We start from the raw sequence: 72,089 nt of genomic DNA on the forward strand, positions 1-72,089 counted from the left end.
GATGGGATCTTTATGGGAAGGGAGAACGGGGGTGCATGGGGGAATAAGTAAGAACAGGGTTTTTAGAAAACTGTGAAATTAAATACCTTTGAATCAAAGAACCATCAAATTGCTTTTATGCCTACATTTACTCAAGTTCTCTAAACCAAAACATTGCAGCCTGTGTATATATATGCATGTATACATATATACATGCATATGTACACATATATACCGTGTGTGTGTGTGTGTGTATATATATATGTGCATGTATACATATATACCATGTCTACACCTATACAGGTGTATACCTACAAAGCACCCCTTGCCCTCATACTCAGCTGTCCTCTGCAACATCCACATGTGCTCAGCATATTGCTTGAATTCACTCAGTCTTATGCCGACAAAGATGGTGCATGGGACAGAACAGACATTGGAATTGAACAAATCTTTCTAATTGTGGCTGTGAGGTAGAAAAGTGCTATCAAATTAAAGGGCTTACCTTCAACTGATTAGATGCATTAGCAAAATGTTTTAAGATCTTGGCTTTGGAAAGTGATTTTTCTGTTTAGTGTTAGGATCTAAGGACAGCCCAAGCATGCTCCTCGGGCTGACACACCTGTTTTGCATCCACTAAAATGGATCCCAGAAATGAGATGTTTTCTAGTGTATTTGTTCTTATAACAGGCCCATGAGGAGGGAGACTCCCTGCTGTGCATTGGCAAAAAGGGACAGTCTTATCCCTTTGTACGTGAGGTAATTTTACCGAGCAATCACTTGAGTACAAGGAGTCACAGGAGTATATCCATGTAAGCTGTAATTTGTACTGTCTTACCTGTGATAGCAAGGGGTTACCAAAGAAGTTTGTGGTGTGGGACAGAAACAAATCCTGATCTTCCAGAGTCTTAAACAGCATCCAGACTGACGAACCACCCTTACTCTGAAAATTAATGAGCTCAAGGGCTAGAATGAAACAGGAAAGTATGTTCAAAGTGAAATAATGTTGACATCTAAAGATATCACATATGTTACTTTTTCCTTGATAGGTCTGACTGTCATAAAGTTGTACTAATATTGCACCTGTGCTAATCTGTCCCTCACTGTTCTTCCACCTCTCTTGTACAATATATCTCTAGACACCTGGAGGATGGTCAGGGTCCCCTGCGGTGTTGATAGCCAAGTGACCTGCCATGCAGCCAGCCCAGGTGTGCTGGCACCGTAGCCTATCATCCACCCCAGCTGGGGTATGGGGTTCTGGTAAGTTCAGTTGTGCCCATGAAGCTATTAGGATACAAGCACCTTCCTTCTCATCCTCAGTGTATCAAAGAAAACAAGACATTTCAAAACTCAGGCACACATGAGCTAATGGTAAATGTAAATCTTTGCTTTTGGTTATAGCCTAACCAATAATTTCAGCTTTTCATTCTCACTTCTTTTTTTTTTTTTTAAGTCTTTTCTGAAAGGACTTAGGAAACAGCCTTTAATTAACCAGTAAATAGAGTCTCTTGCCACTCAGGAGAGATTTAGAAGATCCCTTTAATTACTGGAGCCAGATTTAAGTTTGATTGCAAATACCAGTTTGCTCCCTGTTCAAGTGAAGTGAGGTGTTGGTAAAGTGTTACGAAAAGCTTTCATTTGCATCATCCCTCCACTCCAGCTGAAGCTGCTCTTACATAAAGGCAGGACTCATTTAAATCCACATATCCATGTAGTTCTGTTGTTTGAACTGGAAAGGCAGGTGAAATTGGATTCACATGGCTCATGAAATTTAAAGTGGTCTCATGGCTGATTTCTCCTTGTTATATGATTAATGCCTCGCAGTGTGTCTTTACAGTCCAGCTGTACAAGCCAGAAATTGACCAAGAACCTTCTTACATTAAATGGATGCTCTAGGACAAGGCTTATTAGTAGTTTCAGGAACTTCGTAACTGAAAACATTTTTCTAGGACTACAGATGGTGAACTGCTTGTCTTGTCTCCCAAGTAAGCACTAAAGGCTGTCAATGTATTGCTATTTTCCTCCAATGCTTTGGCGCCACTGCTTAGGTATATAAAATTATGTTAATCCTGCTCCTCTCAGTGCCCCTCCTTTTCAGAACCATCTGGTTTAAATTTTGCTTACCTGCTTAGCGTGAAACAAATCTTCTTTGCCTGACTGCATAAGGAAGTCACAAGTCATTAACAGCTTATGTTGAAGCACCTGGTGGGAATATGCACTCTGCCTGCAATTATATGTTTTCCTAAGGTGGGAAAAAAATGTATTGAATGCTGCAAACTAAGAATGATGATTGAGTCAGAGAGATAGCTGTAGGACTTTGCCCTGTCCCAAAAATCATTTACAGTTGCCTGGAAAAAGTCCAAATTGGTGTAAAATACTTCCATTTAACATCAGATCCCCTCCAGCAGCAACTTCACTGGAGTTGCTTGCTCTCAAAGCCAGAAGCTGTTGTTAGAACAGGTTTTACCAGTTACTGCAATTCAGAGAACAGTTTAAATAGTTATGTACTAGTGTTACTGGATTAATCTGTGTGAAAATACCCCTAGTGCTCCAGTCACCACCACAGTGCGCTAGGATGAACCTTTAGCTCTATTTCAAGTGTTCCTGAGCAGCATTGGTGCCTTGGGTTTGCCCAGCTGCTGCCTCAGTGGCAGTAATGCCCAAGATCCTCAGCTCTGCAAGCCTGGGATGGAGAAAAGCTAAGGAAGCAGGAGGAAACTGTTTAACTGGAACAGCTATGGGAGAACACAATGAAGTCCTGTGGCTCTTTCTTCAGGGGAATTCTCTCTCTCCTGCTCTTTCTGTCTCTGTTGCTTCAGGGTACGTGTGAGCTAGATCAGCTTTTGGATGTCAGTTGAAAACAGATAGTAAATAATGAGCTGTGGAGGAGAAGGCTTTCAGCTCTTAGTAACAGCTAAATTATGGAATGAAAAGAGAGGATCTATGGATATTCTCGGACTGACAGGAAGGTTACAGAGGGGAAAATGGAGGGGAACAACACAAACAGAAAAGATCCAGGCCTGCTGGCTTCACATCATAGCTGGGATTAATGGCTGCAGTATCTCTAGCTATTATTAAATACAACAAAAACAAAATGTAATTTCTTATTCTTGTAATACCGTATGTCAGGATATCCTGCCCTACACAATGAGATCTGCCTGCTGCATGCAGATGTTCCAACATGGACCAAGAGATGTTTCCTACACCCCGAGCAAGATGTCCAGCATGGGGAACAACCAACAACAACAAGTGTTGTCAAATATCAGAGTGTAAGGAAATGATGAAAAGATGAGGTGGAGATATGTTTTGGTGGCTCTGCTGTTATGCTGCTGTGAAAGAGTTACGGGCATCAGGCCAGTGCTATGGATTCTCAAATGCTCATTTCAAGGCCTACTGCCACGTTTTCATTTCTTTTGTTCTCCTTAGCAGGACGTGATGGGCAAGTGCTATTTTCCTTGCTTCTCCAAATTCTGCTCGGAAGTGGCTAGAGTGAAAGCAGGTCAGCGAATATATCAGGATCTGATTTGGCCTGCCAACCACATTTCTGCAGTGGTGTCTGTCACTGATTTTATTTTAGAGATCTCTACAACAGCTCTTGACATTTTAATATGTTATTCCAGGCTTCATATCGTAAATGTTGATGTTGGTTTCAAAGGAATTATGATCAAGTTTTCACTGGAAGAGGAAAAAAAGCTAACAGCTGAAACTGATTTTCTTAGATAAAACAAAGTAGGAAGGTTGGTGGCTTAGGCTCAGGGATCATAGATCTCTGGTTAGAATTGAATGGAGGCTGTTGTTTCTCATATGTGAGCTGAAAACGGATTTCCCAGTAGGTTGGTGCCAATATTACAGAACTGCGTGAGAGTTCTCAAACTTGGTTATGTGTAGAAGACACTGGAGATAACAGCTTACTCTGCACCAGCTGGTCTGCGGTTTCCCATTCTGCCACCTCCTCCATGGTAAGGGTAAGATAGTTAGGAATTATGTGCCCTTTAATGGAAAATGGATGGACTAATTTGCATTTTCCAAGTGATACTGTGGGATGAAAACACACATGAAGGGGAAGTTTCTGTGGGGAAAAAAATTGATGATTGCTAGCTTGCTATTCAACGGTTAGATGTTTTGTGTCCTTCTCCATGGTACCCACAGGAGTATAAAATAGAAAGCAGAAAGTGTTAACAGCTAAGGCAGCTGTGCTGTTGTGTTGCTCTGTCATGTGAAGTGATCCATAGTAGCAGGACCTAAAGCGGTTACTGCTTAAGACATTAGCTGCTCTTGGCTAGAGGGAAGATGAGTTTTGCTTCCAGGGCTATTAGTCCAGTTTACTTTGAGAATATCATAAAAAGAGCAGTCACCATGATGCCTGCTTCTGTTTCATTAGTATATTGGCTGCTAATGATTTTTAAACATAAACTCTATATGAAGAAAAAATCAAAGAATTCCTCAGCTCTAGAACATTTTTTAAAATAGCAACTATTTCCATTCTAAAAATTTGCTTTTGCTCTGCGCTAGCCTAATAGTCATCAGGTTGGTTAGGTAAGCTATTAGTCTTTCATCTATATAATGTACTTTCAGCCTGACGTAAAATTTTAGTTGCTCGGTAGTGTCAGGAGAACCGCACTAAAATAGACATCCACTTCTGATTTAATTTGTCCAAGGTTTTCCTTAGTATGCAAAATATTCAAAGTCCAGCTGAAAGTTGGAGTAACTTCTTCAGGCAGTGGCTTTTGCTCTCCTGTTAGGAAAAGACTATTACAAGGATTATTACCCGAAGGGACAAGGTGCTGATTCTCCTCTCATTTTCACCAGCCTTGATCAGGGCTAATTCTACTGACTTCAAGGATTTAGTTGCTGTGAGGGAAGAATGTGGGTGAAAAGGTGCTCATAAAGCTGCAGCAGCATTTTGATGCCAATTAACACTGCTAAACACTAGCAATCTGCTGTTGCCAGTGAGTGGCTTTCTAGAATTAACGAGAGTACTCTGAGCACAGCAACAATCAAGAGTTCAGTTGCACCAGGGCCAGGCTTTTAAAGGGTTGTTTGATAAAACATCTGCTAGAGTCTTTCCCTGCTCATCCTGTATTGCCTTTTGAAAATCCACTTCGGTTTTGTTCATATGTTTCTCAAGCATTGATCTTATGGTGGAGTTTAACATTTCACTTCCTATCTTACTTCCATCCTGTCAAATAGAGTTTCAAATAACTGGAGCCACTTGTCTTTCATGATCAAAGTGATAGAGAGACTTGTGTTCTCAAGCTTTCTTGGCAACATGTCAAGAACAAACCCTTCTTGTGTGTAGTAGATAATATGATTTGTTGCATAGACTGTATTTTTTTGAAGAAAGAGTAACTGCATAGATTTTAGGAAGGTCCTGAGAGATGTAGTTTAAGGAATACAGGAAAAACTAAAATCAGACACAGAGACTTAGCTTTGCTCCAGGGAAACAACAGAGATTCGTAGACTGTAAGTTCAGATAGGACCTTATGATCTCATCGTTGGACTGGCTGTATAATTTAGGCTGCAGAATGTAATTTAGTATTTCTTGCAGTGAGAATTACTTGTGCCCTTCATGAGCTTGCTTGATTAGTGATAATTGTTTAGTAATTTATTTAAATTCAATGGCAATCAAATAAAATGCAGAGTAAATTTACCAGCTATTTTCCTGATTTCATATGCTGTGGGGTCAATGACCTGCAAACCCCTTTATGATCCCTGTGTTGTGAGAAGAACTCAAGGGCTGAAGTCATGGTGCCCTCTGAGTCTCAAGAAAATCTACAGGTCAATAACCTTTTATTTATGACCTTTTAACTGGCTCTAGTGGGCCATGAAGACCTAAATGCCAGCTCTTTCAGATTCCTGGGAAGCTTCAAGCCTCTTGAATCTAATTCTCTCTGAGAGTTTTGCTCTCATATATTCAGGTCACTGATATTGCAAAAGCAACTCGCAGCCACGTGTGAGGGGGAAGCTTTGGGGTGTCCAGTGTTGTGTAGCTAGCACTACATGATAAATTCAGGGGAGTCATGTAGCTCAGGAATTACACTTCTGCCTGGGAGTAACTTAACTATGTCTCACCTAACCCTGCCTTTCCAGGGAGAAAAGCAGTGATGCAGATTCTTCATGTGCTTTATCTGGATGAGGCAAATCAATCCACCGGTCACAGGGGAGTTTCTCTCCCCCTCTGCTGTGTTCTCCATTATAAACTCCACTACTTGCTTTTTAGCCATCCTATCTTTCCCCTTCTTTCTAAGGACAGCTTGTCTAATTACACTAAAATCAACCAGCTATTCTCCTAACTGTTGTAATAAGTTCCATTCTGGAGGCTTCCAAAAAATGTTATAAATTGCCTAAGGGCCATTTTGAAGACAACTTCAAGACATTTTGACTTTGAGAGATGCAGGGTGAAACTCTAATTGTGTCCAACACCACCAGTGTGCAGGCACTCTAGCGGCGGAGAAGAAGGCAACATGCAGAATAAATTTTATCCTTTTGTGACAAAGGATATCAAGGAACCTTTTTTCCTCCTTTCCTAGTGCCCCCTCCCCCCAAACCAACCAGCCAACCAACCAAACAAAACAAAACAACCAACAACCAACCAAAATCTCTTGAAATCAAATAGGACCTTTTTTAAGGTCTCTTCCACTCCAGCTAGCAAAATGGAAGACAGTAGTTATAGAAAAGGCTGAAAGCAGGAACTGACCTTTATGAGACTTGTTCACTTTTTTTGAACACATTCACAGAAATGCACATACATACACATCTATACTGAATAGGGAAGTACTGTTATACAGGGTCATATCCTTTTATTCCACTTTTTCCTCCACCATCAGTTAAAGCAACCATTATCTCACTGTGGGGTGAGTCTCCCTCCTGTCTCCCAGCTAAGGGAAGATCCCATGGAAATGTCAGCACCCATCTGCACTGATTGCTCCTGGTGACTTCCCAAGCAAAGGAATGTGTGGGAATGTCACACTGGGGCCACCTTGGGGACTTTCCCCAAGACCAATCCTTGCCAGGCACCAGGGCTGTGAGCCTTGTTGGCATTGCAGCTGAAGTCTGCTCTGCAAAGAGCAGAGAGGCTGATGCACTTTGTGCGCTCAGGTGGATCACAGGTACTTACTAAGTGCCTGCAGCAGCGCTGGTGTAGAAGGAACAGCATAGTCCAGAATTATGGCTGTTATTTCAGAGCAGCCCAGCTGCTGGCCTACGCTCCTTCATTGGCTGCTCTGGAAGGCCTCCTCTTTCAATATGAATGTGTGTGAAATACTGTGCTGTCACACTTGGACCCATGAGGGCTTTCCCTAAAATCGAGAAGTTAAATCGCATTTGCATGTTTAAAAGTTGACGTCCCCCTCATTTTTTACTTTAAGTAAGTTGGTACATGAGTTGAGCACAGCTCTGGAAGATCAGAAGAAGTTATTTTTACTGCCTAAGGATGTCTGTCATTGGATGTTTTTCAGACCATGTTAGACAAACATCTGTCAGGAATGGTTTAGGTAGAGCTGAGCTTGCCTTGGGGCAGGGGGTCAGATGAGGTGACCCCTTGCAGTCTTTTCCAGCTCTGTTTTGTACAATCCCCTGCCTCCTTGCTGGAATGCAGTCAGTGTCCAGTTTGTGCAGAACAATGCGTATGTTTGGTGTGGCAGAAGAGCCTGAATTCCCTGAGCATTGGTCAGCCGTACGGCTGCGGGTGCGCCGTGGGACTCGGTGCTCGGTGTTGCCCTGGCAGGCAGTTCGTTCAGTGTGGTTACTGCCTTCAGAGCAGTTATTCCTGACAGCTTGTAAGGAAAAAGGCAGTCACCTTCGCTAGAGCTTTTAGGAGCCTGGAGTCAGAACGAGAATTCCACATGCTGCAAAATTACTTGCTGTGGTTATTTGGGGACTTGCTGGTTGCAAGGTTCAAGGAAGCAAAGTTTCTAGGGTCGCGGTTCTGGGTTCTGGGTCACTGGTGAATGTAGTAAAGTAATTATTTGATCTTTTCAGGTTTGGATATCTGGGTCACTGAAAACCAGTTAGTTTCCAGAGAGTGTTTCAGGGCCATGGGATCCTAAAGCATCTATGGCCCTTTTGTGATGGTCCATTGCACTAAAAGCCTGGAGCAGTCTCAGCTATGACAGCTCAACCCTATCTTTCCTCCCTGTTCTGAACTGGGGACATGCTGGGGCAGGCTGGTATGAGCAGCAGTCTGTCCAGTGCTGTCCCGACTTACGGTTGCAGTTCTTGGGCCAGCTCCAGAACTGGAGGATTGCACTTGCCATCTCTATCCAACCTCTTCTTATAGGTGCACAGAGCACCTATATTTAGTTCCCTTGAGGAAAAATGTATTTTGTTTTAAATTTTGTATCGAGGGTTGGATCTTCTCAGGAACACTCTTGAAACAAGCTGGATCTCCTTCAAGAGGGCCACACAAGTGTCAAAGTAAGATAATCACTAGGTACCATTTGGTTTTGAATTTTAATATGCTGTGATTTTTTTAATGCAGGTAGGTATATCTTGTACTGGCCCAGCCTGCTGGTTATGCAGAGAGAGTTTAAACCAAAGCCTGCTGAGACATATAGCAGTCTTTCCATGGACTTTGGTGGGATGCCAGGAACATTGTTGACTGAGACAAACTGCTGCTACACAGGGAAAAGCCAGGGCTTTAACTTCAAGGGCTTGCACACACAGTCAATAAGACTTTATTTGCATGACAAGCTAAATGGCATCAGCAAAGTATAAGGATAAACTTCTGCCTGTCTCAGAGAAAGTTCTTACTAAGCCTGCATTAGAAAATTTTCCTGTCATGAGAAACATTATTTTAGAGTGCTGATTGTTGAAAAGGAAACTTTCTTGAGAAACATATCAGCTCTGTTGAAGCTATGACTAGGAAAGGCTTCTCACAGAGGACTGGGACTTCAGGATTGGGTGCCAGAGAAGAGGGGGAGGATGAAATGGGGGAGCACACACATCTGACCGTTGGATCCTGTTTTCTGCGAGGTTGGAACTAGAGGCCCATGGAAAGAATTTAAGAATAGAGAATGCATATGGTGATCCTTCTTTGCATGCTCCCCATTGAAAAGTAATAGGAAGAGGAAGAAGCTGAGCACATTCCAGCCAGACAGCAGCCCTGATGACAGTAAGGGCTGTCGCCTGCAGGTCCCAAGTCTGGCCTCAGACCAGGTATAACAAAAGCTGCAGCGTGGGCTTCCCAGTAGGTAAGTGTCACGAATAGTATCAATGGCAGCGTGTAAATGCAGCTCTAGCCTTTCATCAAATATTTGGTGTGATTTAAAAGGAAAACATTTTCCAAAACCATGCAGTTTCCCAGGAAGTAGGATTTGCATGCTATGGCCAGTTCTGGGCTTGTTCCACTACTGCTGTCACATGCTGTCTGCTGGAGTCAGAAATATCTTTCCCATTCTGGTGGCAGGGAGCTTTGTGCAGCCGTACTGTCTCCATCATCTCCCTCTCTCTTTGCTCTTCCCATCAGATCATCAGATAACTTTCTTCCTCATTGCTCTTGGGTGTGGTGGTACTATATCAAAAGAGACTGTTAGTGCCTTTGATACAAAGGCAGTGCAGCAGCATGATCTACCTGGGTAAGAAAATGGTACCTATTAATAACGGGCAGATGTTAAGAGCAACATCTCTCACAGTCTGGGCAGATGAGTTGCATAGCTCTTTGATAAGTGGGAACACACTAGTACTGAGAAATCTGGGTTTCTCTTCTAGGCTTTGAGGTGAGTCCACTTGTGTTGCTACCTACCTCTCGGTGCTGGTGCACCACACCATCTATTTCCCATCTCAGAGTCTGGTCCCCTTCCCAGAGGGTCAGAGAAGACATTTAATTGGCCTGGTGACATATGCTGGGTGTGATGATGAGAAACCGAAGATTTTGGAACAAAGACTTCATGTGACATTATAGCCATATCATTTTACTATGGTGGGCTACTTTTCTGATATCTTTGAGTACATACTTTCCTCATTAATACTTTTGTGCTACATTTATATAACTGAAGGACACAACAAGAAAAAAATTATCCCTTTTCCCATCCTAAAGAGTAATTTTTAATTACACTGAAAAGTGATGTGCTGCTAATCATGCAACAGCATGGATCGATATGTCTTTGATTTCTAGCTAGTTTTAGAGTGACACCGTGAAACACAATATTGATGGGCCTGCAGTTAATGATTTGTAGTCCCCAAATGCAATCTTTTTCTGATATCAAATAATACAATAAAAAAAATTGTAACAGGAAAGGTTACAGTCAAAGGTATCCTTGACATGTTTCTGCACGTTTCTCTTCTTGATAAAGTACTTTTGCTACCCTGGAAACTTCTCCCTCACTCCAGAAGTGTAATATTCAGATTTAACATAAAGTGGCAGGCATAACGTCACGAGGAAAACACAGGCTTATCAATACAAGAAAAGTCATGAGGAATGCATGTTCTTGCGTGAGAGATCTTACGTGTGATATACATGTTTGCACTGCATGGATGACTTGTCAGAGCATTGCAGGCATGGAGAGAGCAGTGAGGGTGTAAAACAGGGTGGAGAGCACTGACGCTTGGGTTTGGTGCTTAGGTGTTTTAACATGACAAGGTTAGGAATTTAACCCCAAATTAAGTCTCATAAATGGTATTTTCTATATTGGATCCAAATGAGGATAGGAATAGAATATGCATGGAAAGGGGTGATGCGGGGTAGGAGAAAAGGAAATTAATTACTGAGGTCTCTGAGCCATGGTTCCTGTCTGCTTTGGTTGCAGTGGCTAAGGAGGTTACTGTCCCTGCCTTTCCAGTCATCCTCTCGCCAAAGGGTACCACACTGCACAGCCCTGCCTACTAATTTAAATTACTATGCACTTGTGTTCAAGTTATTGGGCGATATATGTGATCTTCTGCTTCTTCTGAGGTGATAAAATCTGAGTGAGGGCTTGCTTACAGTGGTTTTAACCTGTATCCACTACTGCCTTTGAAACCATCAGGAAATGGAAGAGCCTAACAACCTCAGACTGTCAAAAAAATTAAAGCTGCCCCTTTTCTAATACAAAAAGAAAAATAGAATTCTATGATTTTGCTCATGCCTTCAAGTAATCAGCATTGACACACTGGGCATCTACATACTTCTGAACTGCCTGTTTTATTCTGCACAGGTAGACTTCAGAAATCCCAACCTAAACCACGTACTCACAGACTCTCCTGCAAGACTCATACCATAGAGTCACCAGAAATTACTTTGAATGACAAACTATTTCTGTTGTTCTTGTGAAAAGCCTGCCCTTTCTTCCAAGTCACCTGATAGAGTTTAATATACCACCCTGAAAATTTATTTTTAGTGATGAAGATTGTACCTTGTCATTATCAGTGGAATGCAGGAAGTGCAATGACTAATCCTTTAGTCAGTCGTTCTTCTACAAATTCTTGAAACCTGTAACAATTCCCCATTATGTCATTCTTACTAAGACAGATGTGGCTTGGGGATAGATAAGCCTTGGGGAAGAAGGTAAAGTTGCAGAACAATCTTAAATGCACAGAGTAACCTATTGACATTGCCTCTTACTCACAGTTTTTCTGATTTATAATAACGGATCTTATGCATTAGATACCATATCCTTAAGACATAAGGAATGGAAGAAATGAAAATGTCGTTTGTTTCATATATTGGTGTTACACACTTTTAAGTGGGTTCTGCTGCTCAGTCAAACAAGTTTTCTTTGACATATTGCTCTGCTACTGTATTTGATTTCAATTTCCCACTGAATAGAGCCAAGTGAAATCTGTTATGCTTTAAGCTGTAACACAACTTTCTCCAACACTGTCCCCATATCAATCATCCCAAGCCTTATTTCATCTAGATGCTTAAAAATGAAATTAATACAGGACCCATATTTCAATCAGCTATGGGCCAAAGCCAGGGCCAGCACCCTTCTGCCCTTCATAAGCACCAAGGAGAAGTGGAGACTAAGAATTAAAACAAGTTCAGCACAGGGACCCAACTTTTTTGTGTATTGCAGAAACACCCTGCCTGCCCCCACTGAGATACCTCGTGAGGCATCTGACTGCATTTACCTCATTGCAGCTGAGATCATCCTACCTTCAAAACAGAAACCTGCTGTCTGGAGGAACTTGTAGGTTGCCAGACCTTTTGTTTGTTCTCTTTGGATTTGTTTGTGCATCATTTTGGAGAAAGTTCAAATAACTTTTTGCTAGCAGAAAGCAGCAGGAAACCATCTCAATTTCAGAGAAGCCAGCGTGCTGACTGCTGAAAAGGCTTGTTGTCTCACGGCTCCAGGGATGCAGAAATGAGTGATCACACAAGGCATAGGTTGTTCTTGGCTGCTGTCTGGCTTTGTTCACACTGGGAATAGGATAGCAGGGAGCTGTGAGGTGAATGCAGTGGAGTTGTCTCTGCAAATTTCCTTAGTGCGCAATGGGAACAAAACCCAAGGAGATGCATAAACCTGTAGTCATCAACTGACACAATGAGAAAGGGTCAATCAAGAGAGCAGAGCTAAAGGGATGGTACTTCCCTAAGCTCAGACAGACTCTAATCACTGCAGATCACCAGAGTAATCCTGGGGAGGAACATGATTGGTCTCTGCTTGTCCTCTGACTTCTAGTGACCAATGGTGTGTCCAGACTGGGCTTTCCTCCCTCTCTGGGGCTATGTAAGAAGTGCTCCAGAAGGCTCTCTTGTTCATATTAGTGGATATATGGCTTACCTGAGAGGTGGAAATATCTCTTACTATGAGAGTACAATTGTAGGAAAGGGCACTAGAGAGAGGATTTTCTCATATGGAGAGTCAATATCATTGCAGTTGGGCTAGTCAGAGTGGAACTGGAAGTTTCATTTAACAGTATTTACTCTTCCAAAATATGGCCAAAAGATAGTTCATAAGCCTACCGGGGGAAATGATTAAACATCTCTTGCTATTTGGTAATAATCATGCTAAAAATCTTCATTTTTCTTGTGGCAGAACACTTTGTTTATGATTTCAAAGTGCCTTGAAACAGCTACGGTAGAACCAAAGAGCTTTGGTGAGATTTTTTAAAGGCAGTTGCTCTCTGTTTTTCCTCACCTTTTACCTATGATGATCTTTGCAATTTTTTTATCTATGGAATATTGTGAAGTTGCCTCTGGCATCTTTTGAAATATTTCCTGCAAGCGGATTATCGGCCTAGCAGTCATTACCTTCAGCCATGTTTCTTTTTCCATAATTTTCCATTAACATATATTTTTATTTTACTGTATCTTGCCTTTTCAGTGTTAGTATAAGAATTGCGTACTTTTGAAAGAACTCCTGGCTACCCTGTATTTAGAGTGAGTTGACAGAAAACTTACGTTCTGTAAATCCTTTGTTCTTTTTCTGGCCCTGTCACTTCATTGTCCGTTGAGTGAGATTATTTCCCTAATAATTTGTTTTATCCACAATTGCTTCCCATGAAACTTTCTTAGAAAAACTTGTTCTGTCTGTATTGTCTCCTACTATGTTTTAACATTTAAATGTGAGTACCTGCCTTTCTTGTATTGATCTAGTAAATTCATTGTGTCTTGAGATACTCTTTTTCTGATTTGTGCAGTTCTGTGTGTAAGCAGGTGGACTCATGCATTAATCCCTAATAATATTGGTTCTACAAAGGGCTAACTGAAAGCCAAAGGTTGGTAACAATTGTGCTCTGGTATTTATATCACTTTGCTATCTCAGGTCCTTCTGATGTCAAAGAAATCTATTGGAATGTCCCCATCGATTCCTGCCACAATAGAGGAGTTTCACTGGGCATTTTTTACATAGTGGAGGGGTTTTTTTGTTTTGTTTGGGTTTTTTTCAATGCAGCATTTTTGTACTTATAACTCATATATTACCTGCCAGTAAATATGATTCAGCAGAGTTATGGGTTATGCAAGTAAAAGAAAGGGAAGTTTACCCCTAATAATGATTTTATTCTGTTTTTCTGATTTACAATTCTTTTACTTTTAACATGTAAGTTTTGTAATGCATGGGTTATGTGAAAGACACTGTTACTTTGAGACTTATTCGGTCTAGAATGCTGTTCTGTTTAATTCTGTATGTCTTTAGCTTGTCTGTCCCATACATTTTGGGTCACGTAACTTTTGGTGAAAACAGAGTCTAAAGAAGAGCAAAATGTTTTCGATGTCTGGGTTTGATCCAGGCTTCATTAGAATCAACAGGAGTTTTGCCACTGATTCCCTGGAATTAACTGAGCTATCTACCTAAGGTGATAATGTAGTTAATCCAAATACAGCTCTTACGCCATTTCTGCCTAAAGAATGAGAAAAAAAAAGTTTTGTTCTCTTCCTATGTTTTTTGCTTTCTCTGGTAATCAGCTCAAGAGATCACTTTACTTATGAAGCAGCACTAATTCATGTGGACTCTGCAGTCCCCACAGTCAGTCCTCTGCTGACCCATGTTCTTAACTTGCATCCTTTGCTCTCCCTGAAAATGTGAAGCTACCTGGAGACAACCAGAGTATCCTGGCCAGGACTAGGAGAATGAATTGATCGTGTCAGAGGCAGCATATTGTATGGTTGCATTTCAGCTGAACAGTTTGTGCCTTTCAATTGCTTTTTCTCTAGCAGTGGACATGACCATTCTATATAGGAGAGGGCTGGGGGGGAAGCTGGGGGAAAAGCACTTATGGGACTTCTGTATTTCTATGCTGTAGCCCCAGGCAGGGACACTGTGCCACCTGAAACCACTGTCAGTATTGCACATGCTCTGCACAGTTGGTTAATGCAAGCACAGTAAATCTGATGTGTTTAGGAGGTAGGATTTCAGAACATGCCCCAATACACTGCATAACAGATCTGCTAGAGGCCCAATGCCTTCTAGATGTGCTACACAGTCTGTGTATACAAACTGCATGTTCAAATGGACTTTCATGTGGGGCTTCTTGACAGTGGCTGAGTAAGACTGGTGGTTCTGGTGGGGCTGAGGAGTATGCAGGGGTTCTGGTCAGAGGCACTGTACCTGGTTTTTAACCTGTTTAAGGTTGCCATTAGCTAAATCTGAATTAATCTGCTGATAGCACCTGAGTGGGTTTTGTGGTGTCGGTGTGATTTCTTTATATAGAACACAGCTGGTGTATCACTGGAGTGTGGCTTTACAGTACAGCCTGAAGGTAGATGCAAAAGCCCTTTGCCTCAAAAAGTCAGTGTTCAAACTACATGCTTAGCAATGGTAGTCTGGAAAAAGCTATATAATCTCCCCTCTTACCAAACATTTCCTAAGAACTGATCTGATCTGAGGCCTCTAGTAGCAGTTAAACTGATTGTTCTGCGATCTCCTACATGTTTGTGTAGCTGTGATGGCTCATGTTATGGATATGGGAGGGGTGATAATCAGCAGGAGGGCAGAAATGAAAAATCTTCCCCATCTGAGGATGTCATTCCATATGTTTTCTTCAACAACAAAGCCAGCTTGAAAAATCTCTCTTCCCCCTCAGCCATTCATTCATTCATTCTTTCCCACCCTCCTCTGCAGCCACCACCCTTTCAGTGGTGCTGATAGAAGTGCTCATGGGACACACTGCAAACCAGGTTGCAGAGAGGAGTGCACGGCACGACTGAAGGCATGCAAGGCTGTGGCATAGCAGAGAAATGGGCAGGTCTTGGGAGGGATGAACAAGAACTCCTAAACCAGCTTTGCCAAGAAGAAAATGTGTTATGAACTACATCCTTCAGCTTTGCTAATATAGCCATTCCTGTCTATATGTGGCTGCATGAGCCATGAAAAAAGTCAGCTTTGTCCAAGAAGTGCCTGGTATACAAGACACATTCTGAATGGACAACAGAAATGAAGCAAGTTGCATATGGACTTGGAGAAGATCGCAAGGCAAAACATGGACTAATTATCTGTTTGCTTGGCATGGCTCGGGCTTGGGATTTATGTCAAAAAAAGGAGTACTCAGGAGAAATCTGTTACTAGAAAGCCATTTCTGGTGTTTTGCTTATACATAAAAGGTCACGGCAGAAAGATTGAAAAGAGTGAGTGAATTGGCATGATTGGAGGGAGACTGGAGAGCTGTTGTGGGCAATCAGGCAGCATTAATTAGTCCAAATGGGACCTGCTGTATGAAAGGTGCTGTATTGAAGACCATCATGATCCTGAAATATTTGCATAGTAAGATGCAAGATCTAGTGCAGATGCGATGTGCTACAGAGAGCCTTGAAGATGAAAAGTTTAAAGAGAACTGTGCACTGATGTCTAGCCCAGTAACATAGTATTTACCCTAATGAATTCACTTTGAATACCTCCTCTTCAGAAAGGTCATATGCAAACCTCTGAGGTGTGAGAGTGCTGTCTCTCAGACTAGCTGTTAGAGGTGTATTGGGCAACAGCCTCTCCAGCTTACTCAGAGTTTGGCAGGTAACTTTTTCTCATGGGTACCTGAGCTATTTTTAATTAATGCAGCTGGCACCTTTAAGGCCAGGTAATGAGTCAGGAATCCTCATCTCAAGCATGTGTATTTGTTCCTTCTTCAAGGCAAGCAAAACCGTCAGGGATCAACAGGGAGGTTTGTGAGCTTCTCTGGAAGTGGTGGGCTTCCATGGCATTGTTCTCAGTACGGATGGTGTAGGAAGGGACACGCCCCCCGCCCCCCCCCCCGTGAGCCCTGAGGGGAAGACTTTTGCAGATAGTGACTATGGAAACCAGTTCTTTAGTGCTTGCCTGTCAATAAAATATTCCATATCCCCTCTGGAATGTGCCTGCAGACGATTCCTGGGGATTTAGAAGTGCTGAAGATGATAACAGGAAATAAAAAAGCCACCTCATTTTGGCAAAGGCAGCATGAGTTCACCTCTGAGGAGATGGGGGGTGGGGGGGGTGCGTGTGGGGTGGGGGTGGGGGGTGCGTGTGGGGTGGGGGTGGGGGGCGTGAGGTGTGTGGGGGTGGTGGTGCGCGCGCGCCCTACTCGCCCTACATGCTTTATGGGAAGTTTTGATTCAAGACTTTTTGACAGCAGTTGGAAAAAGGGCTCACTCCCCATTCTTACTGTACAGTGTTTCTTCCCTCTAAGCAATTTCTTCAAAGAAAGCATAAACTCACAGATTCCCACTTGAGCATACGATGGCAAAGACTCCTTTCCAATTTCAGGCACTTACGTGTTTGTAAACTGAATGTCTGGTAAGACTTTATTGGTTGTTAACTAAGCTATTTTGATGACTGATCCTGAGCAGATCAGGATCTGACTGTGGTGCTGTACAAGAACAGAATGAAAAGGCAGTCCTTGTTCCCAAAAAGCACGTGTGCTCTGGATGTTAGTCAGCCAGCAGAGGCATATAGATCAATAAAGGAGCCCAATGGAGATCTTGTGGAAGAACACTCAGAAGGAAAGACAGGAGAGACATTCTGATCTCCAGGTTGATGTTTTTGTTTGCATCTCGACAAAAAGTCTTCTTCAAAGAGAATGAAGAAGCAGCTCGGTGGCTGCTCACGGGGCATCTTCTAAGAGCAAGGGCACCAGGGGAGAGTGGGGAGGTGGTGGTTGTGAGGCTGCTGCCAGGTTATAAGGATACTATGGGGAGATAACATCATGGGAGAAGGAGCCTGGCTCCCGTTTTGTTCTTCAGGATCAGATGCCACTTTCATGCAAACAGCTGGCAAAACTCCCAGTGAGCTGAATGGGACCTGGCAGGAGCAGCAGTGGCCTGGGGAACAGATGCCAACCTTGAAGCCATTTGTCAGACCTGCCAGGCATCTGGTCGGCAGTGTGTCACAGTGGCTGCCTGCGAGCAGCAGCTGGCATGGTTGGTGCACACCTTGCTCCCATTCCCAAATTCTTGGGTGGTCGGGCCTGTTGCCACACATGTACCAGCTAGTGCCTGGGTGACTCTACACCATCTATGGTGCATACATGCTGCTCCTTGGCAAATGCTGGGGAACTGGTGTTAGGGTTGACGTTGTAAGATGGTGGGGCAGGATCCTGAAGATGCTGTAGGGAGCACAGGAGAGAGAGGGACAGCTGAGGCTGTCATTGTGGGAGGCAGGGGATGTGGGGGGTGGGAACTGAGAGGTTATGGTATGGTCTAGGTAGGGAAGTTGGGGGACCCTGGGGTGCTGCAGTGGGGAAGCAGGTGAGGTGGGTTGGCTGCAGTCTGAGTGTGACCTACATTTGAGATCTGTGGTATCATGTAGGAAAATTCAGTAAACCAAGGATATTGCAACAAAGAGGGAAGGGAGATGGGCAAGATGGGGAAGTGATGATGAAGGATATGAGAACATTGTGGAGTGTAGGAGGTATGGAAGGAAAAGCATGTGCTATCAAAAGGATCACATGTTGGGAAATAAGGCCTTTCATGGCCTACTTCTTGTCTTGAATTGGGGATCCTTCCATACAGACTATATCCAGCCTTGCACTAGGTTCTGCCTCTAGAATAAAGTAGGAATTCTTCCCTTACTTTGAAATTACAGTATTCAGACTAATAGCCACAGCATAGGACACAGGCTTTCAGAGAATGTATAAATTATGCTAGTTAGAACTAATCCAATTATCATTTAATTTTCAAAGATTTGTTTTAATGTACCGTAGCAGTGTAGGCCCCCACTCCCAGCTCCATCCTTTTCATTTGTGCTTTATCAAAAATGCTGAATTTCCATGCTGGCAGCTGGAAGTACCAGCACACTTGAAAGGAGCGAGCCTGTGCTTTGACATTTTCAGTTGCAGATGTAACAGATCTCTGTGTGTATCTCCCTGCAAACATGAACACTAGATGATTATTTTTTAATATTTAGTAATTTTAGTTATGTTAGTATTTTTACGTTTTAAGGAAACATGGCTTGAGAGACAGATTGCTTTTTCAGATGAGGAATGGAACAGTGACTAGAAGAACACAGAGGAATAGTTTCCTGAGATATCTGCCATGCCTGTTATTGTGATGTCTAAGGGACATGTCGTGCAACAACACCACAAGGAATGTGAATGAATTGCTGCCGCATTCGTAACTGGTTATGCTCTTGTGTACTGCTGGCTTTGATCAGGAGTTTTGCTCTGGATTGGCTTAGAATGAGACACCAGTAATCAAAACTAAGGTTACAAAAAATGTTTTTCTACAAAGAGGCATCAGTGTTGGTTAAGACTGAAAGTCCTGCGAAGAAAGGTGAGAATAGGGTGTGATTTAAGTGTGTGTGTGAAGCTGAACAGACCCCACATAAGGATTGTTTTCCCACAACCTTTGTGACTGAACTATTGTTTACTCCCTCTGAGCCTTAGTTTCCTGCCTCAAATTCCTACCTCTGTACATGCCCTGGAAGGATGAACCTGCTGAAGGCTGGGAAATTCCTCACTATGCTACAGGCAGCCATAAAATATATGATTCCATGGGATTATTTTTTATCAATTAGGTAAATCAAGCAAAGAACCTAAGGATGGAACATTGCTACCTGAAGCCCTGTTCTTCAGCAAATAAAACTGCTTGGTCCCAAGCCCCAAACATGACTGAAATTCTCTGCTAACTTGGACTTTGGCAGAGTTACAACAGCAGAAAACTAGTCTCTGTCTCTTCCATTCTACTCCAGGTAACCATGTAATTTTAATCCCCCTCCTTGCATGTTCATGCTGTTATATGAGCTGTGGGCTTCAAGCGCTTACTGTGAAGTGCCCAGGTGAGAAAAAAACGCTATGATTGACTTTTTGCAGACACTTGACTTGCAAGAGGATGTTTGTGTAAGATACAGTAGGGACCTGTTCTCCCGGCTAGGAGTTGTGCTTTGAAATCAAAGGTGTTAAACTTGGCTTGTCATCTGTCATAGCAAGTTTTTTACTCTTTTTAACACCCAGGCTCATTGCTAAACCTACATAATCCTGAAATGTAACTTTTAAGTGTGATTTATGACTATGATTAGCTTTATTGTATCAAGCTGCTGCTGTAAACCCCCTTGTTTTCCTAGGAAGATGAGGCTGTAAATATCCTGGGAACAGGAGAACTGGGATGATATTGCATTGTTTGTTTTAAAAGCTTTTTCATTTCAAAGCCAGTTAGAAGGACTAACACCTAAAAAACCTTCCCTGAAACAAAACCCCCAACAACTGTCACATAACAAAATCCCATGTAATGTTTAGTTATCTAATAGCAGTAGATATAAAAAAAAGAAAATAAATCTGAGCACAAAGCAGCCTGCAGGAGCCAGAAAAAGAAGGCACAGATTCAAGTTTTAACTGTGAGAACAAAAATGTTTTCAGAGTGGCTGTCAGCTTCCCCAGATGTGAAATGCATAGGCACCAAACTGTAACATCACTGGGAAATCAGACAGATCTTCTACCCCTTTCCCTCGCTCGCAGGCAGCATTGTGATGAAATGAGAATACTGCAGCTATTTTGCAAAATAAATTTATCAACGCCTCAGACCGTGGCTTGCAGCTGCCAAAGGTCTGGATTGTATTCAGGACATTATAGGAAGTCATGCAAAACAAACATGAAAAAGAAAACCAAATGTTTTTCCAACATAGACCCTCATACTAGTGTTTTCATTTCAGGGCTGCCATCTTGCTATAAGCCTTGCAACTGAGTGTGTGTGCATGTGTGTAGCAACTCGCTGAAGCCTTTACTGGTACAAAAAGCATCACCAAGTGCTTCTAGTTTGGATATGTAGAGCACTGGGTGAGCAAGCTCCTCGCTTGCAGCTGAGCACGAAAAAGTATTGCCTTTCTCCTGGGCTGGATCCTGTATGTAGGTCACCCTATTTCCATCAGGCTTGCTAGACACCACTTTCTCTCTCATTACCAATATTCTTTCTCTGAATTCCCATGTTTATGAGGCAGTTTGAAGCGGGTCATGATGATATAATTTTGTCTGCTCACCAACAGGCTTAGAGCTATTTCCTGTGCTGGAGAGCACCAGGGAGGCATTGCATTGCATGGACCATCTACAGAGATAATTTGGGGAATACAGAACTATCTTCCTTCTCTAGGGGAGAGAGGGGAAGGGCTGTCCTTTTCTCTCCTGTGCTCCCTACAGCATCTTCCCCTTTGGCTGGGGGAGAAGGACTGTTCCTGGGGAGAAAGCCCTCTCTGCATGGGGCTGAGGGAGGACAGACTCTCTGCAGGGAGGCTGTGCCGGTCTTCAAAAGTGTTCTTTGCAAGGGTGTACCTTGACAGCGATCGTGCTGTGGTAAATCTGCAGCCCCATCCACCGTGAGGAATCCGGAGTTCAGTCAGGGTTCAAGAGCTGTCTTCAGTCATCTGGGGCTCTCCTGGCATTTTTTGCAGGACTTTTGAAGTGTTTGACTCTGAAGTGCTCTAATGACAGGAAGAGGACAACAGGAAAGCTCACCCTGGGAGAGCTGGTCAGTGGGAAGGGCTGGCCTAGCAGAAGTAAACAAAACTGTTTTAATTGCCTGTGAGAATACCAAACGGAAAAGTGGGAGGGAGAGCTGGCAGTTTGCTCATAGAGACTGCTGAAATATCACTACGAAGTTGGAAAACAGAGGTGGGATGTTGGTGTCTTGCACCATTTCCATGTTCATGTTTTGAGTAGTCTTTCATTGAACAGCAGACGACTCTGCACTCCAGGAATATGCAAGCCAAACACCCAAATTACATTTCTGTCTGGTCTTTTTGTCATTGCACTCAGAAACAGCCTGAGGGCCTGATAAAATCTGTTTCAGTGTCATCACTCAAGTACTCAAATATGTGACTTCTTTTTTGACGGATACAGCATACCCGACTGTGACCAGAATTCAGCGGTTATGTTAAAAGGACCCTGTTTGTTTAAGACAAAAAGCAGACAAGCCTGATTTTCCATTGGGTAAGGCCATAGATGTGTTTGCACACAGGTTGCTTAAAGGCACACCATGCTCCGTATAGACAAATAAAATAGCCCCGCCTTGAGGAGTCAGGACTGTAGTTTGGTTTTCTGCTGGGAAGGTGTTTTTTTTTGTCAGGGCTTTGTTATAAAAACAACCCGTTTAATAATAAAAAAGCTCTCGAGAACCCAACGGTGCAGTCCAGGATGATAAGCCATTTTCATTAGTTTGAGCTATTTAAGCTTAAGCATTTTCTTCAGTTTGAATTTCTTGGACAGCTGAGCAGGAGATGGATCCAAAAATGAAACAGAATAATGCTCCTCCCCAGCTCTGTGAAATCTCTGTCAGGGCCAAAGGTTGGAGTGAATGTATTATATGAAGAAACAGCTTTCATCTCGTACAGAGGATCTATTGTGCTTCAGAAAGAGTTTTGGAGACATCTGAATTTTTTACTCCTTGCCCGTGAGCGCACAGCCTCGGCCGGCTCCTTGTCCGTAGTCACGTCGGGTCGGGCCGAAGCGCTCCCCGCGACACGGGTCGATACCCGGTTGTGCCCGAATCCCAAGGTGAGCTGAAAACCGAGAGGCCTGCCCGAATGGTTATCAGAGCTAATGCACTTTTACTGGAATGAGGAGGAAATACAACGGCGGTAAACAAATATAAGAACCTATTGTGACTGCGGCTTAGAATCACCAGGAGACCAATTAACACCTTTTTGTTAGGATTAACCATTGTGATGTTTGCAGCAAGAGCCTTAAATTGGTACTTTCTTGTAGTTCAAAGTGTGACTACATTGCAGTTACAAGGGAAGTGGAGATCAAAGCTCCCAGAACAAATAATTACATGAAGGTAAATTCCATCTGATGTAGGAAGCAGCAGAAGCCTCCAAAGAATAGCAAACAGTCTGGCAGGGAGCAGCCGGGAGAAGTGTGAGCAAGACAAAAGGCAGGCTTTCAAAGGGAGAAACGCCTCTCCCCGAAGTGATGGGTGACTCCGCCGCTCCGAAACCATTCGGTGACACGGGGCCGCTCTCTGCCGTGTCAGCAGCTCCATTGTGAAGCTTCGGTTTCCTGAGGTTCATCCCTCAGCTGAACCGGTGCTAATACGTAGCACAGAGAGCCTGTGTGGGGTCTCTGTACTCGGCTGGGAATTTTAAAGGTAATTAAGGAGGAAAAAGCCCATTGTGCTATATTTGGTGACTGTTTTATTTTCTTGGCGTTGGTTCTGTGCCCAGGAGAGGAGGTTTGAGGGTGGGAATAATGGAATTCCCCTCGTCGTCTCCATGTTCCTCTTGAGGCCCTTCAGTGGTAGTTTGCCAATGAGAAACTTGCATTTAAATAAATAACTCTGGAATTAATTGAAGTCTCAGCTTTGATGTAGTATGCACTTAGATTATATTGTCTCCAGTTTAGACTTTGTGCCTGAAGTAGGGGGGACTTTCTTTTTCTCACCTAAAATACCAAAAAAAGCTCCAGGCCATGAGTAAGCTGTGGTGTTTTAGTGGTTTTCTGAAGAAATCGTTGTGTTAATGATTTCTTTATTTTTGCTGAAAAGCACCAATGAAACGGGTAAATAACAGATGAAGAAGCCGTAAGTTTGTATTGCTTCAAAGATTAACGGATTGCTAAGGAGAAAAAAAACCTCAACAAAACAAAAGAGAAGAAAAATTCCCAAAATCTCAATTTTTCCATTTTGTCATTTTCAAAGCTTAATATTTCTTTGTGATTTATTTTTTTCTATCTTGAAAAGTACCCCAATGCACCTTAAAATAAAGGGTTAAAGTGAAGGAAAATGAATAGCACAAAAAAAAAAAAAAATTGTCCTCTTTTGGTTGGCATATGAATGAAAATTATACAACACAAATGTACCTGTCCTGAAAATGAAATAAATTATCAAGATCTCCATAAATGACACTGCAATTACTCTCCTTGTAATTAGAAGTTGGGAACATTTAATTCCATAAGCAGCCTCCTCCTTGTTCTCTTAGGTTATAAAAGATGTATTCCTTCAAAGACCGGGTGTCATGGAATAATAAGCTAACACTTCACTATGGGGTTGACTCACCTGTTTTCTCTCAGCTTGTGCTCAGCTGACCACCTGTATTCCTGTCAACCTCCTGAGGCAGATAAAATATTTGTCATACAATTAAATATTTATTGTGTCCCCAGGGCATTCTGGGTGAGATCTGCACTGGGTTAGGAGAAAGTGTGTTAGCTGAACTGGTCCAAAAAGCTGCACCACCAGCTCGAGCACAGCTTGATTCAGCCTCATTTCAATTTCAATTTAACTTAAACTGACAGGAATTAGTATAAATACAACTATGTACAGTGTTTTTTTAATTATAAGAGGTTTGAAGCCATTTAATTAATCTAGTTTAAATAAGGTACTAGTTATGATACTGAAACTTTTTTCCCCCAACATGTTGGTTAAAAGAAAATTATTTAAGTCAAGATATTTTTTGTCCCTTCTCATGGGCATGCAGGTATTATCTGCCACTTTCTTCAGCTAGAAGCGAGTACCAAAGTCCACTGATTTTATGCATATAAGATCCATGTGGGAACAAGAGAAAGTACAAAAGCAAAAATATTTCTAGGTAAGTTCCTCTCCCTCCATCCCCATCCCCCCCAGTTTATCTTTTTACCTACTGGGAAAATCTGCTACAATATTGACCATCAAGTCAGTGTTCATTAAAGTAATTTAACTTTTAGAATGAAATGAACATTTTTCAGCCTGTTCACCCTTTTTCTGTCTCTGAGCTATTGATGCACTACTGGTGCTGTTTCAGGGCCAGGCGAGTGCCTGTGGCTGGCCAGGGACAGGCTTCCTGAGCCCGTGTGGATGCACAGGGCTGTTGCCAAGTGGAAGAGCTGGGCTCCAGCATGGATTGTGTATGCCCAAGTCCCTCCTGCTAGGGAGGAACGGGGGGGTTTGTCCCTAGTGCAGCACCAGTGTGTCTAAAGGGGTGCGTGAACGCCGAGGCTGGCCCTGGCAGCCCCTTTGCCCCATCAAGCCCTTTCTCCCTCGGGCAGCATGGCAGCACAGTCCTTTGAACCCAGCCTGTCCACTCACCTCCCACCCCAAAGGGCTTGTGATCCTCATGGAGTGAAGATGAGGGGAATTTTGGCATGCTTACAATAAAGCTCTAGATTATTTTCCATAAGGACAAGCCAAACAAATGAGATCATTTGCTACGCAGGGGACACCTCTCAGCATGTGTGCTGGGAGGTGCCCACCCCAGGAGGCGGTGGGTCACCCCTGGGACATGCTCTCCATCCTTGGGAGCCAGAGCAGGTACCATGGCCATGTGCAATCCCTCCTTGAAGCTGCGGAAGTCACAGGGGGAAAAAGGGTGTGCCTTTCCCTCTTCCCTGCATGCAAGGCCATTTTTAAACACACAAATCTGGTGTTTAGGTCAGGTCGATGTTTTGACACCATCTGACAAAAGCCAGGAAGCGCACACTTTGCGCTGACCCTGGGCACGTCGCTAACTCCCACGTTTGTTTTCACAACAGCAAGAACTGAGGGCTGGATTTAACTTATGAATTTCCTGGCTTTTGTCAGTTTGCCTTAGAGCCATAACCTGGTTTGAACATATTTCTTTCCATATTTAATGTTAATGGTGGAAGTGCTATTTACAATAGCCATCTTCTAATGAGTGGGAAAGAGTACAAAGCCTTTCTGGAGGGGGAACATAAAGTGTTTGAAACTGGTTACAGGCATGGAGGCTGTTGGCAGAGGATCACTTATAATAAATGATCTTTTTGGTTTTACTCATTAAAAGGTCAGTTCTATAAAAAAGAACATTCTTACTCTTTTAGATGTTGTTATCACAAAAAGGGCTATTCTTTTATTTACTGCCTTGCAAAGGCATAAAGGGAATTATTTCTATCAAAGAATGATTATGGAGCATTTCTTAAAAGACCATGTAAAAATAAAGACTATGTTGTAACATGTAAAGGAGGGACTCTTGCTTGCTTCACTTTGATGAATTTAATGGTAGCACCTCTTGATGGCTCTTTTTTTCCTTTTTTTTTTTTGCTATTTTTCCCCTCTGAGGTCTGAGTATAAAAGATTGCAGTCCTCTTGGAAGTTAATGGGAGGTTCCTTCTTCCATGAGTTGGGCAAAAGTTGGGCTTACCTTGAACCAGTAGCACCAATCGCTGGAGATGACTACCCAGAAATGTATTATCACGGAACTCAAGCTGCATCTAGAACAACATTTTATATGCAGTAATTGAGACAGAATTACCTCATTGCTCATCATGCATCAGGCAATTCTCTTCTGTTCATTCTTTTCTGTTACAAATACGGTTGTCCAGGAATGAAAAAAATTTAATGGAACGGGGCTGGGGCCGGGGCGGGGGGGGAGGTCATTAGAAAAATGCTGAAAGAATGTAACTCAGAATGACTAAATTATGATTTCTCAGAAAGAGACCTGAATGCCACAGCTGCTGAGTCACAGGCGCTGTGACCTTCCTCTGCTCTTCTGAACCAGGTCTTGGCTTTTTTTATCAACTGTGGTGCATTCACTTCCTTAAGGTCTTTTCTCTCATGTGATGCATCCGCAGGGTACAGAAGGGCCCATGTGTTAGAATTGCTTCCTGTGCAATTCTTCCACCTTGTGATTTAGAGCTTTTTTTTTTCATACTCCCTCACCCCCCCCCCCCCTTTTTTTTTTATTTTTCTGTGTTTTCAGTGGGAGAAGATTCTTTCTGGCCTTTGCTGAGGTGGATTTAATAGAGTTGCTTTGCAGATAAATTATTTCTCTCCTCCCAGTCAATCAAGAGGAGCTGCCTAGAAAGCTTAGAGAAAGAGCTGGCTTAGTTTCTGATGCCAAATGACTTGCCTTAGCGCAGCCATCCAGCTCCTTGGTCTTCTCTGAGGTTGTAATGCGTCACGCAAATTCAAGTCATGCTTTCATCTGGCATAATCCTTACATTATTTTACAATATAATGACTGTTAATACAGGACATTAAGTGATAAATAGAGTCTGCATGGCATGTCCTCATGCTCTGCCTCTGCCATTATTGGTACTCGATTGTTTCAGCACAGCTATAATTTGCTGTTATTTAGGCCATCAGCCAGCCTCAGGGGTGTGGAGGGGTACCGTGCTGAATGGCTTCTGCCAGGGAACATTGTGCCTGGGAGCTGGCTGAGCCAGTTTCCCAGAGGAGGAAGGTTTTGTTCTCCGAAGCAGACATCCTGACCCGTTGTGGAAGGCTGGCAGGGCAGCAAGCTGACACAGGGCTTGACATTGCCTGCAGAGATTGTGCTCAGACCCTAGAGATATCGAAATTGTCATTTGCTTGTTAGCCTCCTGCTGGCAGAAGCTCTATTTCCCTTTGTTTTGAACTAAAAGCTCCCTTTCCCTCTCTCAGTTCTTAAAGGTTTCTCCTTAAGAACAAAATAAGGGGTTTCTCCATAGAAGAAAAGGGGTTTTGGACAATGGGTAGAGCTACAAAGGAGTGAATGACAGGCTTCATCTGCCTGACAAGCAGCTGGAGTAAGGAGCCTTTGGGCGTGCAAATACAAATCATTGTGCTGGATGTTTGTGGAGTTACTTATTCATTAGATCTCTTTTCACTAAGTTAATGAACTTACACAGCCTGATCCTGCTTCTAATTTAGTTCGTGTCAGTCACAGTTCTGCAGAGTTTGGGACAGATCACTGGATTTCTAAACTAATCCCGCTCAGGCCACTGAATTTTATTTGCATACTGATGCTTGGCTGAGGTGAATATCTTTCAGATTTTGTTTCAGAAGGGCATTCAGGCTTGATTCAAAAGCACAAGGAGAGGAGAATCTACCCTTCCTTTGGTAGCTTGTTTCAGAGTTTAACAAACCACATTATTAGACTATTTTGAGTATATCTGGCTTCACCTTTACCTATTGCTTCTCATTGAACCTTTCCCAACTAGATAAAAAAGTGTTCTAGTGTCCAGCACTACTCACTCTAATAGAGTTGTTCACAACTGTGGTTTTTTTCTTATTCTGTGATTCTTTGCTGCCTCTCCTCTGGTTTTCCAGTGTCACCTTAAAAACAGAGAGCAGAACGTGTGTATTGCTCCCAGCAGCCCTTCATACTCAAGGAAAATTGTGTCTTTTTAAAAAAAAATTATTTACTAGCCCCTGTATATAAGATTGCACTAAAACTGTTAGGTCTTAAGGTAAGAAAACTATTTCTGGAAGTTTGTGTGTTTGGCACTTGAGATTACCTCAGCGCTGAAAGCTGGGTGCTCGAAAACTGTCCTCCTTCCCATGCTGCCTGCTGATCCAGGGGCTGTCAGAGGTACATGAATTAAACAAGATCAAAATAAGACTTTTTTCCAGTTTCACAGAGAAATAAACTGGATTTCAACATTCAGAAGTTTTTGTAGTATTGAAATACATATAAAATAACATAGATACTTAGACACCTCTGCACACAAAATGCTTGTGCGATTGCAAAATGCTGTTAGTTTTAAGAAGGTGAAAATTTTGTCACCTTTGTTAGTCTAATTTTCCTTAGGGTTCAGGCACATTCACCTAGGGGTTTCTACTTGCTATCAGAGGAGAAATCTGTTAGGACAGCTTAGGCTTTGTACACATGGAGAAGTCTTACTGATCATGCTGTGATGATTAAATTTCTGTAGTCATGTAGGTTTAAGGAGTAGTTCCTTCTGTCCCAACGATTATTGATACTACTGGAGGGATATTATATTTCTAAAATAATATAAACTAAAACTAGAAAAGAGATGATTGTAAGAGAAGAGGGTTGTCCATCAGGAGACTGCATCAGTCTGTATAAAATTCAGCTTATATTGATACAAATTTCCAGTGTAGAAAAGCCAACTGAGTTGTTTTACAAAAGCTGCTGGAAAACAATCATCAGAGCTGGTGATCAGTCCTTTATTTTCTTAACATTTAAAACATGGAAAAATACAGCAAAGTATTAATTTTGGAATTGGAGGAAATAAACATTCTCCCTGAAATAACACAGCAGTAATACTATCAATTTGTTTTTGACAGCAATTGTCTCAGCACATTGTGTATAAAGTTTTCTTAGTACTAGAAATATCAAAGCTGATAATTAAATGCTTAGTCTCCTGTGCTTTGTAATGTCATTAGATCAATTAATAGAAATGAGCAGGTTTTGATTCCCATGGTGTTCCAACGGAATGATTATAAATTGTAGATGGTAGATGGGTTATAGCATCTAAAGGTATGGTGTGTACAAAACCTGTTCTGGCCAGGGTAGGGTCACCAAAAGCCAGTAAATGAGGTGTGAATGCAGCTCAGCTGAGGGCAGATTGAGATGAGGACAGGTCACCCTCTGGCTGTTGGTGGGAGAAACTGGTACTGAGAAGTTGAGGTAGTCTGTGGTTTATCAGGACCCCTCTGTAGAAACGTAGTCCTGGAGCAGGAGAATCTTGTTTGCAATACTTGCTTGTTGGTGCTGTGAGTTAGAGTTTCGATCTGTGAAATGCTCTGGAAGATATGGGGGTTGGGGGTAACCAGGCTGAAACTGAGTGTTACAGGTGACCCAATGTGAAACCCGTCCTGTTTACGTCTGCCATGGCTATGTACTTTCTGTCTTGCTTTGGTTTTGTCCCTTACATTCCCAGTGTATTGATTAATTCACTCATGCTGCAGAATATCGCCTTAGTCATCCCTCACCTCAGAAAGAAAAAAGAAAACAGTTTTCCACTGGGTTAGCAATGTGAATCAGCTCATGAAGGATTCTAATGTGTGTGGAGGGAGTGGGAACAGAGGGCAAAAGCAGAAGTGAGATAAGGAGAGGGGAGAAAGAAAGTGGGGTGACAGAGGGTGCTGGGATTCACTCAGCTGTAACAGCTGCTTGAAAGTCCTGTTGGGTGCTTCTGAGAAGCATCTATGATGAGCAAAGGACAGGGTCCAGCTCTGATTTCAGTTATGTTTTATTTCAGAAGTTGGCACCTGGAAAACCTCAGCCAGAGACCTGCATCTGCAGACGTGGCTGCTGGTGGCTGTGTAGGGAGGAAAACTGAGTTAAGGTGACTAAAGCCACGTAAACTCAGTGGGACTGTGTAGAAGCCAAACTTGTATATAGGTACCTGAGCTCCCTTGCCAGATGCTTGATGGAGGTCTTGACTCTCCAGGAGATGAACTGACACGTTCTGCTGAGGCCATTGCATATGGCTAATGCCACCTTCTCTATGGACTTTAAACTTGGCTAAAAATCATACTGTTTCTTTTATTTAGATAATGAGTATGGCTGTGTAACTTTGAAATACATAAAAATGTAATTATAGGCTCATTCCTAATGACTGGATGTACTGAAATGTTTGATGTTGAAGACCCAGCATCCACACTATGTGCATTTTGTGACTGATTTGTATATATTGATCAATATGTGTGTGTATATAGAGATACATATTTTTTACGCTTTTGAGAAGCTCCAGTCTGGTCCTGTGAGCTCAAAGTCCTTTGGTGCTTAAAGCGTACTAGGTGTGCTCTCAGAGTGTATCCTCTGGTTTAGTTTCATCTGAAAGGAACCTGGGTTTATGCTCTGAGACTACCCCCAGTGCAAATCTAACTACTGGTAGTAGGAACTATCATGAGATTGGTTTTGGAAGTGTGTCTCTCATCCAAACTAAAATGTTAGTGTAGGCACTCTCTTTTTTTCTTGATGATGATGTAACTTTGAAAATGCGCATCAGAATATTTGGTTAAAATAAAACTGCTTTATTTTCCTGATGAATTATAATGCCTTGTTTTGGACACTGCAGGAGCCTTGAGTCTATTTTGCAAAGTGTGTAGGTCATGGCAATAGGAGATTAATATTTCCTTCTACAAACTTCAGGCAACATTTGGGAGTTGTTGTTGTACATAGTAACTAACCACATGTAAGAAGATCTCCAGGCTTGGCTCCCAACAGATAAACTAGACTGAGTGGAGGCAAAACTGAGTTTAATCATCACTTCAAATACAAGGAACTGAAATACAGCTCTGAAAGAGCTTCTCTAAAGTCTGCTGGGAAGCCTGCAGCAAAGCTGGTGAATTCTCTTAAGAATCTAGATCAATTGTTTTGTTACTGTGCAATACTGCATATGGATATAACTATACAGTCCCTGACAGAACACAGTGGGATGCTTTGCCATGACTTGAATCACAGTATGGGCTGGCTGGTGAGCCAGGAGTCAAAAGCGACCTCCTGTTAAAGGAGTTCCAGTAGAAGAACCCTATTTATAGTCATTACAAGCAAACCCCCCTTTTCATTTTAAAGTCCTCAAAGAAAATGAAGGCATCACACAAGAATTTGAGGCTACTGCAATCAGGGTGTAGTCTGCTCATTCTTAGTTATAGCCTTCTGGACTTCACTGCTTGTACAGCAGATACATTTGGATGAGCAATTTCAATATAAGCCTATATATATATATATATATATATATATATATTTGTCTAGAACAATAGCATAAGAATACAATGGTATCATCTGCTTACCATCTTGGCATAAATGGTTATCTTTCCAGTGTCTAGTTTTCCTGCAGTATGACATACTATTGTTGTCTTCAGGGTATCTCATAAATTCATCATCATTGGCATTAGTGCAACTAACTGAGCTTAATTTTGTTATTTTCTATTCTAATTTTAAGTGCTACACTGTTTTCTCTACTTGCAGGCTGACATTAATCACTTTGCTCTGTAGCCGGAGGCCCTCAGCCTTGCAAGCGCTCAGCCAGTAGTGATCTGATAAGCTTAGTGCTGAAAGTACTTTGTGAAAATAGATTTCATTTATCTTGAATATTGGGTAACAAACTGTCAAGATTTCCTTTCCTTTCTAATGTATCATTTTTATACAACTTAGACATCTGAGTGAACAAATATCCAGACCAGGAAAGTGTCTGGTTAGGTACAATTGAATGAAGCACACTGCTGAGCTCTTGATTTTTTTTTCTGGAAAATGCAACAGTTATTATTATGAGGTTATCATGGCTGAGTCACACCATCCAGTTGATACATCAAATCATCCAAACAATGCATTAATATGTGACTTCTTTAGTTTGATGTTTGATGTAGCAGTGTAGTACTAGAATGAAACATTAGCTGTTAGTTATGATATCAAAGCATGGTTGTTTTTTTGGTTTGGTTTTTTTTTTTTTTCTCAAAAGAAAACAAGGCAGCGTGGCTTGAATTCAAGCACGGCTTCAATCCAGAAAAAACAAGGCCCAAGGAAGCATGAAATGGAAAACAGATTACAAAGGAATTAAAAAGTGCAAGCAACCTTTGCCAACCAGGCATATGAAAATCTATGGATTTTGATGATTTGTCCTCCCAAACCTTAAAGCTATTTAAAAGGGTCAGACTTTAAGGTGGTGGCTACTAGTTTAAAGTGTTCCAAATCAGGCACCTGAAGCTCTGTTTCTTTTCATTTAAATAATGATCCTCTGGTTTGTTTTGCTTTAAATTCACTTTTACATTAAGTGCACTCATTGGTAGGTACCTGACTCATTGCCGGATCCCTGTCCTTGCCCAGCAGAACCTGTATTGGGTATGGGTGGAAGAGCTGTTGTGTGACTCAATTTAGAGGAGTGGGGAGCTCAGAGCTATAATCCTGCCTTAGTCAGAGGTGTTCCCAGGAAACCTAGTTTCATTAATTAGCTAGACTAGTCTCTAAATGGGATTAATTACATGGGTCTAACTTGTAAAGCTTGCTGAATGTGAGAAATAATACGGTGGGTTATGGGAAATGCATTGGTGGGCAGTTGTTTAGGATGTTCACGAACCTTTCACTGGGCTACAAAGCAGCTTGCATCTGAGGATTAACACAGCACTGTGCAGCTCCTTTTATGCCCTCGTTTATCAATAAATGGGCTGGCTGTTCTGGCCTTCATTTTCTGTCTAGAGCTTGAAGCACCGTATTTGTGTATCAGTAGGAATAGTAGGAAGCATATTCATTGTTGAACTGGCAGCAGTATGGGTGGAAATAATGAAAATTCAAATATGAGGCACAAAATGACAGCTATATGGTGTACTCTCAAAGCAAAACCTCAGCTTGAGGTCTGTGGAAGGGATGAATTTGGGGGACTTTGTACTTCTTCATTAACAGAAGTTATTTGTTGAATAATATAATGTAGAATGTATAATTCTGGATTTATTTAATGGAAATTTGTTCTAAAAGGCATTTAGATAACCAGACCATCTCACTAAGGCAAACATAAATCACAGTGCGCTAATAAGTGTCTTCAGGCTGTTTAACACCTCTTGTACCACGTTATCAGATTTAACTTATTTCACTGTACACACTCCTTGTGGTTTCCCATCCTTGACTTGCATTATAGCAAGTTATTCGTTGTTTAATAGTATTTACTTCCTGTTTTGACTGTACTAATGTATAAATTGTGAATCAAGAGGAACACTAGCCAAACAGCATCATAAATCTGATCATCACCTCCTGACTTATCCATTCTGTTGTAGGCTTCAGTGATGGTTGCAACAGGTGATTGCAAGCTACAGTTCAGTCCACTGATGACAGTGAAAATAAGTGGGACCAACAAAGTGTATGCTGATGGCAGTACATTAGGCTAGAGGGACAATGAGGAAATGGAAAACATTAGGATTTTCCAAGCAAAATACTTCACTTGGGAAAAAGAATCTCGTAATTACCAGTATTGTCATTCTTTTTCAGTTTTAGTTCTGCCATTGTTATTGACATTGGAGAACTATGTAGACAATGTAGAAAAAAGTGTGAGAATCTTAATGTTTACTGATCTCTGCTTCTAGTTTCCCCCAAAGTGAGGTGTGTGACTGTAGGTTCCCTTTTGTTCTTAAAAGACCTGTCTTTCCCATTTATGAGAAAATGCAATATTTAGACAAACAGGTCCTGTTTCCTAGGTGGTACATTTAAGTGTTACTGCAGTACAAACAAACAATACTGCTGGGCATAGGGCTTACAAATTTTGCTCTCAGCTGGGCCAGCTGAGGGATTACTCGCCTACTGATGCTGAAAGAGTTATGTATTGCAGAGTTTTAATAAAAGCTTTCTTCACTTTGTAAAGCAATCTCTGTGCAATTGGTTCATGATCTTGCAAAGAAGGCAGCTGGCTGACAGTATTTCATTGAGCTTCAATGGAGAAAAGCCAGGTTTAAAGAAAATTAGTGTAGTAGTCTCAAATGTTTTAATAAGATACAGACTTTCTCTGAGCTCAGTGTCATTTGGTTTAAAACTTGTTTTTCAAAAGAAATGTCAGAGAAAACACTCAACAGTCTGGGAAAAATCTCGAGTGAGGCAAACTGTAATCTTGGTTTAGTCTAAACTCAAATACGGCATACTTCAGGAAGTTATTTACTGAGCCAAATAGCCCAAAAAACCTAAAGGACACGCAATATGCAACTACAGCTAGTCTTTTTTATTGATTCCTTTAAGGGAATAAAAATACATGTTCAACTAATGAAAACAATTCATCAGTCTTTCGCAAGCCTACTACTGCCTTTGCAGTCATTTGGCACTACATCATTTAGAGACTAGACTTGCTCTGGAGGTTATGCTGTTCTTTTGAATTAATAAAACCTGACCAGTCTTTATTTGATTAACATTAAGCTGAAATTGGGCAATGGTTCTTTATCTGTGTTTTTCTTGACATTTTACTGCTTCTGTTTCAGATGTGAAAAATTTCATGTTTCAGATGTGAAAAATGTGAAACGTTTGTCCATTTTCTTCCCCCAACAGTAGCAGCTGGGTTAATATGTTATTGTGGCAGCTTAGAAATCTTGCTTTTTTTTGATTGGACTTTTCTTTGTAAATTATTTGCTTTAGGAATATAAGATTATTACAAAATTAAATATAATTTTTTTTAAGGTATTGTTTTGGAGCAATATGCTTAGGTTTAATGTTTTTATTATTTGATTTGAACTACAGGAAATTGATTTGCCACAAAACAAGCCTTGGCTACCAAAGAAGCTGTTAGTTTTTGGTGAACAGGTTTAAAACCTGTAATTTATCATCACAGCTATTTCCCATTGAGAAAACCATTCTTTAGTTTATGAAGTTTTTTGGTGCACACAGACTGACACTGTTGGAAGTAAGTGATTGGCATGTCTCCCTGTGATGGTCAGATGAGGCATAGACAGAAAAGGGTCAATCTGTCTCAGGAAGATGCCAAAAATGGGGTGTGCTTGAAATTGCTGGTCAGGACAAAGAAATACAGAATTTGAAAGAATGGTGGGAGGGATGGGTTTACTGTGAGCATGTTGATGGAACAGCATGCATGTAAATTACAAGCCAGCTTAATTTCCTGAATCTGTTCATGTACTCTTCTAGAGCCCAACTCTACTCGGTGGCAGCCAAAGGTAGTGGGATTGACACCTCCCAGAATTCTACATCTTGGGAAGGATTTCACTTCATCTGTGACTTTACAATATTGAAAGATAATAGGAACCTCTGAGTTATGTTGTTACCACATCTTGTGGCCCACGATCTTTAGGCTACCAGTTAGTATTGATGTTTCCAAGCATATTCGCAAGAAAGCAGCCAGAACAGCTTGGAGCCTAAATGGCCTTTATACATGGCTGTCCTGGTTTTAATAAGCCTCTGTCTTACATAGCCTGTAGTTTTAACATATACTTTTGTACCATAAAGGGCTACATATTATCTGGCTTTTTTGAACAGTCTATTGTGTCCTTAATTAGCAAAGATTTAATCAGGAAAAAAATCTTAAGTATGTGTGCAACTCCCATGGACTTTCTCAGTCTATATTTCTGTAGGGCAGCATGATGCTTATTTTTCTCATGTAGCCAAGGGCAAGGTCATGCATGGTGATTTCAGGTGGTGAGCCTGCATCTTCCAATTCCTGGGCAGATCCCCGGGTCACTGGACAGCTTTCCCCTTTACTGCTGCTTTTTACTGTTAACAGTAAGTCAGCTCTGCTAGAATTTGCCATGTTGGGTTTGTATTATAAGCAAGAGAATAACTACTCTTTTTAATCTTCTGAACCAGTCTCTTTAATCCTTTAAACCTATTCAGATTAGGCTCAATGAACAAGGTGCTGGAAACAGCTCTGGGAGTCAGAAATCTGTCTATGGGAAGAGAGGGTTCCTCTGTGCAGCAGTGAAATTAGAAATATGTCACTGTGAATGCTAGGATAAGGTGTTTCCCCTCTTATCACCTTCCATGATCTTGTACTTACACTGCTCATGGTCAGGCCAGGCACTCAGGGCTGTCATTTGGCCTGCCTCTGGGTATTAGGCTATATCTTGGCTCTATAGACGGTTGATGGTACTATGACTTCATTCTATTATTTGTGTTTGTCCTGGTTTTGGCTGGGATAGAGTTAATTTTCTTCTTAGTAGCTGGTACAGTGCTGCGTTTTGGATTTAGGATGAGAATAATATTGATAACACACTGATGTTTTGGTTGTTGCTGAGCAGTGCTTACACTAAATCAAAGACTTTTCAGCTTCTCGTGCTGCCCTGCCAACGAGGAGGCTGGCAGATGCACAAGAAGCTGGGGGGAGACACAGCCAGAACAGCTGACCCAAATTGGCTAAAGGGGTATTCCATAGCGTATAGAATGATAGGACAATTGGTCTTGGAAGTAATGGCCTTGGCTCAAGGGAATTCAGTGTATATCTTTCCAATTGCTTTTTCAGTCTTGGAAGTCGGCTCATGTCATGCTGAACAATGAAACAGGGCAAAGCTGGCTGGAGGATGGTGGCCTGCTGCTCAGGGACTGACCGAGCATCACTTGGTGGGTGGTGAGCAATTGCATTGTGCATCATTTGTTTTGTATATTCTTTTATCTTTATTGTTATTATTTTCCCTTCCTTTTTTGTCCTATTAAACTGTCATTATCTCATTCCACAAGTTTTACCATTTTTCTGATTCTCTCCCCCAGCCCACTGAGCAGGAGTGAGCAAATGGCTGTGTGGCATTTGGCTGCCTGCCAGGTTAAACAACAACAGTGTTGCTATATGTTGTTATTTGCAGTAAGCAGGCAAGATACTACCTGGTCTTTTCAAACATCTTATCACCTGAGTCAAAAATATTCTGAAAAGCCCTTGCCCCCAGTGGCAAAGGAAGGGCTTGTTCAGAATGCAGAACCATAGAGAAGATTTTGTTTAAGAAGAGACCAATTGTATTTTTAGCAGTATGTTTCCAGGATGCTGAAGTACAGTCGTACGGTATTGCTGAATGTAATTTAGGCTTCGACTAAATGCTGACAGGCATGGGTATTCTCTAACAGCAAATGAATACAGCTGCCTTGTTTAAAACATTGAACTATCAGGCCAAACCATTTTTGGCAAAACTCAGTCAGGGTGATGGCTTTCCTCTAAAAACTGAAGTTGGATGCAAAGTTTAAATTCAGAAAGAGCTTTTCCAAGGTTGCCAGTTCTTGTCTTATTGCAGAAAATGCAGAAATTATGCAAACAGGAGTTTGTCCAGATTTCAGGAGACAATAGTATTGTGAATTATGCTAGTTATGCCAAGTAGAAGAAACAAGCTTCACAGAACTTAATTGTAATACATCTATGCTAGTATTTGTCATTTCATAACATTTTAGGTTATTACCCATAGTTTGCCTGACACTTTTTGACAGTTGTTACATATTCCGCAAACTAAATATCTTGAGAGAGAGAAAAATGCAAAATTATTTCGAACAGGGTACTTGAAGGGGAAGCACAGAGGGTGGAGTGGGTGGTGGAATGTTATTTTAAAGCTTAGAGAACGTCTGAAAGTTTGGCAGTGTGGATGAGGTACTGAACTTTTAACTCTACCATACGCACAAAAGCTGTCCTTCACAAACCTGTCTAGAATAAGGCTGCTGTAATGATGTGTCTGATCTACATTCAGACGAGGCACAAACTCTGTTTGAACATGGACATGATACTATCTGCTGTATCCCTAAGGAGACCCTCCATTTATTGGCAGTCTGTAGGGGATCAGCAGTAGGCTGCCAATGGCACACAGTGCTTGGCTGCTCTAGTGGCTGGCTTCTGGATGAGCAAATTTTGATTAAAAAAAGCAAACAACAAACCTGCTCTGGATTACTCTTCAGCTTCTACTCTGATTGCGGTCAGTGGTGCTGATCACTTGGCATTCAATGTGAATCTTCCCTAGTCAACAAAACTAGTGATAGAAAGCTCACACTTTGGGAGAAAGATGTGTTAAGAATTCATGCTCCACAGATCCAGAGTTCTTGCTAATCTTGAAGATAATATTGACTTCCAGCTGCAGAAAATGGAACAGTGTTCACTATCAACTCAGACATTTGAATGTTCCAGTTACACAGTTTGCCTGGGTGTTGGGAAAGTCCTCATTAAATTCTTGGCTGAGGGTGGTGTCGTCTTTAATGAGCTAAGTCTGCTCAGAATGTCTAGACCAAGACTATTTCCATAGGATGACATGGCTTTGCGCTTTGATCAGTATTCACAGTGTCACTTATTTTTAATATGGCAGAGAGTTAAAATGTATTTGTATTGCATCAGTGTACCACAAGGTGTGTACTCTGGGTTTCTCCCCACTGTCTATGTTTATATGTGTCATACCATAATCCTTGAAACTAATGAAGCCTGATTTCCCAAAGGATTTGAGTTGAGTGTGCCCTAAACAGTACCAATCCTCTCTTTGTAGTGTAGCATCTCATCTTCTTCCCATGGCCTCGACGTTGCTCTCTGCAGTGCCATTCCTCCACCCCGGTGCCTTCCCAGTTCCCCTCACGCTGGTCCAGGTGAGTACTGGGGTACATTACTGCTGACTGGAAGCTAAGTATGTGACAATCAGCTGGCCAGCACTTGTGAGATTATGGGCCAGCTGGCTGGAGCTTCCCTGGATGGAAGGGAAAGGTGACTTTAATTCACCCCACTGAAAACATGATTTAATCAGTCTTCTATCCAAATGTGAATTCTCACAACATTTTGTGGAGACTTCCATTTCTGAGCTTTCAACCACATTTGACAGGCTGGTAAAACATGGACAAAATTGAAGAAGCTGTTAAAGATGAAGGAGAGAGACAGGCAAATGTGCAGAGACTGAGTAGGTCTCACTTCCCCAGGAAACAGTGAAGCAGGTGAAACATGCTTGTGTGTGTTCCTTGAACTACTTGTTACAGGTGTCAAACACCGTACAAACACCAAGAGCTACAAGGTCATGCCAGAGAATTTGGAAATCAAGGAGTGCTCCTCTCTGAGCCCAAAAGTAGTGGATGCTGGCAAAAAAAGAGAGGTGGCTGGATGTTTCAAATAATTCTTAGTTACTTTCTCTAACTTCCGTCTTTTGAGTTATTTGAGTTAGTTGAGAACTGTACTTTTTCCTAAGCGAAATTTAAGGAATATGAAATATGAATTTAGACAGACTGCAGAAAAGAGAATGAAAGCATAAGGCATAGCTGCACAGTGAGCTGTGTGGTAGAGCCGCTTGCTATTGCACAGCACATACAGGCATGTTAATTCTGATTCTGAAAGCTGTACTGGTGTGTCATCGTGACATTAGGTAACTACTATGGCATCCCAGGCTATTACAGCCAGCCTGAGCGTTTGGGTGGCATCCTTCATGGCACGCTGTGGACCATGGAAGTTCTGCTTGTCCTGGAGACTCAGAATTACCTTTGTTAAAGCAACTGGCATTCACCTCAGCAAAAGATACTGCCTAACCCTGAAGGTGCTTGAATGTCAGACTTGACTGAGAAGCCAAAATTTGACAAGAAGAGACCTGAAGCAGAAAGGCCTGTGGCTTCTGCAGCTGCTCCTTTTCTCTGGAGTTTCTGGCTCATTCCTCTCTTTTCAGTCTTTCCCCAAGGTGATAATTTTGTGCAGCAGATTGAATCCCTGCCCTGCCCTGAATTGCATCTGCCTATGTCTATTGGGCAAGTCAAACTTGAAATCAAGGTAAATATCAGCTGAAAATACAGTTTCACACTTAACCTGGGCAGCTTAGTTCCACCTGCCTGTATATGCAATATGCAGCTGTAGCTGGATAATAAAAATTTGACTCATAAAAAGACCACCTATGCCCATACCAGAGAGGTTCCTGATGATTTCACCTAGCCTTCCAGACCTCTAACAGCTTCTCACAGTGAATGCACACTGAAAGATCTAAGGATCTCTTTTTTCCCTTTATTTATCCCCCCACCCCCCAGGTAGCATTGTCAGAATAAGTAATAGTTCAGTCTGCTCATTTGTTTATCTGCAAGGACAAAAACGGAATGCCTGCACTCTTGGAGGATTATGATGTTCATGGAGACAGGAACATATCCTCTACCTTTAGACTGTACTAAGATGCTATACTAATTTTGTGGCAAAATGTTGTTCTGCACAAACCATATGTCAGGCTGGTTTTAGAGTGACTTCAAAATGCCTCTCCAGAAATGAGACAGTGTTGCCATGTTTTGTGTTTAAGTGCGTCAGAATTGTTCCCGCTGGAGTTGACGTTATTACAAAACCAAAAAGAATCAAACACCCTCTCCCCTTGCCCCCCAACCCAAAACCTGATGATTTTTTAAGTACTGGTGGCCAGTCAGAAATCAAACACATAATTGCAAGACTCCAGGAATTTGCTTTCAATAAAAATGTCAGATACTGTTGCAAACAGCAGTTTCTTGTATTCTTTGAGACAGTTACATGGCAGGTGAAAGGATGTAAAGCTTGGTACCAATACAGGTCTCAGCACTGCTCAGCTCATCAGTTGATTGCTAACATAATTTCAAACCACTGCCATACATTTTTTTATTTTACAGTGTTTTTTATATCATACTATACAGCATACAATTTATTGCATACACCTTTGTGTTTAAGATATCAGTGCAAGTATAATTAGAACTGTTTATGATTTCCCATATAAATACTCCTGGATAAAAATAAAATCCTGAATTTTTTGTAGTCTGCAAGATTTGAAGTTTTTCGGTTAGGAAACACAGAACCTGAGTAATGCTTTCCCAAAGGAAGATATGTATTTTTTTAACTCAAAAAAATTGTTTCATCCAAAATGCTGAATGTCTCCCTAGAATAATGTAACTTGTGCAAGCAGTTGGATTTTTAAACATGGTGATTTATAGCACAGTGAACAAAACTTTATAATTAAACTTTCAACACCTTTTTGAGTGGTAGGTTAATAAACATCATTCCCATCAATGCAGCACCTGACTAGCTCCAACAGTAAAAAACTTCCACAATGTATCTCTTCTTTTCGTGCCAGAAAAAGACCAGCTTGTAAACCTAGAAGACTGGGAGGTGTGATATGAAGATAACATTATACGCGTGTTTACCTGAATTGGGTGGGGATGTGTGTTTAATTCTAAAGATAGCAATGTAACATTAGGTGGTAAAAAACAAACCTGATTTTTGTTTTCATTGCCAAACTTTCTGCCAACAGTAGAGTTTATGTGTATTTCAGAGAGCAGCATAATTCTCTCTAGCTATAAGCAAAGTCCAGAACAGCAAAGACTTGCATTACCCAGCAAAAAAAATGGTGTTGTCTACAGATAGGCAGGTCTGTGAGAACTGCAGGCTGTTACAGGTGAAACTGATGGCAGCCAAGTCCAAAAATTGCCATGCTAGCCTCATGCACACGCGGCAGCCATGACGGAGTTGAGCTTTACACTGCTTCTTATGTTGCGTAGTACTTGGGTAAATGTGTCTGGCTTGCTGTGACCTGGACAAAGGCTGGTGGAGAGGGAGGCTGCCAGGAGACCAGTGGGATATCAGCCCGGTGTGGTGATGAGGGTGGAGAACAGGTCGGGGAAGTGCTGCGAGACAACCATTTCAGAGAAGCTGAAAGCCCTTCTCTAACTCGTTCATTTTGATTTCTACGGCTCCCCCTCCCTTAAGGCAACAGGCAGTGCCACTCAGTTATCTGAGGTTAGTGAAATGTAAGACCTTGTAAATATTAATATTTCTTGGGGCCTCTGGGTAGGTTCACCACCTGCTACCTCATATAGCAGCTGTCTGAAGCAGTTTTAGTTACTTTTTCTATTTTAGAACTTCCATTTTGCTGAACTCCTCTTCACAGGCTGAGAAAACTTTAAGGGACTAAACACTGCACAGCTGCCGGACTGCAAGTGCTGCGAGCCCGAGGCTGCACGAGTGCATATACTTCATATGGCATCTGTGCAGCCTTGAACCAGACAATTAAGCACAATATATCTGCACAAGGGCACTGGAGTCCCAGATCATGCAGCAGTGGCACACCAAATCCTCTTCTTTCTGTCTGTGTCTACCCTGGTTGTTTTCAAAATGTCCAGGTGTCTCATGATATTCTCTTGTCAAAGAGGCAAGGTGGTCTGACACTCCCAGGTTACAGGGTAGCTGGACACAAGCGACGAGCAACCTGAGGCCATACCAGGTGTGTCTCGGCATCTTGTGAAAGTTTGTATAGCTTTGTGAAAAAAAAATTTGTGAAGATTTGTCCAGTTTCATTGGCTTCGTTTAAATTAATTCCCTATTATAGAATAATGTCAGGTGAGCATCCCTTAAAAAACATTCCAGTGGGAAGTGAAACATGAACAGTTCCATCTCCTAATTAAATCAAACCCCAGCTATTGCAGTGAACAGCTACATGACCCTGCTGCATTAAGTTCTTTAAGGTGTGGGTGGAAGAAATTTTCGTAAGACCTAACTTCAGTCTAGCTTTTCTGCTGGCATGACTATAAAGCAAAAATTCAGAACATGGATTTTAACTGTTGTATCTCCTACAAGAGATTCTATCCAGCTATTGTAACTATTATTTTACATACGTGCCTTGGCTTAATCATTGTTAGCGTGTTAGTGGTGAGAACTGTGTAAGTTCCATTCAGACCGGGGATAAACCTGTGTAATAAGCTAAATAACCCTGTCCAAAATGCAGAGGCACTAGCTTGTCTGTTGCTTTCCAGGTTTTCCTCAGTATGTGAAGTTATTTACTATTGTGCGCACAGCTGCTATTTTAAAATGGAATCCTTGGTTCTTAAAAGTCACCTTGAGGACAGAGCTTTTTCTTGGACATAAGCTTTTGACTTGCTGTAGATACTGTTAAGAAAAATCAGAGTGTTAAAGAGCAGTCCTGAGGCTTTTGCTCTTAAAAGAGACCAGGTGGCTGCATGGTTATGGAAAATTGTACTGAAAACTGGGTGTGTGCAGCACAGCAGGGCTTTGAAATACTGAGGGTGGTTGGGAGAGACTTTCACCAATGTCTGATTTTCCTCTTAGGCCTCAGTGACTTATCACCAGCGTAACTGGGAGTTTCTAGTTAAAAACAGACTTCCCTTCATAGTGAGAGCTATAAATGCAAAACCACTTACAGGAAGACCAATAAAAAGGACAAATAACTAGTCTAACATCACTGTACTCTGCAAGTGTGTGTCAATGGAGCCTTTCAGAGCACCATGTGAAACCACAGACAATGAGCCTTTCCAAAACGTCACAGGGCAGTGCTTCCCTAAGAGCCTGGCAAACCCTTGCCACCCCTCTAGCACCCTTCTCTCCCTTTGGGGAAAACAAAACCTGACACTCCTAATGCCACAGGACACCAACACCTTTTGACAAAATGCCCATGAAAACTGCAGGCAATTTGGGAATTTACCACAGTTAGTCAAAAGCATGTATTCATCATTCTGAACGCTGTCTCTGACTTTGTTGGGTAAGTGGCTTTTCCTGTGGCCTTGAGATCTGGTCCTCATGAAGTGATCTGGGGGTATTGAATGAGAAGCCCATAAATGAAACCATTGCTTTCTTTTATGGCGTTTCACTTCTCTTGCTCTGTAATGACTGTGAAGGGGTGTGTGGCAGCCCTTGCTCTTAAGATATCTCCAAATAAAAGTCAGAATATCCCTGCTTACAGGAACCTGGCTTCTTAATGTGGGCTTGATGATTCTTATCCATGTTTCAAATTACTGCTTTGCTTAATATAAACATATTAAAGGCATCTAATCTTACTCATGACTAAAATCATTGCAGTTGTGAAAGGTGAAAACCAGCCCTTCAAGCTTAGCACAACAAAGCTTTCTCTAAAGGGCCAAAGATTGTGTGTGTGATGGTTGGGTTCTTTTTATTTTTTTTCTTCTACACCGTCTTTGTGCTTTGATTTTATTGAAAATTTTAAAATAAAACTGTGCTTTCAGTTGACAGTTTCCAGCTCAAATGAAAACAGTAGGAAAGAGAGGGGCAACTGAAATTTCAGCATGTTCTTACAACGCTCAACAACAGCAACAAAAAAGAAATAAATTAAAATGCCTTGAAGTTTAGAGTCAGTCTCAGCTTAACTATTTAATAGAATGTGGATGCTGAGATACTTGGATTCAGATTCAGCTCTTGATTGTAGGGGGATGTTCAAAGACTTAGGTCTTGGCTATGGGTCTTGTCTTTTGTAAGCATGCACCAGAAATACATACGTTTTCTTCTTTTAGAATCTCTTATAGGAGTTTTTGTCTTTCCAATACTTTTTTTTGTATCTTTTGTTGTTGGAAGAAAAACTGTATCTTGGGCAGCCAGTTACCTAGGAAAGATGATGTATCTAACTGTACTGTAATTTGATTGATGACAAAAGAGTTTGACGTCTTCCAGGCATACTTGGGAATCTCCTTTCTTTCCATTACTTTTGACCTTAAAGATCATCCAAGGCAATGGCACAAGTTCATAACCAGATGAGTCCAAGAACACCAGAGACAGCTAGACAAGGCAAAAGCAACTCATGCACCTGGGGATTGCTGTCAAAGGTGCTAACAGTCAGTTTGCTTCCTGGGACTTCCCTAGGCATTGATCCGTTTTCCAAGCTTCTGAATAAAAATAATTCGTTTAAAGACAAAAGTAAGATACATATTGAACAGTTTCAGGGTAGTAAATTGAAGCTGGCTGTCGTGCTGACATGCAGGCTAGATTAACTGGTATCTCTTTTCGATGTCCATTATCTGAATGGCTAGTATCTCTTTAAAGGCTAGCGCTGCTGGAATGCTGAAGGAGAAGGTCTATTCTGAGTCGGATTTAGGTGAATTTTTTTCTTTACTGATTAATGCAGGTGATGTAGCTACCAAGTCTCTGTACCTTGGATTTTTAAAATATTGATGGATGTAGGTGACTGAGAAGGATGCATTTGCTTTCCTTGTGCCCTTGACGTAAGGTAAAGAGGCAAGTTGCAAAGAGGTGTCAGCAGACTTAACAATAAGGAGAGTAACCCTGTAGAAGTCTAGTACAGTTTGTAATAAGAAAGGCAAAGTCTTCTAGTACTGTCTAAGGGGTAATTCAACAGATTTTATAAAATAAATGAAAAAAAAAGTTCTGCTCTTCCTATGAGGTGCCAAATAACATCACTCCTTATGAATAATGACCTTAATCCTACTGCCTTTCAGAATAGTACTCAAAATTTTGTTTTCAATCATTTTGTTTCATCTATAAAAATCTAAAAGCTAACTGAGAAAAACAATTATAGGGAGTATCATGTGCATAATGGAATCACGTTTTTGTGCCCAGAATGTTAACAGTATTCAACACCAAACAACAGCAAAGTTGTTAAGAAAATAAATGCCAGGATTTTCCTGCTGTATCTTTGCAAAACATCAGTTGATAACCTAAGCTAAGATAGTAGGAATCCAACAGCAGGATAATTTGCACTACTAATTGCAATTTTCTTACTTAGATCTTCTAATAGAATTATTTTTGTTGCTATGAAAGGGAAGTAAACTGAAAGCTGAGGATTACAAAATTAAGGACTTTTAAATTTTTTTTCCATCAAATGAGATCTAGGCCCTTTGGAAAACTGACTAACTGGGGTCATTGGTACTTTCTGCCAAATATAAAATTCAGGTAAAGCTGAAAGGGAGAAAAACATACAATGAAGTTCTGCTGTGTTATACAATGTGGGTAGGAATCTGGGGTTTTATGTAGGCTTGAGAAAACGAACTATTTCCAGGTGCCTGGACTTATTTTTATGCTAAATTTTTTTCCCCATCACTGTATCAGAGTGAGACCCAGCATGTCTCAGGGTGCATGCATCAAGATGCATGAATCAGACCCAACACGTATTAACATGGATCCTCATCCCCCTCCTTGATCAATGAAGTTTCTATAAGAGTATATGGAGGTGCTTCAGGCTGGAGCCTGGTATGCCCCGAAAGGGGACTGTCTCTGGACAGCCAAGGAAGCAGGGTGCTACTATGTGTCGTGGTGTATCTGGGCAGGGAGTGCAGGTGCAGGCTGAATCTCTGAGACAGAAGGCAGAATGTGTCTCCTCTTAGCAAGACTGGGAGAGGCCACCACTGCAGTTGTTTCTGGAGACAAACTGGGAAGGCAGGGGTACACAAAGCTGCTGATTTTACAAGTATATGTATGCAGAAGAGTCACAATAAGCAGACCTAGAATGACTGTCAGAAGGTTTCCTCTAGCTATACCGCAAGAGAGAACATTAAAAATGTTTTCAGTGGATGATGAATGGGAAAAATAACCCCAGCAGAAAGAGATGTGAGTTAAGCAGTAGACACAGCAAAATGGACTGTTACAAGCAGATTGATAACAGCCCACAGTGATGCTGAGGACACTTTAATAAACCCATTCAGTAAGGTTTACTGCTATTAGGAATAATAATCAGTGGCAGCAGTGTGTTTTATATGAATAATAGGGGCTATATCCACCAGCGACAATCTCTGCTGGAGCCATTTTTATTTCTGCTGATATACAGGACATTTTACTTTGTTCAGAGCATAGCATGTAGTTTGATACTTACATTTTCATCATTCGAAAAAAAAATCCCAATAAAACTATCAGCTCTCCAAATTAGTGTTACAGAAAAGATGGACAAGCATCCCAAGGCAGAAAATATTTGAAATGTGGCCTAAGACTGCAAAGCTAGAGTTCTAAAAAAGGTCACTTTTATTCCATTGACCTGACTCTGCCTGCTCAAAGTCATAGCCAGGAATTTCTGCACAAAATTTTTCTTACTTTCCTATAAGGGATGGCACATGGAAGTGTGCTGAATTATGCACCGTTTTGCAGACTCTCTGCAGGCTCTCTGCTCCTGTCCCAGGGGTCAGTCTGCTGCCTGGGGTCAGGTACAAAGTGCCCTCAGGCCTGGGGCTGACCCTGTGTCATGGAGAACCGCTTCAAATGATGGAGGAGTGTAAATGGTAATTTCACAGTACGCAGAGTTTCACTGATTGGGAAGTTATCCTTGAGATGTATATTGCTATGAGAGAAGAAATCGCTTTACTGGTTTAATGTAAATGTGGCAAGGGCTCAGTTATTTTACAGAGCCTGGGAGCCTTTGTTACTGCTGATCCAACAAAAAGAAAGTCCTTTGCTCCTTTTCAAAAGATACTAACTCTGAATCTAAAGGCATGTTTGACTGGTAGTTAGGAAGGACTATAGTTAATATGGGCTCACTGAAGCTTACAAAAAAAGGAACATGTAATACAATTTTTTGCGGAGTAGATCCATACATTAAAAGGAATTCTCGCTGATCACAAAAATGAGTACATTCGTGTGCATGAAAAAGAAAATGAAAGAAAGTATAGGACAAAGAAAAGGGAAAAGCGTGGAACAATTCCCAGCTCTCCTTCTCATGGTGTGCTTCAGTTCTTATGACAGGCAGTTAAGTCTTTGTCTAGCAAAGCTTCCACTCAGAAGACATTTCCAGGCGAGATGTGAAGAGGGAACAAAATGGCTTTATGTTTCATTTATATTCATTTATATTTCAAAGGTCTTTCTGCAGGATCACTTTTTCAATAAGCCTGTACAGAGCCAACAAACTATATAAATAGTAACAAGTAATTGGCCTCTGGCAGCTTGCATGAACAGTGAACATCTGACTTTTGCTCAAAGAAAACATGCAAACCTGTCAATGCAAAACAGTGACAAAAGCTAAGCAGGGACTGCTGTGTATCCGGAGGACTGTCTTGCACTTACAGGCATCATTAATTTTCAGTTTCACTTGAATCTCACTGGCCTAACTCTGCTGCCACTGGGAATTAAGCTTAGTGATTTCAAAACCAGCTGAGTTAAGGCAATGGTCTGGAAATCTCATCTCTATCTCTGATAGTCTAGTCCCTCCTTGGATGGAGACAGCTTTTTCTTTCTGAGCCCTGTTGGAAAGATGAGAGCCCTGCCACAGTATCCGCTGGAGCTCAGGCCATCCTGGAGTTCAGCATGGCAACTGGTGCTACCCACTGTAAGAGATATTACAGATTTAAACCAGGCATTCAAAAGGCTTTACAGTAGTCACTATACTGAGGTCCAAAAGGTGCTGTTCCTGCCTCCAACCCACTGTTCTCATTGTCAGACACATGCGGTATCATTAAAGCTGGAGTCTAGTCTTGTGCATGGAGAAGTAGAGGTATGTGGCTGGACTGCACTAGGACACAAGCATGTCATTGAAAAGCCTATGGGAGTTAGCATGCCAAGCGCTTATTAATTTAGGACAGTTTCAGTTGGAAATACAGCTTCTCTTTAGTGATTGTCTCATTTTAGTGAGACATTTTAATTTTTTTGGGTTAGTGTGATGCACTGTGAAGTCTTCCAACATGATCTGCAAGTAACCAGGCTCTAGCAACATCCAGCTTCTAGAAATTAGATGTCATGAGCACCAAGACGCACTAGCTACTGCAAGATTTGGCCTTAGTCCCTTGTAAGTATGTCCTGGTTTCATGGGAGCATGTTATTGTCTGAAATGTTGATATAAATGTAGCTTGTTTTGCGTGATGATTGTATTTTTCTATGCCTGTCACCATGTGCTGTTGCTGTGACCCCTGCACCACTTGTGTTTTGCTCTGCTTAACATGCAGCCTCTTACCACAGCAACCAGGGAGGTGGCTGTGTGTGGAGCCAATTTTAGGTACTTACAGTGGAGACTACACACCTGAAATAACAACATGTAGATTGCCATACCATCAATTAAACAATTTAGGAAAAAAGTGTGGGTTTTTTGTTTTTTGGGTTTTTGTTTTTTTTTAGTGCAGAAGCTTGTTTTGTTTTAGCAATTATCTGGGCTGTTGATAGATCCCTTCTGCCATCTCTTTTGTGTTATCTGACATGATATGGTATACACTGTAGGCTCTACTTACAGTTTCACATTCCAAAGTGTACATAAATGGAAAATAATTCAGTTATAAGCAACCAAAGCTCTGTCTTATCTTGTTTTCCAGTTTGTTGGACAAGAAAATAACTAATTTGATGAAGTGCAGTGTTCTGGGTCATAATATTGTCCCTCTTGTAACACAAAATGAATGCCATTAGTCATGAGAAAAGGTTATGATGTGACTTTCCTTTTATGTGCCCAAGGATTTCACTATTCAATGCTTACAGGTTGCTTATGAAAAGTACATGTTTTTTTGATCAAAGCATGCAGATTATGTCCAAGTAACTAGAGTCAATACAAGTCCATGGCTTGTTACCAGTGAAATATCCTGGTTACTTAGAAAATGCTTTTCAGCAGTTTGATACAGAAAGCTGGGACTCAGTTGGAAAACTTTTCAAATAGCTTTGTTACCTCTCCTGTCTTGTTCTGAAAAGATACTGTTAATTATTTGGTAAAATCTGGTATCTGAATTTCTCTAGTGTTTTCTCTAGGGTTATGGCAGTAAAGCCCTGAAAGAGCCGCACTCTAAATCGCAGCACAGAGGGGGCTGTCATTGCCAGGTAGCTGTGCTGGAAGCTCAGCCTGCCGGGAGGATTTCTGTCCAGGGTAGTATGAAGTCATGGGTCAGCTAGTGTCAAAAGCTGATGCTCCTCATCTGTCTAGGGAGTCATTTTATGCTGAGTGATCATCTTTTTCTGCTGCTAGAGAGGATGCAAAAGAAACTGCTGGCAAAGATGCAAAGGGAAAATGTAATACTTAGTGACACTTGGGAAAGCCTACCGAAAAATCAGGTATGTAACTCCCTTCTTGCCTAGTGAGGATGGCTAGCTGACCTGATGTGACCACTAACCCACCACAGCTGCTGGCATGCCTTCAGCTTCACTGCTGGTGTGGTACATGCCACACTGCCACCCTAGTGCCACAGTGCCCACTAGACAGCACACCTTGCAGGGTCATTTCATGCACTTGTGGCTACTGCACTACCAGGTTCAGTTAGAATAGATGGAGACTGGTTCAGTCACGTACTGAAATGTCCTGCCCATTCACATTAAAGTGGGAGCCTGCTGGTTCTCCCTGTATCTTGCACTGACCAATCCTACAGCTGATGAAATAAATGTGAGTTTTGGTATTGACATTAAAAAGCAGAGGCAAAAAATGCATTGAAAAAAAAATTGTTTGGGGAAAGACTAAATATTTCTGGCCTGGAAGAAAGAATAGTCTTAGGCTACAGTAGAAAAGGTGGTTGTAAATCATACTTGCTCTCTGCTGCTGCTGACCAGGGACAGAGTAGACCTTGAAATAAATAAAAGCAAGTCCCAAGGCAGCCCTTGGATTTATCCCAGCTGTTCACAGCCTGAGCCAGAGACTGCTGGTTATCTGAGTCTTTTCACCCGACTCAGAATACTATGAGCTCCCAGTAGTGGAGCCAGCGTGCAGTATTCTGTTCCTTGTTTTGGAGGAGAAAAACTTTTGTGATGGTAATGGCTGGGTCTTTTGTGGGAGGGAGCAGGCTGAGGACCGAGATGGGGAGAGTACAAGGGACTATGGCTGAAGAGGAGGAGTGAGGAAGAGTCAGTGGGGGGCTGGAATGGAAGAGGGATGATGATTCAGTCTCTCACTAAGCGTTTCTTCATCTGAGCTAATCCTAAAATCCTTAACTTCCAGAATCTTTCCACAGTGGTCCCTTCAGCTGTAGCTTTTCCTGCTTCCCCCTCTACTCCCTGCAACTGCAACCTGGTCATCAATCCTGGGCTCTGCAGATGGACATGGGGTGACTGGGCCAGGGCTCCAAGACAGCCAGACTCATCATTTTTCCTACAGCCTATGCACAAAGGCAGCAAGGGCCTTCAGGAACATCTTGCTTGCCTGCAACCCCACAGTGGTGGTCTCCACCCCACACCCTCCAGCCCCAGCACATCTGGCTCTCCAGAGTCTTGGCAGAGGCAAAATACTCAGCAGGTTTCTGTCTGTCAGTGGCTGGGATGACTTGATTGCTCTGGTCAGTGCTCCTTTTGTCTCCACCTTGATATTTCTTGCTTTGCCCATGTGCTATACGTATATATGTGTGTGTATATATGCATACACATGCATGCATACATACATATTAGCTGCGAGAGTAGGGCACTGTCTAGGGGTCAAAATGCAGTTCAAAAACTTGAGGGATTTGCTGCACCATTCTTGTAGCTCTTTTATGTTGTCGGTAACGTAATGCAGGTAACAATGCAGGTCAGCCAGGGCATCTCACTGCCCTGCTACCAGAGCTGAGAAGGAATTATTCTCCTGGAGTTTGAAAGACTTTCATTATCCACAGATTGGATTTCCTGAAGGAGCTCGAAAACCTCACATATTAAGGGGCCTCTGGAAGAACTTGGAGCCCAGAACTCTGACTCTGAACTTGCTGTATCTACTGAGGCTGGAGTATGCAAACTACAGCAATAGCTTCCACACCCAGTATGGAAATTCCTATGTGGAAGGAGGTGCTATTTCACAGATATCTCCAGGCTGTCCTGCAGCGGTAGCATATATTCTAACCAAACTGATCATAAACCAGTTAAACAGACATAGGCAAGGCATACAGCTCAGAAGCACATTACCTGTAGAAAGTATGTGCTGGGTCCTTTTCTATGCATATTTTTCTTGCAAAGACCAACATTGTTGTTGCAGGCACGTAAAACCGCAACTTTTTTTTTTTTTTTTACTTTCTACAAAGCATACAGGAGGTTACTAAAGGGAAGGGATTATGTGTCATAATAAGTTGAATGTTTTCCCCTCCTGTTTGTGATCTAATAATCAGGATGTTTCAGTCAATGATCATGGTTTTACTAGGGTCATTCTTTAGAAAAACTTGCTTTCTTACTTTTTTTAACTAAAAATATTTTTACTGATATTTTAAAATATTAATCAATTTTAATTTTGCAAAGGCATTTTAGAAAGCCAGCATCTATTTACTTTCAACAACACTATACTGAGACCAGAGGTGACCTAGTATAGAAACCCAGAATCACTCTTTTACTAAGCCTATGATGATGAGTTACCAGAACCAACAGTAACCTCAAGGAACTATATTTTCAACATACCTAAAAACACATGAAACATATGAATGTGTGAAACTGTTTAAAGCACAAGTGGGCAAGGGGGGCTTGGACCCACTGTTAGCATCTTATTATCAGAACCATTGCTGGCTTTTAGTGTATGTGGCAAAGTCGGAAAGGAAAATAAGGGAAACACCCTGAACAGTGGAGGGATAAAAGAAGAACAAAGTGTAAAGGAGGGCTGAATGTGTTGTGTATGCCTTGGGACTGCCTTCTGGTGAGAGACAGATATCCGTGCTTGCAGACCTCCACTGCTACAGATGGAGAAACATCAGCTGCAAACCCAGCTGGTGGTACCAGGCATGATCTCACATCATGTGCTGGTCACCCTGTGACAGACGTATCTGGATGTCCTGCAGGTGGCTGGGAGAGAGCACTTCGAAACAACGCAGCCATTCATTCCTTGCCCTTTGGAGGTATTCTTGCAGTCTCATCTGAGTGTATGAATCTGAAGGGCAAATACACATTGTATTTTCAGTCTGGAAATGCAGTCTGTGTCTCTGAAACGCTTCTCTGGCATGCTGGAGTTACACCAGTGTCTGTCAGCTGCTTGCTAAATTGGGGTAAGCTTCCAAGTTCCTGGGTGAATTTTCAGGGAGGTAGGTGCAGGTACAGATGGGAAAGCAGGGCTGTAAGGGCTGGAGAGCAAATGTCATGTCTAGGGGAAAGCTGCTTTGCTTTTGATCTCCCTCCTGTCATGGCATCCTTATGTCCTGACACAAGAAAAAAACCAGAATGGCCCTGGTTTTGGAATAAGTGGGAGTTAAGTCTGAAATACTACCATTATCAACACCTCAAGAAATCTTTTGAAAACTCTATCAGGCTTCCATGTCCTTGTTTGTCTAATTAGTTTCCTCAGTAAATATGTGTCAGATAGAAATAAATGTTATGGGAGGAAAGAATTAAAAGGATCCAGGAAGCCTTACTGCCCATAGGAATTACTGTTTCTGTGGAGAAGGGTGGTTCCAATTAACGAGATGCTTTCAAGTGCAATCACATTACAAATGTTTCTTCTGTTTGTCCTTAAATAGTATTTTATTAAGCTCAAATATACATATTTTTTCTCCTTTACAGTGTGGAAGAGACACATTAAGATTGAAACAGGACATATGCAGCTAAGGAAATTATCTGCCTAATAACCGATGCCTCCATAAAACTACAGTGTCCCTAAATGAAGAATCTGCCTAGTTGGACAAATGGGATTCTGTAAAGTACTGTCTAGCATTTAAAGAAAAGTACTACCTGTGTTTAGAAAGTGGGCGAAGGCATAGTCTGACCCATCAAAATGGAGTGACTGAAGTTCTTGGACGTGTAACTCCAAATTCTGCAAAAGCTTTCACTTTATTTTGGCCTTATTGCTAGAAGTGGAGTAATGTTTCACTCACACATACCCTCTGAATTATTTAAACAAGAGCTACAAGTCCAGATTTGGTTTGACCAAAATATATGTTTGGCCAAAATATATATAATTTCAAAAAATTAGTTATTTAAAGTATTCTGGAGGAAAAGCAGACATGCTTTGTTTTGACACTTTAAAATACAGACATATTTAAATGAAAATGGCTTTATTTTAATTTTTTAAATTAAGAGCTTCAAGAGAAGCAGTGTTTCATTTGGATCAAAAGAAATATTCTAACTTGTAACATTAATTCTCCAGTTTTTTAAACTTATGAATAATAATAATAATAATAATAAAATATTTAATATTAATGTAAAACAAATTTCTGTTTCCTTCTGAACTGCTCTGACAGCAGTTACTGACCTAATTGTGCCTATCAAATCATGCATCAATGTGAGATTCATACTCATCTTCTCTGGCTACCTTTAGTCTTCTTGGTTAAAAGAAAATAAATCTGGAAACAATGCTCATGAAATCTATCATGAAGTTTTGATCAAACAACCTGCTGATGATTTGCTTTGCATTTGGACCCTTCTTTCCTTCCTGTTGCTTTTATGCTTCATCATCTCTTCAGTGTGAGATCTCTGCCTTGCTCATTTACACTACCTGGAAAAGCTCTTCCATCTGTGTGTGTCTCTAACTCTCTTGAAAGTCACTGAGTTTGGCTCCCTGCTGCTGTGGTGAGAACCAGGTTGGCACAAAGAGTTGTTACTGGCATTCAGATTCCAGCTGGATCAGAAAGTCACTGAGGGCATATGCAGAGGACATGGGCTTGTATCCACTGGTTGGTTGATTTCGGGTAGTATGAAAATAGCCTCTTGTAAGTTACTGCTTTTTTGTTATTTTTCTTTCTATTTTATACCTTAAGACATTCTAAAAAATATCTTAAGTGAAAAGATGTTCTTTTGGCTGAAAAGCGAGACTGTGACAGAAGCCTGGCTTCTGGCAGTGATGCTGTAGCAGATCTCCCGCGCTGCTTTGCGGGAATAGTTTAAAGACCTCTTCCTCTTTTTCAGTTTCTTAGGGGTTTAATCTCAGCAAAGAAAATCACAAGTTGAATTTCTTACTCTGTATAATAACTTGATGCCTATAAATACAGTGCTGAATTTAAAAAGGGGAAAAAGGAACAGATATGTATCTATTGCCAAATACAGCTCTTGGCTGTAGACCCACACTTCTAAATTTGAAGGCTTTTCAGTTCTTAAAATGTTTCTCATTACTGTCCTTGACTGCAGCAAGCAATTTTTATGAATCTGTCACCTTTATCTTTTTCTTTAAGTTTGTATCACTTTTTACATTTTCTTTAAGCTTATACAGCTTTTTACAGTTTCTTCTGTGGCTTCCAAACCACTTGTGTATGTAGCAGCCCAGGCACATTGTTCCATTCTGAAGGCAAATAGTTCTCAGGCATTGCACATTTGCAGAAACACGGTGCTGGGGGAAAAGCATCAGGATAGATAGTGTGACAGTCTATATGAATGTTCATAGTTTCTGACAGCTTCATTTTCTCCTGCCATCTGTGTCCTCAGTCTTTCTGGAAATTATGGTGCATCAGCAGTTCTGTTTCATTACCCAAAGCTAAATCAATTTAGAAGGATATCTGATATGGCAGCAATTTCTTGAGTTTCCACATAATAACTAGAATATTTAACACTCAAATAAAATAAGTTATACATTGTGGACTTATAATTACTACTATGTGTATATTTAGTATCAGAAAATAACTTCCATATTTCTGAGCCTTCAGGTCTTTTTGCCAAATTGTTCTAAGCCTTTTAAATGTTTTTTTTTTTAGGTTAAAAATTTTAGAAAGTCTAGCTGTTTTACCCTAGGAGAAAAAAATGTAGAGCCATGTTTAAGCCTTGCAGTCTCCTGGGAAAATCTTTGGGACTCCTTGCAAAATCCTGGGGGGGCAACTTTTGCCTCACTGTTTCCTGCTATCCTGTCCAGCTGCAGGCTTATCCCATTGTTTGGCACCATGGATTTTCTGCATGAGTCAGTAGAAAATCTGCTTTGGTGGGTAGGTCAGAAAGAAATAGCACTTTATTGGGATATGCAAACCATTGTTTATTGAATATGGAAGCATCTGCAGTTTGGGGAGCTAGAAATGCCTTTTGTGGTTAAGTCCTGTCTATAATAATGCAATTTTGTGTGTATCTTGTATAGGGATTTTAAGTTTGGAGTGGGTCGGGATTCGTACGCATTCAAATCAGTGGGAGATTTTTTCACTGGTTTTAGTGGGACCACCTCAAACAAGCTGCAAGCTGGATCCACAGTGTTGTTTCAAACATCCCAAGCTCTCTTTTAAGGGATATCTGTACTTGTTTCATCTCTGTGGCTTTATAATCTTCTCCTTACACCTTATCTTCTTCTCAACTGATCATGTTTTTCCTGTTATGGGGCTATAGGGTGGAAAACTCATCTCCTATTTCTCTTCATTTAGTTAACAACAATATAAAATACCCTCTGGCATAGTGTTTTTAGACTATCTACAGACAAATTCTTTGCTACCATTCCTCCCTTTGTTTCTTTTTACTGGATGTTTTCATTTCATCTTTGTCAATGTCAGGATGTTGTCAGAGGCACCTGAAAAAGTGCAACAATGATGGTGAACTCCAGTACTTTAAAAATGTGGATGACAGATCCTTGGGGTTTATAAATCAACATAACTCCACTGACTTTCACTACCCGAACAGATGATTCAGCAGCAAGTAATGCAAAGTTAGCATTTTGGGGGTTCGGATTGTGGGGTTTTTTCCAGTTTATGAAATCTAGTTCAATATAAATAAGATAAATGTGCTTTTGTGGCTCATTTTTCCAACAGAACTATTTTTTTCCTCTTTTCTCTGTGATTTTCATATAGCTCTTAATCATAATCTGAAAATTATTTACTTCTAGGTACTGTAAATTTTTGTTAGACCTGCCTACCAAAGCTGTTTCAAAACCTATTGTAACCACATGAGATGAGAATAAACTATGGTTCCTCCTCCCACTTATTTACACTTTCTGTATCTGCTTTCAGCTGCAGCTGATAAAACACCCTCAGATAGAAGTGGGATGCTGTAGCACATATGTACCACCAGCCTGGGTCTGCTGATGGAATACGTACCGTGTGCTGGAACATGTGCTGTTGTGACTCATCTGTCTGTTCCCACGGATTATTTGGCTATCCAAAAGATGCTTGCTTCTTTTAGCCCAGCGACAGGGAGCTGGGTGTGGGAAAGTAAAGGTTACAAATCCTTCTTTAGCTATGACAGGTGAAAACTAGCCCCAGGGAGTCAAGTGGGAAGATCCTATAGACTTTATGAGGCTAGATGATAATTCAGTGTTTGTAGATGAATTCGGGATTTCAAAGCATTGTAATTTTCTGTGGTATCCATGGGAGGCCTGGTGGCCTATGCACAGTACAGATGTGGATTCTCTCCCAGGTAACACTCCTTGTTTCTGCTGACTTTTCCCAGGTCCTCCTCTGGGATCTGGAATCAGCATTTCAAATTTGTCAGAGGTCAAACCCCACAGTCCCAAAGGGATTGTCTTGCACCTTCTTTCTTCTGGCTTGTCTGTTATCTTCATTGCACTGTGTTTTCCTCTTCTCATTGATGAGGAGATGATGCAGTCTCCTAGGTCCTGCAATAGAATTTGCCAGTGCGGTGTCATACACCATATTGGTTGGAAGTAGTTTGCATAGTCCCTACTGCTCCATCAATATGCTTTAGCTGTGTATCTAAGATTTTTCTGACAACAGATGAAAGATTTTTTTTTTTCTTTGGAGCTGACTGTCTTATTCTAGGAAATCCTTCTGCTCCTTGACCTTGCTTTGACCCTTGGATTTTATAAGGTTAGGGAAAACCAGGCTGGTAGCTGGAGAAAATACTTGGAGCAAGGACTGCTTTGAATAAGAATTCCCCTTAAAAAGTTTGGGAGTTATAAAAAATTCTACAAGGAATTTCTACAAGTCAGAAGTATATGGAACACAGCACATGTTTTATAGCTAGTGGAGTATCTAACTGAATTTTTTCTTTACCTTCCACAAAAGTGACATCTGAGAAAGGGCTGACTTTGCAGTAAAGGCAGTTAAGTCTTCTTTATCTTGGAATTCTTATAACAAATACCTATTAACACATCTTAAAGCGTACAACTTTTTGGACTGGCTCTGTAGAGTTGCAGGGTGGTCTTATGATACCAAATAATGAACTGGCACATAAAATTCAGTATACTAAGTACAAAAGACATGCAAGTAGGACAGACGAGAGAACGAGCATTATTTGTATATATATATCTATTTATCTGTCTCTATATATATGTATCTCTACACACACAGACACACACACTCATTGTAAGAAGTCCTGAAAATGTCAGCCCAACAGTTGGATGTGGTCATAGGGGCAAAAAGAGTATTTGTAACCCTTACAGGAGTTGTAAGGAACAAATGAGAAAAATATCATTAGTATGTGACTTCAATCTCTAGCACATCCATTTTTGGACACTGTGTGCAGTTTTGGTCACTTCACCCCTAGAAGAACAGGTAGGATATGAAATGTCACAGAGAAGAGAAGCAATGCCGAAAAAATGGTCTCAAATGCATCGAAAGGCTAAAGATAATCCTTCAGTTTGGAGGCAGATTGCCCAATAAAATGTGAAGAGAAATGTAATAATACTGTGGAATGGTTATCAATTTTTTTTCCTCACAAAGCAAAAATTAGTCAGTATATGATGAAGTTAGCAGGGTATATATTCAGACCAATAATTGGTGATTTTTCACTTCAGGAGTAAGACAGAGGAAGAAGTCATTGGCACGGGATGTGATCGATACCAAAAGTGCCCAGTGGAGCACACAAAAAGTTTTATGAAAGTTTTTGGAGAATAGATTTGTCTGCTGCTATTGCATCCAGAGGTGTGGGTCCTGTCTCTGGCTTTGTTTACTCTTGTGCAGCTAACAGACTGATAATGGAAATCTGGCACACATCGTACCCAACATGTTGCAGCATCTGCTACTGGCCACTTTTGGAAAAGGGTCACTGGCTGAGATAGATGTTTTGGCATCTTTTTTATGTCACAACCTTGAAGACTAGTTTTGAAGTGACTGCCAATTTATACTGAATCTGATTTTGACATTGCTGACTGATCTGTACTACAAGTGCGAAGGAATTCCCTTTCTGGCAGTGTGGCTCAGAGGTCTGTCTTATGTGTGAAGGCACAGGAGAGGCACACGGTGCACTCTGGCAGCAGTGTAGTTGGTAGGGCATCAGGCAAGAAGCCCTGGCTGAGGGGCTGTCCATCAGAGGTGCCTGCACAGCTGAGCCCTCAAAACACTAGAGTAATGTTTTAAAATCTAAAAATCTGTTGGGTTTTGATTTGTCACTATATTTTCAGTTGGAGAATTCTGGTTTTATGGAAAACCTTTTGTTTTCTTGCAACCCTTTTTTTTCCCATGCTAAAGGAGAAGGTAATTTTTTATCACATATTTTTTCATTTTCACTTTCTACACTCATCCCCTGATGAAGTGTTTCTGGAGGCCAGAATCCTGTTCTGATGAACATTGTAAATGTCTGAATACTTGTCTTAGAGTGGAGTTTGGAGCCCTCTTGATGGTAATTTTGGACAGAATATTTTGGAATAGTTCACTCTAGTGATCCTGGTGAGCTCCAGTCTTATAAAGACACATAACATATGTGGCATGACTGTCTAATAATTGCTATGAGGCTTTGCAGCAGACTTTTAACTGTAATTTGAAGCAATACTTGAGTAAATTAAATAAAAGTATTCCCCTTACTGAAGGCTATGTCTTAATGCTGACAAATAGTTGTGTAGCTGCTTGTTTTTGCTAACCTTTTAACATCCAGATACAACATCATCCATCAAGGAGCAAGGAATGCACATCCTACTCATAGCATGCAGCCCTGAGATTGCACTTTGCAAGCATTCACTCTGGCAGGCTTGAGGGTTATGGTGGATAATCAACAGAGCACGAACTTACGATGTGAGAGTGCATGGAAGGGAGCTTGTACTTTGAATATGTGATCAGAATGACAGAGTGTAGGAAGTGGGAAGCTAAACAGACCTTGTGTATGGCATTTGGAAAGTGCTCTGTCCAATCTTTTTAAAAAGTAGGCAGGCAATTTATTTCTTTGAATAATAGTGGTTTTGAAAAGCTTTTGCCTTGTGAGAGATTTATGTGTGCTGATGGCTACATTGTTATTGAACTGGTGAGATCACTTAGTTTGGATACTGTTGTTTCAGTCCATCTCCCATGGCCCATGACACTATTAATTTGGGCCACAGACCATTCTCAGACTCTCTGTCCACTATTGTCCAGATGTAGGCAGACAGGTCCTTCAGCAGCCACTGCTTCCTTGCATTTCTTCCCCTTAGATGGGGGCAGAAGGTGGCAGCTCTGGCACACTTGCAGATTTTGAGTGTTCAGTAAAACCAACACAGTCAGGAGTCACTCTGCATTGCCGATTATATGTCCTGCGTGCTCAGCCAGGTGGTGCAGAATGGTCAGAGGTTGCCTGTGCAGCTTGCTGCAGCAGAGAGACTCAGCCCACGAGATCTAAAAGCATGGGAGGGAGTACTTGTGATTGCAGAGGGCTCTTTAATCTAGCAGATAAGAGATTCCATCAGAGGCTGAGGCTAGATTAGAAATGACTGTGATTATCCAGTGAACAATGCACTCAGGAATGCTCTGAATTTTGGATCACTAGAGGTTTTCAAATCAAGGCTGGATATGTTTCTGCAGAACAGTACTCTAACCCAACTAGGAGACACTTGCCTTGACAAAAGAGCTGGTTTGTGACATTCTATGGTCTGTGTTTTTGCACAAAGTCAGGCTGGATGATTAAGGTAGTTCTTAAAATCTGGGACTGTAATGAGATGCTTTGTCTTCACAGTCTGTTATTTTAGTTATTCATGCATTAGAACAAAATAAGATACCCTTGAGACACTTCAAAAGAAATTGTATCCTTTCTTTGCTATCTAATTTTGATATGCAGTGTGCAAAATCTGAGCCATGTCTTTCCATGTGTGTTATAAGACCATGCCAACAGCAACAGCCAGAAGTAACAACTTTCTGTTTTGCCAGCATCTATTTGATTGTGAATTGTTTATGGCTAGGCTTTGTTTCTGGTTGATTGGCAGCAGCAGCAGCAGCAATGACATTTCTTTATCCAAATAAATGCTAAAGTTTCATGCTTAACTGAATTCCTTTTATGTTAGAGTACATTTGGTGAAGCCCCTCTGCTGGGTTCAACAGAATTACCCTTATACAAAATGGGCATCCACATTGACATAATGCACCTTGTATTTTTAAGTGATTTTTACACACAGCTAAATAGACTGCTTTACTTGGATTCCAGAAGAAAGTCGGCACTTGGCTGACTTTAAGTCAGTATAAATTATTAAGGGCTACTGCTTTGATGGAATGATCTGTTTTGCAGTAGAGCTCATCCTTGCATTCATTATTTTCCATAAAGACGTCTAAGCAACTCTACTTACAGAAGAGCCATTTGGGCTCCAATGTCTGAATTAGCTGCTATTTGATGCAAATGTTTTGGCATTGACGTCTGTTCTGAATCACAGCTGATTCAGACTTATCAAGAGACAGAAGCTGAAGAAATGCCTCCAAGATACAGTGAAAGGAGAGAAGGTTTAGGCATTATAATGGCTCATGTCTGCTACTTTCCTGTCTGAGCAGAAAATGGAAAATCCTTACTCTTTCAAGCACTCTTCCCTTGTCCTGTCCCTGCTCCCATTAGTGATCGCAGCTACCCTCCCTCTCCAGCCCACTATCCATAAGTGACAGAAGACTCATCCTTCTTTTGCCTTGTTGCAACAAAGCACTAATACTTCCCCTTCTTTCTTATCTTGATCTTGAATGTTACCGCTGCCATGTTGACATCGTAGTGTTGTATAGAAAAGAATCTGACATTGCTCTCCAGAGCGATAAGCTGTGGAAGTGGTGCGTGTCCCATCAGAACTGACATATGTAAGCACACGATGAAGATCCTGCTTGTATGTGGCCAAGATTTTGCTTTCTGTATGTTCAGACTGGGAGATAAAGTATAGGAAATAATTTGAGAAGAAACAGGGTATTAGACTGAAGAGCTGTTGTTTCAAGTTCCTAACTTCTCCAGAATAGCTTGTGAATAAACCAATACAAGTTACCCAAAAATCTCATAGGAACAATTTTCAAACTTTTAGCACATATGAGTATGTATAAATCCTGATTTATAGAAGTTTTTTTGAAATCAAAACTTTCTGGCACAGTTGAAATTCAGCATATTTCAAACAAGTTTTGATTCTACAGAATTTTAAAAGTAATTTATTATTGGTTTATTTTATTTTATTTTTTAGTTAAGTGAGAATAACATCCTTTTAACATAATTTTAAACTAGAAATTACTTTTTTTGTACTGATAACAGCTGCCATGGCTTCTTTAAATTGTTGTATAAGGTTCCTGAAGTACAAATGCTCAAAGCAGACCAAGGGGATAACAATGGTATGTTTTGGTGACGTGATCCACACGTTTTATTTGATTCTTTTTGAAACCTCTTCTTACACATCTTGCTACATGTCAGTGGTCAGAATTTTGCTTTGGACCATCACACCAAGTTATTGTGTAGACTTGTGTGAAAAGTCTTTCATGGCCTATTGAAAAGAGTACACAGATGCTCTTCCTGTTCTTGTCCTTACAATTTCAAGCTGCTTCTGTCCTTAACTAGATCTGGAGAGTGAGATCATACTTTGAAAACAGAGAAAAGAATTACAGCCCTGTCTCTTTGCAAAATAAAATTGCCATGGGAATATAACAGAGACCATTATTTCACAACTTGGACATGGTGAATTTAGTGTTTGTACCACTTTGTGAAAGCTTCTACAAAACATCTCTAACTTAAGTGGTGAGGGGTTTTTTTCCCCTCTCTTCTTGACCTAACAAATTGCTCTATTGGGAAAATTTTACAACAGCTGGATTGCTCATTAATCAATGGTAAATTAAGAAAATGACCCAGGACTGGTTATCAGCTGGATTTTGCAGTATGTTGAGAAAGTTACATCAGCCTCCAGACACTGTAACATAAGGTAGTGTAACACAGACGTACCCAATTAGGGATCTCCTGGGGAGAAGAAAGGAATGGAGAACAGAGATTGATGGCACCAAGTTTTGTTGAATGTCATCTTTGAGGAGTCTACATAGTAGCAGTTCAATTCATAGCTATATAGTTGTGAATTTAATTCCCATGCTCATACCTGAGTAGCTGTACCATGTTGACATCATAATCTTCTGCTGGTAGAAAGAATCTAGCATTGCTCACTAAACTAATAAAAACCCAGCCCCACAAAACACACTGTGAGATGATGGGTCTGTCATCAATTTTTACAAAACCTAAGTGCACAGTTCTCTCCATTAAACTTACAATTACAGCTTTCCTGCTGACTCAAGGTACCTGAAATACCTATGTTGTCTATAAGCCCTTCCAAATTCCTGTACCAGTGCCAACCTCAGAACTGTCATAAATATAGTTCAAAAGCTTTGGTTTACCGTTCTTCCCTTACATTTTAACTGTAGATTTCCTAATTTTCCAATTTTTGTATACCAAATTTTAGCCAGGTTTCTTAAGGAACTTCGGTTCCTGTTGGTTACACAGTCGATCTGTCCAGTGGTATATTGGTTCCATCTCCCCTAGTAACTCCACAACCTGCTGGCCAAATTTATCTGAGTTTGAAGGTGATGATAGAAATCTTTACATGAAATATGTCCCAACGGTTGTCTGGTTTTGTTTTTTTTTTTTAAATCAACAGCTGGACAGAGGAAAGAGACCTGAAACAGTGCCTCAGAGAAAAAAAGCAGGCGTAACTCGGCTGTTCGACAATCTGCTGGGTAGCGGCCAGCTAGTCTTCACGCATGTAGAAGGTGAATGGCTCTGGCACATCAGTGACATGAAGGAAGATAGTAACTGAGGTTACCACATTGGGAAGGCAAAAGGGGACATGAGTCTGTAGGAAACGCAACTTTTATTAGTTTTGCTATTTACTGAAGAGCGTGCTGGTTTTATTTGGTGTTGTGTACTTTCACCTGCTATACTGTGACTACCCATGGAACTTAAATTGAACCCACAGAGGAAATTTCTGTAATTTTAATTTTAGAACTAATCAGTATAGTAATCAGCACTAGATTTCATGGTTTGAAACTTTTCTCCTTTTGTCATCTTAAGACCTGCTTTTTGAAAAAACAACCCCAAACCAGCAAAAGAACTTATTGGGGTGGTGCATCAATGGGCTGAGGAGTTCTTCACCACTTCTCATCTTGGATTGGAGATCTAAGTGTATCAGATGTAAACTTTGAGCTTCTAACTTTCAACATGGTTTTGATCTGCAGATTCCTGAACATTTTGCCAGTGGAGGTGTTAACTTTGTAAGGCCTCTCAGAAGTGGTCCATGGACCTCCATAAGTGTGCACAGAAGTCTGCAGAGCTGTGCTTGTGTCAGCAGCGAGTATTCTTTGTGTTCAGCTTTGGTTCTGATAGCTCTACTGAGACCAGCCTTGCCTGGCTGAGGCAGCGCCACAAGGGTATGCTGAGTGGCTTCAGGGTGGGTGATCAGAGTTTTTCCTGCCTGCAAGGGGCTGTGGCAGGAGCTGGCTGGCAGGGTGGGCAGCATCTCTAACTGTGCTGGGCCCCCGGGGTTTACATGGGCCTGCCTGCCACAGCCGAGAACCTGGACCACTGATGGAGGAAGGAAGCAGGAAAGCTACTAGGGACTTGGTAATCCATCCTCATCAGCTGGGGCCAGCTGTATGGCCACACTGATACCGTATGTCTAGGGCCTGGGTCTTAACATAAATTGGTTTATGTCAATGTCTTCCTCAGGGCATTAGGCTCCACAGTCCAGATGGCAGAGTGCTCTTGGTACAGAAACCATATGGTAGTTTATAGGAAAGGTTCAGAAGGGGAGAAGAAATACATTGTGCTGTTTGTTTCTCATAACAATAGGGTCAATGACATTTATGTCAGCATTAGTTGATGGCACAAATAACACCAAAGTCATGGGTGGGAATAATTAATGATGGCAAAGCATAGGTACAGCACACATAGACTGCAAAAATTGGGCTGTATCACAAGACTTAAACTGGACCTGGATTTTAAAGGTTTAAAACCCAAAGGCTTTAATAAGTCAAAGATTTAAAAAGTTTTCAAGGCAGGACACAGCACCCAGAAACTGCAAAGTGCAGTGTTATTGCAATGTACAGCACTCTGAGCATTGGCAGGTCTTGGACACCCGAGCTATTAGACCTGAGGCAGCACTGAGTACAGCAAAGTCTTTGTGGCTGCACAAAGAGAGACAGAGGGAGTGTGGGTCTGTCTGTTGGGAACGGGGGGCCACAGGAAGCAGGGCAGGAATTGCCTCAGAGACTGTCAACCCAGTGCCGTATTTTTTCTTTTCCTGTCCTAAGCTCTAAGACGTTGAATAGAGTGTTTTAAAACTCAGTCTGCAAAATGTGTTTTTGTTTTACCCCACACACACTCACCAAAAAAAGGCATTTTTGTTATCTGACCTCACCAGAGATGCATCCTTTCGTTGCTGCTGCTTTTTAATGATCATTTTAAAATGATTAACAATGCCTGGAGCCATGACAGCCTGACTTCCTGTGCTGAGCTTCTGCATGTCTGGATTTGCAGGAGGGAGTTCCTGATGAGAGAATTTCCTATAAAACAAGGACACTTGGGTCATTGTTTAGAAAAACTGACTGTGGAAGAGGTATAAGTCATAGACTAGGACAGATGCTCTGGTGGAGAGGTTTTTACTTGTTTAGGTTTCTTTTTTTAACACCGGAAACACATTTGTTTGCAATTTCTAAAGGCATCAGAGCAACAGAGTGAGTGGCTGTCACTGGCTCCATGAATCTAGCCTTCAGTTCCATCTTCTTGAAAAAAAAAAAAAAAAAAAAGTAAATCAATGTGAGAGACTTTACAATCAGGTGGGATTACTGAAAGATTTCAAGCAGGGAGAGGCATGACAAAAGCTCTCTTATACCATGGGGAAGTGGAGACTTCACAGGGTTTAGCTTCAGTATGTTGTTAATTACTTTCTCAGAAACAAAAACTCCAGTGTTTACTGTCTGGTCCTGTAAGTAAGAGACCCATTTTCGACTGATTGCCTGACTCCTGCACTGCCTGAATCCCTGGTCCCTGGTTGTGTCAGGGTTTCTTAAAACTTATTTCAAAGAGTATGTTAAGGTTTGATCATTTAGGCCTGTTCCTAAATGGATTTGCTCATCTTGAAAAGGAATGTGGCTACTATTGGTCGGTATATTTTTAGTACGAATGGAAAAACATCTTTATGTGTATATAGGAAAGAGGAGGAAATGCAGTCACTGCACATTTTTTGGCCACTACCAATTCTTCTCTCTAGCTGACATTTGCCTTCCTCTGCTGGGCCATTAACTAGTGGAGAGCTGAAGGCTCACATTCTGCAGGAACACGAAGGCAAGTGTATTGGGCACTGTGTATTGGGTGTATTGGGATGATACACTTCTGGACAGGGAGTAATCTCTACAAAATCCTAGGTTTTCTCCTGGGTGGCAGGGTAGATGGAAGGAGGGAGACCTCTTTTCTTGGTTCCAAAGGAACATGTTGATGGAAACAGCTCATATCCAACAGCAGAAGTGGTACTGACATGCTGGATTTCAGTTAACCACATGTTATGTAGCCAGTGCCTTTTGAGACACATGAGGTATTACCTCATCTGGCTGACTTGTACCACTCCAGAAGACCATGGGTCTCCTTTAGTTTCCTTTGTCATCTCCAAGACCAAAGAAAAATAGAATCATTTGTGTTAGAAAAGACCCTTAAGATCATGTAAGCTAACTGTAAGTCTAATGCTGCCAAGTCCACTAAACCATGTCTCTAAGCACCGCGTCTATGCATCTTTTAAATATCTCCATGGATGGTCACTCAACCACTTGCCTGGGCAGTTTCTTCCAGTGTTTGATAACCCTTTTGGTGAACAAAGGTTTCCTAATATGCAATCTAAAACTCCACTGGTGCAACTTGAGGTAATTTCCTTTTGTCCTACCACTTCTTCTTTGGGAAAAGAGGCCGACACTCACCTCACTACAACCTCCTCCTTTCAGGTAGTTGTAAAGAGCAATGAGGTGTCCCCTCAGCCTCCTTTTCTTCAAACTAAATAATCCCAGTTCCCACAGTCCTGCTCTTAAGACATGTTCTATAGACGCTTCACCAGCTTTGTGGCTCTTCTTTGGACACGTTCCAGCACCTCAATATCTTTCGGGCCTCAGCAAGGGGCCCAAAGTGGAACACAGTATTTGAAGGGAAGCCTCCCCACTGACAAGTACAAAGGGACGATCACTTCATCCATGTATATGTTTTAGAAATCTCAAGCAGCCTTAGGTGTTTTTAGGCAACCCTACCCTGACCACCATTTCTAAATTTCAACCCCAAGCTTGCCTTGAGGCCACCAAACATGGATGTGTATGGCTTGATTAGCATGTATGAATCACCCACAGTTCACTCTGGTGGGAAGAGCAAATGTTAGCCACTTCAGATGTTAGTAAGGGATCTCAGTACAAAATACCTTTGAAAATCAGACCACAGTGTTTATTTAGGTGCTTACACCCCTGGGTCTGAAATCCATATTCAAGGCTCACAATGTCAGATTTTAACATGCTAAAGCTGTCCCATCATTTCCATTATCTTTCATAGGATCTATTATGCCAAATTTTAGATGCTGGTTGAGTTTAGGACTTAAGGTACACAAGGAGTTCTTCTGAAATCAAAAGGATGCACTAAAAATCCCTGTTACTTTGGTGTCTAACTAGAGTTAGACTGCCTTATGGTATGGTCTGTCCCTTGGGAGATCATGCTGATCACTAACTTTAGTTATTGCACAAGTAGCAAGGTCCCTGGTATACAAATTACTACCCATCTGTGTCATCTGCCAAGGTGTGCTGTATGAAACCTGAAGGCAAAGCTCCTGAGAGAGGTAACTACTGGTGAAATCTGAATCATATGGGCCTATTTTTATATTTTATATTTTATATTTATATAGGTTTTGTGAAAGGGTTGCTGGAATGAAAACCACATCAGTTTTGTGTCTACATCTGCCAGTGTTGGTCTTATTTTCACGGTACTGATAATTTTCTGTGTGTCCAATCATACAAGCTTTTACACTATATTCAGTTTTGAAACAGAAGTGTTATGTCTACTGAGGGAAACAGAGAAAAAGAAAGAGGTGGTGGACACCCTCCAAAATGGTCGCGGAAGATGAGCACATTCACACAAGTAGTGTCACTTCAGGACAGGGGGTCAAGGAATATCCTCCTGATTGCCTAGCTCTGCATCTTCCCCTTCTGGGTGGGCCTAAAAACCTCAATATCAGCAAAAGGACCTTGGAGTGTTCAATGTGAAGGACCATAAATGATGTTGTATATGCAAAGCAGCAATATTTCTGACGAGAGAAACTACCACAAAGCTTCACTGGGAGAAGCTGCGAGGGGATTATCTGTGTGAGAGTCTTCAATCTGCGTTAAAACAGAAAAGAAGCAGTGTGGAAGGCTGGCTGGTGCAACATGCGGTGTGCATAAGCATAAAATGCTTCCGTAATATGGTGAATGGCAGAATCCCCTTTAATTACAGTACAGAAATTCAGGCTGCCAAAGTTCCTAATGCCTGAAATTCATATTGCATTCACCCAAACCAAAAGAAACAAAACAGGTAAAATAGCTTATGGGACTGATGATCCAGAGTTTAAACATACTACATAATTAATATTCATCAAGAACTATTTGTGTTCATTAGATTTAATATCTCTGGGTATTAAATCTGGAGTTGATGACAATGACTGATTTCAAAACAAAACTGGTAGCATCTGGGAAATTGCACAGGGGTCAGCAGTATGTTTTGAGCAAGGAGTATCTTTGCAGTAAACTGGGAATTGAGTTTTAGAGACCATTACACATCATGATGACAAAGGCAAGTTTCTCATGTAAGATCAACTTGTTGATGACAAAACTTAAAACAGAAAATCTACTACTACTGAAGATGGAATGGAAAGCAGCCAATTCAGCAGAAACAGATCTCCCCGCAGGTCTCAGTAGAGTATTTTTACAGCTGAGATAGAGCATACCAGTGAAAACTATGAATCAGTCACAGCTTCCATAGCCTTCAAGGCTGAATCGAAGCTCCATCACACACATCTTTCAGCTACATACTTCATTTACTGCTGGGTTCATCTACCAGATGAGAAAAGCCAATGGGTTTCTTAATTCCTTGTTTGCATTAAGAATCTTTTTTGATCAATAAATAGATAAAATGTGTGCATTATCATAAAAAAAGTATTTCTCACCAAACAGGGAAGTGTCATCATGATAAATATAGTAGCTATTGCAAAGCTACACTTTAGCAAGCACTATTGTGGCTAAACAAAGCCTATAAATGTGAAAGTCTTGAAAACGTAATTAGATTTCCCCTGCTGATACCAACAGCTGAAACTTCTGACTTTGGTTCATTGATGATAGGGATATTATTCTGTATCTTTCTCTCTTTTTCTGAAGTGTTTCATAGCTTAGATAACAACAGCTGAGGCTCACCTGCATGGCTTCCAGCCAGCACAAGTGAGGGGAGCTGGCAAAAAAGGAAATGTTCCCAGTTATTGTGTGCACCTAGTAAATGGATTCCTAGTAGATACATATTAGGAACTGAGCTGTTTGGGAATTTCTCTAGAAAAGGGGTGGGGTTTTGTATCAAAAAATATTTTGTTGAAACTAAAACTTTGTGTAAGGTTACATTCTGCTGTTGACAGGCAAGTTTTCTGTAAGAGAAATGCATTTTTCTCATGTCCACATGGCACACGAACCTCCTGTCACAATCCATACAAGTAGCTTGATTACATGGCTATAATGTATTTGGTGGTGGCATTCTTGCTGTAGCCCCTGCTAGAGGTGTTCCATTTTGTATAAATAAATTCTTCTGGATCAGGGACTTGATCTTTCTCAATCCAGATGACTGCTGTCAAGTAATTTTCCCTGGTCCAGCAAACACTATCTCCTTTTTTAAAAAAAGCACAAACTGCTTTCAATAGTCTTGGCTTCTTTCCAAAGGAAGCAGGAAAATTAGACTTCTTCACAGTGTTCATTTGCTGACTTTCTGCCACAGGACATGGGAAGTATTTCACAAGCATTCAGAATTTAACTGTAGAGCATTAAACTGATGGCTGAAATATCTGATGACATGCCTTTCAGCCATTCATGGCAGGAACCCACAGCACACATGTAGAATTTCTCTGAGAAGCTGATGAGGTACCATCTCTTCTTTCTTTTAGGAGTTGCCTGTGCCCTGCCTGTGGTATGGTTTATCCTACCAGCTGGACAGAGGTAAGTCCTAGACCATATGGTAAGCACAGAGACATAAAGTTGGCCCTGATGACATACAGGGGCTGTCTGAATTCAAGGAGCGGGGTCCAAAGAGGAGGGGATTAGAAAGAAAGCCCATTACTTCCAAGCAGATGGTCTGGGACTACCATCCCCCAGGAGATGAGGGTGGGAGGTGACACTGTCCTGCAGGGAGCAGGTCACAGATTTCGTGTGGAACTGATCCTCACCTGCTTTTAAGTAGAATTCAAGTCCTGCAGCAAAGGTACTACACTGCAGTGGGCGCTGGGAGTCCTTTGGTCCTGCAGCCAGGACACTAGCTTATAAACCCAGCTACCTACATGCTGTTCTGGCTCATTGCTATCCTAGATGCACGTCTGAAATCAACCAACTGTACCTCTTTTGTCTGTGAATTTTGCCCAAGCAAGCTTTTCTCAAGATTTTTCCAACTTTTCTCTGGATGAGCCTTTTCTTCTGACAACCAGAAAATGCAGAATGGTGTGAAATGTGAAGTTAGCAGAAAACAGCACTTTCCACTTCCAGGGCTGACTGACTATTTCTGTACATTTGTATTGTATACTAACGTTTTCTTTTTAATGCTTTACCAAAATCAGTTAAGAAGAAAAATCAATAATGCTTTTGATATAAAATGTCATTTTGCTTCTGGGCAGAACAGCTGTCACACATGCTTTCAGAGCAGGAAAAATGGATTACATTTATAGGAGGATATGTGTGCCGTGCAGCATATTGTCCTTATCCAACAAATGAGGGTTTTCCCATGGGATATGTAATTGATTCTCAGTGAAACCATCACTTCTGCTTATACATCTGTTCAGCTTTTAACTGCAGTATAACTCAATCATTCTGGACAGATCTTCCTTTCAGATATATATTTCCTCTAAACCTATCAACTCACAGGCATGACAACATCTGAATCTATGCTAAGGCCTATTAATTAGCGACCCGTTTCCTCCCTGCTGAACATAAGCGGGCGGGTATCTGCAGCCCAGCCAGCTGCTTCCCAGGGCGGCTGTTGGCAATGCTGAGCCTCACTGGCTGCTCTGCCCCCATCACTGACAGCAGCCAGTCAGGCAGGGAACTGCTTGCTTCCTTCTGCCCACCTAATTAGGGACTTTCTGCTTTCTCTTGGAGCCTTCAGACCAGCACCAGACAAGACACAGTTTTTAAATCTGCTTTTTAAAAAAATGTCTAAATCTTACACTTGTCCAGTTTAGTGTTTAGATGGCAGTGCCTGAGATCTGGAGTTGAAGCTCAGTTTAGGTGGTGGTGGGTGAAGTATGAACAGAACATGTTCATGGCAGGGTTTAAAAATATCACCATCTGCTCTTCTGGGCTCCAGAATATGTTTCAAGACTTGATCCTTGTGCATCTGATTTCATGATGTTGCCAAAGGGACCAGAGGCACTTTAGAGAATCCGACAGCAGTAAATACCTGACTTCAGAGAGCTGGGTTTCTGGAGGAGACACTGCATCGATCTATGTAGATTCATGGTACTGACTGACAGAAACAATGGTACAAGTTATGGTATGCGGATTTCTTTATGGCAGACACTTGCTATTGAAAACAAGTCTTTCTTCTCTGCATACATGTGACCTGTTTGCAGAGAATCTGAAGTGGGCAAATATGGGCTTTTTCCATTTCTTAATGTGCTACAGACAAAAACAAAAGCAAAGACAAAAGGTATTTCTACATACAAATTTAATCACAGACATGGAATATGTAGCAAGATTTCCTATGGAATTTGAATAATCACAACTAAAAATAAAGGATCGAAATGTGGATGTTAATGCTTCTTATATTACTGCTCCTATTAACAAATGCAGTACCCAGTTACAGATTTTTCTCCTCTGTGGAAAGGCGTACAATGCAAATGAGTAAGGGATGTTACTCCCCATGGTTCAGTGTGAAATTTTCTTTTTCTGAGGTATGAAGCTCATACCTGTCAACTAAAATGAGTCGTAGTTTGCTCAGTTTTAAATGCCTACTATGTAGATATCTCAGCTAGCCACCCTGGGTTCCCTTTAGAATCAGCAGAATGTGATAAACATCTGTCCCAGGATAGCAAGGAGCCTTCTCCTTGCCTCTCACCAAACACGACATATTAGATCGTGTCTCATCAAAACCTAAACTGCCTGCATATGGCTGTATCAAAAAGTAAAAGACATGTTTGCATGCATGCAGATGGTAAATGCACGTTCTCATTCTAGTTACAGGCAGAGCTGGGTGGACTTCAGCCTCCCTGATGTGGGTGGCAGAAAGCATTCACACAGCTGCTTACTGGACTCTGCAGACATACCCCAGCAGTGGTCTGGTTCAGTAACAGGGGAGTTCTCTCAGAACCGGCTGCAGAGTGTTGCTTCTATAACTGAGAAAAAGTACAGGTATGGCTATAAATAAGGGACTTCAGATGTTCAGTGCTGTTTCTTCAGTATGTTATCAAACCAACAAAACATAAAGGCTTTTTAAAAAGGACTAAAGTTACAGTATTA

The sequence above is a fragment of the Falco punctatus genome (assembly GCF_963210335.1).
Source record: "Falco punctatus genome assembly, chromosome: Z".
Taxonomy (NCBI): Eukaryota; Metazoa; Chordata; class Aves; order Falconiformes; family Falconidae; genus Falco; species Falco punctatus.